The sequence below is a fragment of the Telmatherina bonti genome (genome assembly GCF_933228915.1).
Source record: "Telmatherina bonti genome assembly, chromosome: 18".
Classification (NCBI taxonomy): domain Eukaryota; kingdom Metazoa; phylum Chordata; class Actinopteri; order Atheriniformes; family Telmatherinidae; genus Telmatherina; species Telmatherina bonti.
Window position 1 is genome coordinate 27,691,664 of NC_136616.1, and position 72,089 is coordinate 27,763,752.

The 72,089-nt window shown below is 39.8% G+C and overlaps 5 protein-coding genes across 6 annotated transcripts in view; 2 read left to right on the forward strand and 3 right to left on the reverse strand.

Annotated features, from left to right (window-relative positions):
* Nucleotides 1-636: 636 nt before the first annotated feature.
* wrap53 (WD repeat containing, antisense to TP53) lies at nucleotides 637-16,199 on the reverse strand. Of its 2 annotated transcripts, none has more exons than XM_079257687.1 (11): nucleotides 16,051-16,199; nucleotides 15,194-15,640; nucleotides 14,894-15,071; nucleotides 12,851-12,946; nucleotides 12,185-12,293; nucleotides 8,926-9,014; nucleotides 6,680-6,903; nucleotides 5,362-5,573; nucleotides 3,534-3,637; nucleotides 3,232-3,375; nucleotides 637-2,417 (listed from the first exon to the last, which is right to left on the reverse strand). In XM_079257687.1, the coding sequence occupies exons 2-11, from the start codon at nucleotides 15,471-15,473 to the stop codon at nucleotides 2,192-2,194; spliced, it is 1,662 nt and encodes a 553-aa protein (XP_079113813.1). In that variant the 5' UTR covers nucleotides 15,474-15,640; nucleotides 16,051-16,199; the 3' UTR covers nucleotides 637-2,191. The 2 variants fall into 2 exon arrangements, with proteins under 2 accessions (XP_079113813.1, XP_079113814.1); XM_079257688.1 differs by lacking the exon at nucleotides 16,051-16,199 and adding an exon at nucleotides 15,891-15,925.
* Nucleotides 16,200-21,932: 5,733 nt separating this feature from the next.
* On the reverse strand, nucleotides 21,933-36,360 carry gigyf1a (GRB10 interacting GYF protein 1a; the record flags this gene model as incomplete). Its single annotated transcript, XM_079257685.1, has 24 exons — nucleotides 36,096-36,360; nucleotides 35,932-35,995; nucleotides 33,972-34,101; nucleotides 33,657-33,752; nucleotides 33,353-33,470; nucleotides 32,758-32,866; nucleotides 32,191-32,390; nucleotides 30,888-31,117; nucleotides 30,489-30,612; nucleotides 30,174-30,359; nucleotides 29,405-29,559; nucleotides 28,554-28,719; nucleotides 28,181-28,404; nucleotides 27,729-27,829; nucleotides 27,496-27,596; nucleotides 27,309-27,382; nucleotides 26,016-26,153; nucleotides 25,689-25,907; nucleotides 25,365-25,579; nucleotides 25,064-25,221; nucleotides 23,503-23,666; nucleotides 22,942-22,986; nucleotides 22,542-22,686; nucleotides 21,933-22,000 (listed from the first exon to the last, which is right to left on the reverse strand). The coding sequence occupies exons 2-24, from the start codon at nucleotides 35,964-35,966 to the stop codon at nucleotides 21,933-21,935; spliced, it is 3,201 nt and encodes a 1,066-aa protein (XP_079113811.1). The 5' UTR covers nucleotides 35,967-35,995; nucleotides 36,096-36,360.
* An 18,998-nt stretch (nucleotides 36,361-55,358) lies between these two features.
* On the reverse strand, nucleotides 55,359-56,102 carry ufsp1 (UFM1-specific peptidase 1; the record flags this gene model as incomplete). Its single annotated transcript, XM_079257690.1, has 1 exon — nucleotides 55,359-56,102. One exon carries the CDS (start codon nucleotides 56,100-56,102, stop codon nucleotides 55,359-55,361), a length of 744 nt encoding a protein of 247 aa, XP_079113816.1.
* A 638-nt stretch (nucleotides 56,103-56,740) lies between these two features.
* On the forward strand, nucleotides 56,741-59,191 carry LOC306769249 (zona pellucida sperm-binding protein 3-like; the record flags this gene model as incomplete). Its single annotated transcript, XM_079257815.1, has 8 exons — nucleotides 56,741-56,920; nucleotides 57,655-57,782; nucleotides 57,864-57,967; nucleotides 58,084-58,261; nucleotides 58,417-58,534; nucleotides 58,649-58,737; nucleotides 58,898-59,004; nucleotides 59,103-59,191. 8 exons carry the CDS (start codon nucleotides 56,741-56,743, stop codon nucleotides 59,189-59,191), a joined length of 993 nt encoding a protein of 330 aa, XP_079113941.1.
* A 12,702-nt stretch (nucleotides 59,192-71,893) lies between these two features.
* Nucleotides 71,894-72,089, forward strand: part of epoa (erythropoietin a) — a gene marked incomplete at its 3' end in the record, with an annotated part of 10,005 nt that continues 9,809 nt past the window's right edge. Inside the window, exon 1 of the mRNA XM_079257691.1 lies at nucleotides 71,894-71,990. Coding sequence (XP_079113817.1) covers nucleotides 71,969-71,990 — 22 coding nt within the window. The 5' untranslated portion in view covers nucleotides 71,894-71,968. The remainder of the gene's footprint in view (nucleotides 71,991-72,089) is intronic.

Consider the following 72,089-nt stretch of genomic DNA (forward strand, 5'->3'; position numbering starts at 1 on the left):
TTTTAGTTGCATTATTATTCACATTCCAGCCAATGTCAATGTCTTTTCACCAGTATACAAAGCTGGTAATAAAAAAAAAAGCTTACAGAGGTAACAAAAGTCAATGTGATGCCCTTTCATAGCATACAGAAAGAACTGAACTAAAGCAGCTTTGAAAACGTGACTTTGGTAAATTATCATGAACGTATTCAACCTTTTTACTCATATCTTTGATGCATCTATTTTACTTTTTATGCATGGACAGAAATGATCCAACCTCCTTGAACTTTACGTTACTGCTTTATGTTCCTGACAGACACACCTGAGGTGATAAGCATCATTACATTACACGCTGACCCACACACACCCACACACACACACACACACACACACACACACACACACACACACACACACACACACACACACACACACTTTTATTTTCTGCTAGTGTCAATCCAGAACATCAAAGAAAGCAGCAGCAATCATTACACCACTGGATTATTTATTACACTTGAGTGGCATTTTTTCCTCTCTGTGCGCCCCCAATTTTCAGTCTTGTCGTCTCTCTACCTACTTTCCTTCCCCAAGGCGAGGGTGGTTGCTAAGCAACCCGTACAACACAACAGCGCAGCTCTCCAACTTGGCTCTCCGCTCGACGTGTCCCTGTGGTGTCAGACAATCAAATACATGAGTGTGCTTTCAAACAGAGTATGTGTGGGGAAAGGTGAAACCTATGAATAGTTTCCACCTCATAAGCCAAAGTCCCTTTAGGCTTTAAGAGCTGCCTCTTGACTCAGGAGTAACATCATCTTGCATTCATCAAGAAACTCTAAAGTACCTTTAACAGAAGATACAAAAAGAAAATATCCATGCATCTGTTCAGATATGATTTTAATTCATCCCAGCTTGTGCAGAACCACCAGCAAGCGACCTGTTAGACAAGAGACATTTATCTAGAGACTTATTTGGCATCTTCAAGGCCTACATGGTTCCTAATGCTTCTCAACAGCCCAGAAATATGTGTCGTATCATGTAATAATAGCTATGAAATTATAGCTACTATTGCTTGGCAACGGATTTATGTTCCAAGAGGTGCAGCAATCTCAAAACCTGATTAATTTCTCTGTGTCTAAAGATACAAGGGCTTGCACTGGAGCGTGAAGAGCCTCGAACAAAACCTGCAAAGATGCTCTATGGCAAAGCAAACTCCCACAGTTGGGAACTAAAACATTAAGAGAATCACTGCAGTCCTAGTGCAGTTCTTTCAACATGATGTGTTTTGTTCCCCTGCATCACCACTTACACAAAAGTACAAATGTAATCTGACCACAAGTGGTAGAAAAAAAAAGAAAGAAAAACAATAAAAAGAGAAACTCGTTCACCAGGTACACCCAAAAAAATTAAAGACTTTCATAGACTGGAACGACGTTAAGCTAGCTGCTTATAGAGTACATTCAAAGAATCATCATGGCTTTACAAAAATATACATCTGTGGGCACGCACAGAGCGACACAAGTTGGTGCATCTGGTACTTTAAAAGACAAAAGGTAAAAACAGGAGATCTCTCGGTTTACAAAAGCAAAGCTCAAGAAACAAATGGCACTTACAGTTACTATAGCAGAGAGGAATCTCCAGGGCAGCATTACAGCCAAACACACACAAACAAACACTCCCACAGTTAGAACTCAGATCAGCGGATGGACACCAAGCTGCTTCACAACACAGTCGGCGGCCTTTTCTCTCAATCAATGCAATCAAGGAAGCGGATTACAGAATAAAAATAAAGGTAAACAAAATCGTACAAGGCGTTGTTAACTTTTCTTTAAATCTTGACCGGATTCTAAAAAACAAAGGTTTGCCAATTAAATAACTAAAATGATAAGTACTGGCTTCTAATCCACTCCTTACTCGCCTCTTATCACGACTTCGGTAGGAATCTGAGCCCTGAAGGTGTGAAGCACTGAGCCTACATGGAAGGCTTCTATAGTTTAATGCTGGAAGTCAGAGAATTGTGTCTGTAACAGGTGATATCAAAGTCAATCTAAAAAAAATGTAAAAAGACTGTTTACAATTGATCCAGAGATGCTTTTCCCATCATGGGCGAAGACGATAAGACAACAATCAAGTTTATGCAAACGTCCCCCCCAATAGCAGATATGACATGTCAGGTACAACTCGCTCTGTGTGAGCTGGCTGGTCTAACAGAGATTCAGGCCTCCGGCACTGCTGTTTTCTGGTCTTGGTTCTCCTCTGCAGGAGGACTGAGCGGTCCGGCCCACCACAGAGTCAAGGCGTTATCTTGCTGGATCTCCCGCTGAGACATCACAGCTCCGCCCGCCTCGGTGTCAGAGGCCGAGTCCCCCTCGCTGTCGCCGGGCCACGGGAACTGCCGCTGGCCGCTGGATGTCGCCAGCAGCGGCATGAAGGGATGGATGCTGCGGAAGCAGAGTAATAGTAACAGCAGAGGAAAAACTCGGACCATTTCTAAGATTTTACACACATTACAAACACATTACATGATAAATCTTCATTAGTTATCATCCTAAAAAATTTAACAGATAATTCGGTACTTTCCATGAATCCAGTCCGCTTATAGCAGTTATAAGCTTCACTAAATCGCATCTCCTGAAATTAGAAGCTCTTCTCTTCCTGAAAGACCTTGTTTATGACCTACATTTTTGTGCAAAATAACTGGGGGACACAATCGCTGAAAAACAGGCAGCACAACAGCGACACTGAGCAGCCGCTTTGACATGGAAGGATATGTTGGACAAACGCAGGCTAAATGAAGTGAAAGACTGAGGGTGTGCATGCTCTTTGCTTTCCTCCCAGATAAGAAGTAGCCCTAAGCACTGAGTGAGCACACTGCAGCTGGCAATGGAAGAGTTTTTAATTAACCTGTTGAGTAGATTAGACTGTAATTAAAGATGCTAATTTTGGTGTAAAAGTATTAACTGTACTATGAAGCTGCAGCTGTCTGTGAGCTGTACAAGTGTAATTATACATAACAACTGATGTCAAAACGTTGTTGTTAAACAGTTTTTTTTTTTTTTTTGCAAATGGCGTTATATTTGTAAGATCACTGACTGCTCAGCGACGTGGAGTATTAATATTTCACTAAGCAGACGTATGTTTTACAGTGGGAAGGGCTCTTATTCTTCTAGGGTCTCATTGCATCTGCTGTGTCATTAATAACAAATGAAAACCTACTTTGGAATAAAACTCAATGACGTTGTGAAGAGCTTTTACCTGATGCCATTGGTGCAGTCCCAGTGGGCCTGGAACTTGAGCTGAGGTTGTAGGAGTTCTTCGTTCTCATCAGGAGGAGCTGTTTGAGTATCCCAAACCGACACCACTCCCTCCGTGTCTCCGCTCAGCAAGTACCTGCCTGACCTGAACACACACACAATAACACAAGTGTGCAAATACAAATACAACAGAACTGCCTACAGGCCGTAATTTAATGGTCAAAGCTGAGTGTTTACAAATGAAGTGGCTAAAAAAAACTTGTGTTACAATCATCAGAGTTCAGTTCGGGAGGGTCAACTTACTGGTCCAGGTCGAAGTAGATGCGCTGGTTAGTGGCAACATTCCTCTTTAGAGAAAATACAACTTTTCCTGGGTCTCTCAGGTCCCAGCATAAGATCTCTGAGTCCTACACACACACACACATACACAAACATCTGGTTTGTATTGACTGTGGAGACTATCCACTGCCACAATGCATTCCCCATTCCCCTGGACTTAACCATAATCATCACAGCTGAATGCCGGGCCTGACCCTAAAACCAAGTTTCACCCATTAAAGAAAAGAAAAAAACCCTTTTAGCACACTCTTACAGGAGTCCGTTTAAGAAAGTGTTTAAGAAAAAAAACACACACTACAGTACATTCCTTTGTTATTAACTAATGATTTAACTCTAAATTATATTTTAGTCTAACTTGAACAAGTTAAAATAACACTGGAAATTAGAGCTCAGCTCAGGAAAGGAAACAAATATATGCAACTCCCCCCGAAAAAAAAAAAAAAAAAGTATATTTAGATTGATAATATATCTAAAGATGCCAAAGTCAGCCTCTTATTTACAAATATATATATATCTTTTTTTTCTCTGTATGTAGATATAATTTTCCTGTGTGTAAATAAAAGAGAATCCTTTCATTCATTCACTCATTTTCTATGCCACTTAATCCAATTCTGAAAAGTCCCTGTGACAGTTTGTCAGTGTATAATTTACACTGACACATATGTCAGAGCTCAGCTAATAACTTAGAAACTATATTTAGTGATTTTTTTCCGACCCCTCCCACAATTTTGAAGAAAAAAAACAACCCATCAACCAGTCCAGCGGCTTTTTCTGGTGATATTGGAGATTTTTGCTGACTGACGTAAAAGTAGCAGCAGCTGCTGTATCAACACTTTAATGTCCAAAAGAACAGACAAGTAGCTCGGTCCTCACGAAGCATCCAGCTTCAAGCTGCAGCCAGAGCAGGAGGTGATCAGCGCTGCTGCCTGACCAGACAGAAGTTACCACTGGTTGATCCCGTCCTGCCTCACTGTTACATTATGTCCATTAATGAAGCGTGTCGATGAAAACATGTTGCAAACTCTAAATCAGAGCTGTTAGTGAAAATACTTTAAAAAATGACACTTTTAACTTTCGGTCTCTTCAGTTTCAGCCAGGAATCTTTTCAATCTTCTTTTTTTTATACTACTTTGAATAGAAATGCAATAAAATAGATTTTTACAGACATTACAGGAGCTTGAGTTTGCAATATTAATGTCTATTATTGGATTTAGTCATCTACAATTTTTTTTAAAATTTTATTTATTTTTTAAATTTCTATTTAGTCATTTATGGTTTTTTTTATTTTATTTTTACTAAAACACATTTAAATGTAAAAATATTGCTTTTTGGGGCAAATATTGTTATGTGATTAACTGGGATTATTTACAAAGATTGTTATTAAATAGATTTTTCTTAAACAAGCCTCTCCCCACAATTTATTTCAAGTGTCAAGATGGTTCAACATATGTACAAGTTGTTTACTAATGAATATTTCATTGTAATTAAGGCTCAACAGGTAACTTTTATCTCATCTTAGCTAAAAAGCATGAACGCTAAATGATCCCACCTTCAAAGCTGCTGGGTATACCGATGAGAAAATATTGTGCAAAACTTCAGCCCATGACTTTTAGAGGAATGCCATAATGACTAATCAATTCATCACCTGCTGAGTCATGCCATCTCACCCAGTTGTACAAAACCTTGACAATGCAGAAATCTGTCATGAACACGACCTAGATTTTGTTTGCTGCAACATTTGAAGCAGCATTGCTCCCTCCAGCTCTACATGACGGCGCGTGTGCATGTTTACCTTGCGTCCGCCAGTGTACAGGTAGTTGCCATCAGGGGAGAAGAGCAGATGGGTGAGGCCTCCGTGGTGGCGGGTTGGCAGCAGAGCCAGCAGGGTGCCATCCTGACAGGAATAGAGGCCGGCGCAGCGGGAGTAGGAGCCGCATGCATACACAGACTGACAGGGGCTGAAGGCAAAGCAGGAGATGATGCCACTCTGGCCCTGCTTCTTCACTGCAGTCAAGACAAGAGCGGGTGACATTTCATTGAGTTTGTACATTTTATTGCTCACAATCTAAATACTTATGTCCTCAAATATGATTCTCTTTGGCAACTCCTAAATTCTCCAATAAAACTAAAGCACAAACTCAGAAATGAATTGTATAACAACGTTCTAATTTACCCTTCAGGAAAAGTTTCGCTGCTCATTTTGGCCACAAAGAAGCAGAAATCCGGGTTATATTACCTATTTTTAAAACAGACTTTTTGTCCATTCCTCTTATCATGAACAAGGCTTATGCAAATCACATTAGACAGCAATCAATGAGTGGAACTAAATGTTGTTTTATGAAGCAAAAACACTGACATAAATCCTCACTACATGCATCTGTCTGCAGCTTTGTTGCTACCTCAAAAACATCTCTTTATCTCAAATACCTTGATACTTCAAGAAATAAATGATGACAGAAAATCAGGATAGCTACATAAATATAAAACCACAACTAGAAAAATGTACATTTCTAATCATTCTGGACATCTATAAACAATCCAGCAAACTGGAGTTTCTTAAAAAACATGAGAGATAAGAAAACCATCACTATAAACATTTAGTTCTCCTTAGTTTTAATCTAAAGAGTAGAATAAAAACTCTCCTTGTCAGTTTGTTCAAGGAGACTGGAGCCTGGGAGGCTTAACAGCCAGCTGTCAAACTGCTGCAACTTAATGAAAAGAAGAAAGAGCCCACTTCAGGCAATGCTTTCCACGTTGTCTCTGTTCACTTGTTTGTTCGTCTAGGCCTTTAATTTTCACAGAATATTGATATGAAGTCTTTATTTTATTTTTATTTTTTGGTGGAAAGTGTTTTGAAACAGCCATGAATGTCCTTGAAGCGGTTAAAAAACAAGACTTGCTCTGATGATTTCCATCATAATCTGATCTTTTATAAAAAATCAATATTCATTAATTAACGCCAATGTGAGTGGAAAGGTTAAACTGTCTGTAAGGATGATTTATGCATAATGACAGCAATTCAGATGGTTCTTAGTTTTCACGCAGACAGACTGAAAAGAGCAGCTATGAGATTAACATGTGAGGCCGTGTGATGTCAGCTGATAACTGACCTACGGTGGGCCGCTCCTCGCAGTCTCTTCCGGGGCGCTCGGTGTGAAAGACCCTGACCGTTTTGTCAAAGCCGCAATAGAGCTGCGCTCCATCCGGCGAAAAGCAGAGCGAATGAGCCGCCGTAAGTTCGTCCAGGTGATTGTAGGGTCGGAAACTGGCTCGAACCTCCCCGTAAAATGCATCCCACACGTGCACCGGGTTGTCACGGCTACTGCTTGCAATACTGCGGAAGAGGGAGGGAAAAACCAGCCAAAAATAATCAGAAAAGGGAGTAAATTAGCAACATACAGGTAATAGTTTATCACACAGACTGATAAGTTCCAAGAGCTGTTAATAAAGTGAATCCCATGAGTAATTGTTTTTGGACGGCCGGCCAGACACAAACAAATCGTTTTACAGGTGCACCTTATAAAATCCATTCAGCACGCAAAGAAATAGAGATTTCTTACTGCCTTCCGTTGCTAGAGGGAGACAATAAAAAGAAAACAGAACAGATGCAAATAAAAAAAGGCTGCCAATATATTTCCGAAGTGCTTCTACGAGCAAAACGTTTCGTGTGAATTATCGTCTTGTTTCATTCGCAGACTTTCCCTCATCTTCCTGCATCAAAACAAACACGCAGCACCGTGCTCTGCTTCATTACAGAGACACGAACCTTGATTCAAATCAAGGCCAAAAAACTGAGCAATGCCTTTTTAACTCTAATTATTGGGCACTGAACAAATGCGGAAACATCACTGCGGCTCAATTAGACAAAGGAAATTAGCCCCTGCGTTGCCACGGCGTTCTGTTACGGCCCCTCTGAGCCGCGGCTTTATTCCAGAGCAGGGAAATGCCCAATTATAATGCTACACTGCTGCTAGCTTGGAGTGATGCCTAGAACTCAGTGCAACTTAACCGAACCATAACGGGGGCCCTTATTCCCTCCCTGCAGGAGGGACATCAACAACACGCAGCTTTTGGCAGATGAAGAGTTCAAGGAGCGTGAGGGGAGGACTGCGAAACAAAATGACAGTGAAGCAGTCAGGTGGGAGACCGGATTGGTTGGAGAAGTTTTTAATAAACGCAACCGCCCTCTTTTATCCGGTTACCTTAGCCCTTAACAACGCAGCATGCCTGACCACCTGGCCGTGCCCTACAGGTGGTCCGCTCTGATAGGTGGCAGCCATCTGAAGACAATCTAGAGCGCGTGCTGTCAGCTCCCACTGGCATCCTCAAGATGAGCAGGTCTTACCGCTGCGGCTCATACACTAAAGGCTCTCAAGTGGTTGACTACCCGTTTGTTGATCATTTTGACACTAATACAACTTTGATCTCTTGGTTTTCAGCTCTCGACACCCCCCGCCCTCCTTCCCTCACTCAGGGAAAGCTGCTCGGTGTTACATGGAGCGATGTCAGTGCTGGGGCTTGATCAGAGGGAACTGCCAGAGGGTGGAGGTTGTAAACGGGAGATGATGGGAGCCGGGGGAGGAGGGGAAAAACAGTGAGAACTGTTGGCAACTTGACCTCAGCTCGTTAGCGCGGTCTCAGCTCTCTTACCACAGACGATCAGCATTCTCCAGAGACGGCTGGGTGTTGCTGATGCTGGCTGCGCTTCAGAGCCCAAAACCAACACGTAGTGATGACATAATTACCCCATGCATGCTTGTGCACAGGAGGCAGAAAAAAAAAAGAAAAAAAAAAGATGCCTCTAGTTAGGGAATCATGAGGCCCTTTAGGTGTTTGTCTACAGCTGGGCAGAATCAAGGTGAAATGCACCGTGGGCCTCAAACAGTCGAGCAGATTGTGACAAGAAGAAGGCCGACCTCTCGCTCTTTGGACACACAACAAGGCTTTTACAGCTTTTTTAGCCGCAAAGCAACAAGTTCAAACAGCAAATGCAAATACCGAGGAGATCAAAGAATGACTCATGTGTTTACAACTATCTTCAAAATGTGGAAATGTCTGTGTGCTTTACAAAAGCCAAAGTCTTCTCCCCCCCCTGAGCTGAATCGTTCCTGAGCTGGGGACTCAGAAGTGCGTGTTTCTGCTGTTTTATGCAAGACAAACCCTTTGATTTTAAATCCCATGAAAACAGTACATCTAACACTGCACATCAACACGTAATAAACAGAGGATGATACACAGCTGTTCCAGGCTAATTTAAGGTTTAACAAGGGAAAATACTATGCATGATTCCTTTGAGAGGGTTGCTGGTGCAGTGTCCACCATAGTGATTGTTTAGTCAATATCAGATTGAACTCACAAGCACGTGTCTGGCTCCAACGAGTTCATCTTTGGGAACCAGCAGTAATCGTAGATGGTGTCTCCTTCTGTCATCCTCAGCACTGGATTCTAAAACAAAGAGCAGAGGAGAAAAAAACAATCTCATAAGATTTTATCGGATTTTCAGACTTGTTGCTCATATTTATTCTCATCCATTTTTATCTGATCTTAGTTTCATTTTTTTAAAAGATCGTTTATAACTCCAGTGTTTTTTTCCGATGTGTTTCCAGTGTGCTTTTTTGGCGATCCTTGATGCCTGGGAGTAATCCTGCTTGTTCTGCAGGGACGTTATTGTGGGATCTGCTCTTGTCTGGGTGGCTGGGGATGGGTAGTGGCCTCTGTGGTGATGGGTGGGCTGGGTCCCAGTGTGCATGGATCCCAGGTTGATGTTTCCTTACAGCAGCGTTAGGCCAGATGTGTATTTTTCTATGACTATTATTGGTGTGTGTGTTTTTATGTGTTAATGAGATAGAGAGGGGTCAGTGAGTGCTAACATTGATTATTTAAATTTTTAATGTGCAAATATATTTGTGTAAAGCACTTTGTAATGCTTGTCTTTATAACAACTTTATAAACAAGAAAAAAGACAAAACAAAATCAAATGATTGATGAGTTTTTAGATCTTTACTTTAATTCAGTTAAACGTTGAAAATGTTTGGTCTCTTTTCTATGTTACTGTTCATACAACCAAGGCAAAAATATTATTAAATATTTGTGAGGTTTTTTTGTAAAAAGCATTAAAATCCTACAAAACCTAGTATTAGCAACAGTTTTTTTTTTTACCTCAAGGATGAGCAATTAAGTTGACAAAGTGTGAATGGGAGTCCTTTTTTATGTAATGAACAGGGATCTGTCCGCTTCTGATCTTCACAATAGGTTTCTGGAAGTGTGTGGTGGCATTTAAAAAAAAAAAAAAAAAAAAAAAAAAAAAAAAAAAAATCAGACTTTTGACATTCTACTGGCAATGAAAAAGGTTACAAAACATCTGTTAAGAGTTTGGACCTCACTGATCTGCAGCTGGAGAGATTGAACAGAAACAAAAGGAAATTCAAGGCGACCGTTACCATCCTCGAAAGTGGTTTTCCAGCAAAGAGCCCTCCATATCGAAGCATGTGAAACAATTTTCATAGATGTATCGTGGCCCTGAATACTTCCAGACAAATTTTAAAGTGGTTGCATACGAGAAAGCAAATGTCTGCAAAATTTAGTCTCGACTTGTGACAGTTTATTTAGCCACACAGTCCTGGAGTGTGAGAACAGCAAAGCAATTCTCCACGTTTCCAGCCAATATGCATGCTGACAGCAGCTGGAGCTTCAAAATGCAGGCATGAATGCTTTTGTTCCACTCACTCACCAACACATCTACATGCTTGCTTGCTGATGAAAATAAAAGAAAACACTGTGTACCAAAGGATTCATGTCCCGACACCTGAGTGGTCTAATCCAGGTGGCACTCAGAAACAACTGCTCCGAAAGTGTGAACCAAATCTGAACCTGCTTCTCTGAGAAGTTGCAAGAGCTTAAGGGTGTGTGGTCACGAAGAAAATACTTGTAACTTCGAAGTAAATTAAAGCCTCCTGCCTATGTGTTGAGATGTTGCATGCACCAAAAGGAGAACAGTGAACGACATGGTTGCTTTTACAGACGCCACTACAGTCCAAGTGCAATTTATTTGAGATCACTGGGAGGGGGAGGGAGGAATATACAAACCAAACATTTTGATTTAAGTTAGAAGTGTTATGGATAAAGAAAAAAAAACACAAAATTCCAAGACAAAAACCTAAAACCTAAAGCCATTTGTGAAACATGGCGGTGGTAGTATTATGGTTAGTTTTGCTGAGTGTTTTTATCGGCCAGGTACATTTGGTTAAAAGCTGTGGGTAGCAACCAAAAAAAAAAAAACCAAGACCACAGATACAAGTGGCTGAAGTGTGCTTCCTCTGCAGAGCATCTGGGCTCTCCCCAAGAGGAAGGTTGAGAAGCTCGGTCAAAGCAGAGCCACAGCTCCTTCAGTTCAAGAAGAGCCAGATGAGGAGGCTTGAGTATCTGTTTAGGAAGTCTACGGGTAACTTCAGTGGAGAGTTGTTCTAGATATGCCCCACCAGTAGGAGGCCCCAGGGAAGACCCAGGACAAGCTGGACGGTCTAGACTACATCTCTCAGTTTGCCTGAGCATACCTTTGGATCTTCCCTGAACAAGCTGGAGGAAGTGGACATGAATAGAGAAGTCTGTGCTTTTCTGCTAAACCCGCTACACCCGCAGTGCATTTTACAGGAAAAATGTCAAGAAATCTGTCAATGCATCAAGTTTCCAGAGAAGGTTGGTTTTGGAGTGAGATGACCAAGTTGTTCAAGGAAAGAATGTGTCCGAGCTCTTCACTTAATGGAAATGTTGTGCAAGATCAGTTAGTGAGAAAAAACAAATCAACATCCCAGAAATTAAACAGTTAAACATGAGAACGAACGGTCCCTTCACACACAGTTATCCCACTCGGATATGAAAAACATGCAATAAATGATGACACAGTGTAACATTCTATCACATATGATGGGCAGGGATCGCTTTATCTACTTTACAGACTTATGTGAATATCATATGGCTAACATAATATTTCTACAGACATACAAAAATCTTTCATTCCACAGATTTCACAAACTTTCGCACGACTGCAGGTGGTGAAAACATCCCCAGCTTTTACTTGCAATAAATTCACCAGCAAAGGGGAGCAATGTTTGAGAAATGGAGCAATCAACACTCAATTTTCTACCCTTATCCCAAAGGCTACGAGATCTCTGTAATGGGAGAAAATGGATTTCATTCAATTATTTTTGTTCAGTGATCCCAATCTGCCAGCCCGTAATAGAATAGAGTTTTTGCTCAATGCTTGATATTTCCCCAAACCCAAAAGAATTAACGTACATTTTCTTCTTCCAGATAAAGGCTTAGTAATGCATTTTCTCCAGCTGCTACCTTAAATTATGATTTTCTTGGTTGATTCTAACGACAAATAAGAAAACGTAGCCTTTAACAACATACTGGTGTTGTGTAGAAAATGAAAGCAAACGCAGAACACACATTTGTGCTTAAAACATACTTCATAAAAGATAAAAGGCAGAAATAGATTGGATTGCAAGTGAACTGTGTGAAGAGATTTCCTGCATTTATAACTCGACTTATAACAGTAAAACATGAAAATGTTTTGTTTTACTACCAAGCAGAGTCCCGCATGGAAAACTCACCATTTCAGGAATCAAGTCCCAGTTGTTGCTATAAATCTCAGGAGGGAGATTGTACACACGCAGCACATTGTCTGCACTGTTGGTCAGGATGCAGGAACCATCGGGAGCCCTAGTTTTAACAGAAGACAAAGGATGACAGACGTGAAGGTGCGTTCTCCTTTAACCGAGAGAAATATGAACTGAAGTTTGTGTCATGTTGAATTTGCAAGTAGAAAACAGAGACAAAACAGAAATATGTTTGTTTCACTCTCATATGACATATGATTTACATCAGGGACATGTTTTAGTTTATGCTTCACTTTGTGAAAGAGGTGGACTAAAATATGAATTTATAGTATTTAACTAATATGTGACTAATTAAACAGAAAAACAGATTGAACTGAATACTTGCTTTATGTTTATAATCAAGAGATTTGACCTTATTTAGCAAGACAAACATAGAAGTTATCCTTCACCGTTGTTTGAATGGGCTGGACATTTGGACTCCAGCAAATCTAAACTTCTATAGGAATAAAAGATAAAAATTAAGCTGGCTAAAGACACAAAATGGTATCAGAAAAGAACCTCAAAATGTACATTCATAAATATATATACTGTATATATCTTTTATATAATGAACATTAAAATTTCGTTCTGGCGGGCCATTTTTATTTGTAAAGAAATTACCATTTGCAGCCTTTCAGGTAATTTTCTTGGAAGTTGGAGAACTCGGTCCACGACCCAGTCAGCATCTGGGGGTTCTGGGTAAAATCCAAGCCAAGGCTAAACGCAACAGAGACAAGAACAGGTCCACAGTGAAGGACTTAAAAAATGAATAAATTATGCAAAAACAACACTTATTCATTCCACTGCAGCACCAATTTAAGAACACAAATGTGTTTAGTTTGACAAAAAAAAAATATTTTAATTTAATAATGGATCTGATATGGTTCTGTTCGGTTCTTCCTGCCATTTAGCAGTTGTTAAAAATTAGTGAAGGAATCTGAGGCTATCCCACTTTGATGCTGGTGAAAGCATTATCTGTGCTTTTTAGCCATGCTTCTTGTTTGTTTGTTTCCTTTACTTTGTTTTCATGATGAAAATCTGTTGTAATTTTTGCATTTCAGGTTCAAAATGAAACTACAGCATCGCACAGTCTCTGAAAAGCTTTTGTGAGACTGCACAGTAGCCCTTTTTAAAAACTTTTAAATCGAGTGAATATACTTAAAAAACTTCCACACTACAAGGGGAGAAAACTGACAAAGACTGGCATGAGCATGATGGATGACGCTAGTTTAAGGGAATGAATTGAAAAAAAACACAGCCTTAAACCACAATGAGGCTGCATTGTGGTGTGGGGGTTAGGGCCTCACAGCAAAAAGATTACTGATTTAAACCTCAGCTGGGGCCTGTTTGTATGTCCTTGTATGTCCTCCCATGTATGTAGGGTGCTCTCTGGGTATGTCAGCTTCCCGTCACAGTCCAAATGAACGCATGTTAGATTAACAACTACATTACTATTAGAAATGAGTGGGAGTGGTTGTCCATGTTGTACGGGTTTCCTATCCAGAACGCATCCTGTCTCTCACATGATAGAAGCTGGGATAGACTTCGGCACATCTGTGACCCTTAACTAGATTTGGGCATCAAATATGGATGAATAATGATAAACCACAATGTGAACGAGCAAAATCTCTGAAAGAAAAGTAAATCTATACACATACAATACACATGTAGTAAACCTGTTTTGTTGATCAATTAAAGCACATAAATGAACTGGTTGTTATTTAAATTTCACAGATTCATAACTTAAAATTTTCTCTCCTCTTTTAAAAGGGCCATTTTTTCCCAGTTCTGCTTATTATACAATGCAGATGGTGTCAAATATATGATTAGTTAATGCTGTGGTGCTTTTTACTATTTAGCTTTTTCTTTTAAAAAAGAAAATGCTATTGCAAAATAAAAGAAGCAAGAAAACAACAAAAATATCACTACAAATATTAAAATAGCTTCAAATGAGAAATGTACATTACAAATAAAAAAGCTGGCCAAACTTTTCTGGACGATCAATAACTGAAAAAATGGATAATGGATATTTTTATTTACAGCCTTGTTTAAATGCAGAAAACCTGAATATCATGACATTGTTTGCTTTGCTGACTAATTGTGTAATAATCATAGAAAAACAAGCCAAGTAGAAGCATAAAGTTTAACACAAATAAGTTACTTCCCATTTCTTAAATTTCAAAGCCACACATTCAAGAGCATCACATATACATTTGAAACTTGATACTGTAAAAATTTAGGAAGCTTCTAATTTACTCAGTGAGTAAATGAACCTCAACCTTTTGGTGAAATCTTGTTTTACTTGACTAAACTTTTAGTGCAGGGCAAATGTGCTGACATATTCAGGTTTGGCCTGTAGGGGGCAGTACAACGGAGCAGTTTTTTTTTTTTTTTTAAATTGCAGACTCAAATTTGGGGCTTTTTATTCAAATTGAAACCTGTCTAAAACATCAAAAATAAAACTTTCTCACATTCAACTCAAAAATATAGTTTAAGCTTGAAGCACTGCAGTACACATACTGAAGCTTCTACCTACCTTGCAAGAACAAGTTTTGAACTCTGTTTTAAATAGTTCACTTAATGTCATGTTGTGTCACTTGATGCATCTTCACCCCTGGTTATGTGAGTATGGTAGCTAAAAATAAACCATCTGCCTCTACTTACTGTTGGCCAACACTTGGACTGTCTGCAGATCTGTCACTGTTGGGCTCATCCTCTGGTTTCAATCCTTCTTCAGGCGCATCATGCCCTCTATCTCCATTCTGATGGCATTCAGCGACACCCTTATCAGGGATGGTTACTTCCTTGCCCTTTTGATTTTCCTCCTCACACTGCAGAGGTCCTGTTTATGCAACACAAAGTAAATGCAGTGTACATAAACTGACATTTCAACCAGTGCTGAATTCCTAAAGTTTGATTATGAATGCAAAAAAATGCTGCAGCTCATCTGAATTGATACATTACTTTGGGGAGATGGGGTGGTGTTTTCCTGTAACAAGTCAGCCTGTGCTGGCATTTCATCGTGGATTTTTACAGGCTCCACAACCAGCACCTGGTCCTCCTCAATCATTCTGGACCGCTTGGCAGCCGGCGGGGCCCCTTCCTCTGTGGACTCCCCTACTTCCACACAGTCTGATTCAGGTAGTATGGGTGGGACCTGTTGAGGGGGCTCACTATCTGCTTCAGAGTCTTGCACTGCATCTGTCACACCTCCACTTTCACCGCCTCCAGCTGAATCAGACATCACTTTGCTTTATTTGATCTCCTCAGTCCAGTTCTCCACTTAAGTGACTTGTGTCCAGTGGTTGCTGTCAGACGTGGGTGAGGTAGGTGCTACTAGGATAGTGCTTCTTCCTGCGGTGCGGATGGTTGAGTCTGTTGGGGTTTGAGGACATCACAGCACCCACCCACCTGTTAACAAAACAGCGAGGCAAACAATGATGAAGGCGGGGAACAAAGCATACGAGGCGACCATGAACGCACACAATTCTCAAAACAACGCAGCAGCATTTAGAGCAATTTTACAAAAATGTGATAAAATAAAAGTCATTCCAAAGATAGAGACCAGCATGGCTAAAAAGGCTCGTGCAAGCTCTCGCAGTTAGTCGTGACGTGACACTTCAAATGAATTAACGGCACAATTTACTACGCTAAATCTTACACATTATGCTCTGTTATGCTTTTACACAGCTGAAATGGCGACTGCAAGCAAGACCAATAGCTCCAGTTTCCTTTAAAAGTCTCCTGGCAACGGAGACGAAAATCACAACACTTTAGCTTATGTTAGCATTAGCCTCAGCTAACAGGCTGGAGCTACATACCTGCGTTATGGCTTGCCTCGCCGCTTGTGTTGATTGCAGTTTGGCTTCAAGCAGTCTCTCTCGATGCTTTCAAAACTTCACGTGAGGAAGAAAAAAAACTAGGGAACCCACAAAAACTTCTCAGTGTCCTGCTGTGGAACTTTGTCTCACTAGCTCATAACGAGAAGTTGTAAACACTGAGGCAGCCATGTGTTTCCAACTATCGCGAGAGTTTGGTTCAAAGGGTTTCCGTTTTCCAATGTGCCAAATCCTCTTCAAAATGATTTTCAAGAAATATTGAGGCAGTCTCAACCCAAATGCTATTTATTTAGTATTTATTTTGTTCTTCAAACAAGAGCCAAACTATTTACACATTTTCCAATTGTTCATTTTTCATTACAGGTATGCTGTATTTAAACAACATTCAAATTAGCTGAGGAGCTGAGCTGAATGAGTACAATTGTTCAATTATAAGAATTTGGATCCACAGTTAACTGTCACAAGGTCTTTACAGAAACAGCTACCAATCATCCAGGGCTTTTTCCACAACAAAGCCCTGCAGTTTATGATCATAAAAGCCATTATATTGCAGTAAAATGACAAACTGATCACCGATATAGTCCACACGATGCCAACTCTTAAAAATGTCCCATTTTTAAGTCCTTCTCAATTATAATTTTGTAGAATCTCCACACGTTGTTCCAGGAATCACATTTTCCTTTTTTAAATATCGTCCCCATTCAGCATCTGTTTTTATAGCAAAGGCATTCAGAGCCTTCTGCTTATACAGAAGGCTATTTAGACTCATCTATGAAAACTGGCCCAAAAATCTCAGCAAATCAAAGAAGTACAAGAGTATAAGTCTGATGATAGGGAATTAGGATCAGGTGACATTTAAAATTAAAATCTGCACATTCTGAATTTGTCAAGGCCAGAAAACAAAACAAATGGTGGACTAAAAAACATGAATATTTCAAATAGATTTAAATTTAAATGCACAGCGCAAACCACTGTCCAAGATTTCTTTTCAGATTCAGACACAAAGCTGACAGATCAACAACTTATCCATCCAGTGCCATCAACAACAGTTAGCAGCTCCAACAGAGGCGCTCAAGGTCAAGGTGTAACCAACTTTAAAGGTTTAGTGTCAAAATCCGCGAACATGACAAATCACACAAGTGTGCTACTGAAGTCACTCTACAATACAAGCCTGAGTGGTCTCAAAACTGTGAATAAAAGTACCTTTAGTGTATTTTTCAAAATTTACAATTCTCCTGGAGTGTGTAAATGTGAAAGTAAAAGAAAAAAAAATATTGTCAACTTGTATCTCAAATTTGAGGATGACCAATTTCCCTAACTCAAAAGGGCCTTGCTCAGTTTCATGTGACCCGTTCAGCTCAGCTCCAGACAGTACAGACTTCAGCCGTTTGAGTCTGCACCTTCAGCAATAATCTAAACAGGAAACCTGAACAAATTCACTCTCCATTTTAATGAAGGAAAAAAAAACAAAAACAAAAAAAAAACAAAAAAAAAAAAAAACAAATGCCAACCACCAGTAAAATTAGATCAAAAAACACTTGCTGCTGTTCTGTAGTTAACTTGTAACTTTAAAGGTGATTGTTTGAGTAGCAGGTCTATACATGACAAATGAAGCGTTCTTATACTTGCGTAGTCAACAAGGTGGTTTCCAACTTAAACTTATCACTTGGAGAACATTTTCAGTTAGCCATTCAAGACTGAACTATACAATTTAAGGCATGTTGAACAGTTGTAAAGCAAAAAACCCAATATGAGACAAAAATCAAAACACAAGCTTTTACATTATTTACAAAGCTCTGCATGTATATTGATGAGCATTGACGTGTGTGTGTGTGTGTGTGTGTGTGTGTGTGTGTTTGACAATGTATCCCTGTTATTTATGCAGACGTGGTTCCAGAGGAGAGCCGATGTAACTTTTGCCGTAAGCGTGCATGTAGTGTGTCTGCCGCTCCTTTGGAAACTAGAATTTCTGCGAAATGTTTTGTGTGGTTTTTTTTTTTGTTTTTTTTTTTAAATCACGTTTAAAAGTTTTGTTTTGTTTTCTCTTTTTTAAAATTTTGTACAACTATCAGTTCATCCATCTCCACAGCTGCAGGCGATCGTGGCGGCCGAGATGGAACACAGCCACGTCGATCGTAGCTCCATCAAAAATGTGTTTGAGGTCTGAGAAGGAAAGCAACGTTTTCCGCCGGCTGGTGAGAAGACCTCTTCACAACCACCCAAGAGTTTCAGGCTGAGGTGGGTCATGACGCCTGAACAGGCACGCGCCTTTTTTCCTCTTCCTTGTTGAGAAAGGTTCTGATCAAATCCTGCGCCAACTCTTCCTGACACAGATGGAATCAATGGGTGATCATCTGTTATCTGTCCATCTGAAAAATGCCAATAGCCCTGCCCAGTTCCACGTCAAGACAAGTGTCTTCGGGTTTAAGTTCAAAAGGGCAGGTTTAGTTTCCCCGATTCATGGGCTGGCTGTAGATAAAATCCTCCTCGCAGAGGGCAGCACATAAAGCACAGCCAGACTCCTATGAGAGGACACAACAGCAGAAGACACCATCACCACATTGGTCAAAAAAATCCAAGACTTCTAAATTCAACACAGGAATGACAAACAAATACAAAATTAGAGGTAATAATATCTTACCATACACTTCTCCTCTTTGCAGCTTCTTTAGCGCTCACGGCAGTCGTCAGGCTGGGAAACGATGTGGAAGCATCCTTGCCAACAGCTCTTCAAACCAGGCTCTGCCCCTTTTCTGTACATGTTAAACACTCTTGGTGGGCTCTTTTGTGGCCACTGCAACATCCATTATGATAAGTAACCAGTCAGTCTTGGAGCCTCTGTGGCACGTCCGACACCTAAGTCCAATGTGGGGTTTCCCTTCCATCCCCAATTATTTCAAGGTTTCTGACAAACTAAGGGAAACTCACAGCGAGTCCATCTAAAACTAGATTGAAAAAAAATTGGTTTTCATGAAGAACATTCACTCCATATCAAGGTCTTATGAATTTTCCTTCATCCATTTGCAAATTTTCTTTCTATTCTGAAATACAAAAATATGGTTATTTACAGGAGGTGAGAGAAGACGGGCTTCTCGAGTCTCTTTTTTTTTTCCGTTTGGAAATTTCTTTTCAGTGACCGTCAAAGTCGTAGCGATCCTCCCGTTGTAATTGTGCTCCCATCCCCAAAATTGTACCTCACAGCTTGAATGAACAAAAGTGCATAGGTGAGTTGGTGAGGGCAAGGTGTGAGTGCTTCTGAGGGTTTGAGGTGAAGACGAGTGCACAAACCAGGTGTACTCCTATTGCCCTCTCAGTTCCCCTCTCGGGTTACGTGGCCCGGCACTCCGTTCTCTGCAAAACCAAAGCCCATCCTTGATTTTTCTGCCTCTGCTGATCATCGTGTCTAAGGACAAGATGACCCAAAAAAAAAAAAAAAAAAAAAAAAAGAGGCCAAGTTCAAAGAGCTTGTCCATGTTCTTGTGATGCCTGCCACTTGTCCTCAGAGGGGGGAAAAAAAAAAAAAAGTAAATGAAACCCTAACACCATTCAGTGTCCATATGGCAGAAGCGCACTTGCAAACCCCACCCATCTTCTGTGGGAACAAATAAAAATAAAAAAAGAAAATGAAAAAACAAAAACAAAAACTGCACCCACAAGTTATCCATGTGGCTTGTAAACAACCAAAGCTCCAGTATGGAATAGAAAGAGTCCTTTCTTTTAATTCTGAGTCACTACGACCAGGATTGTAGAGGCAGTGTGTTCAACTGTATCCATCCAGAGTATTTTTTTTCCTTCTCCACTGTAATGAAAAACCTCTTTGAAAAAAAGTTTTTTTTTGTTTGTTTTTTTTTTTTCATTTCCATTTTTGAAATCTTCTGAGGAAAAAAAAAAAATCTGGTATCAGCACGAGTTTCTTGTCATTTTTTGGAATACATTCAATATTTTCTTAAGAAAGAAATAATACACACTTCACATGGCAATAATGACAAAAATGAAAACAAATTAAGGAAAGAAAAAAAAAATTAAAAACACACAACAAAAATAGCAGCCCCAAGTGCTCATTATCTTAGTCCAAATACTTTTTAAACTTTGTATATAATGTATATATTCCATATATATTTTTCATTTAAAAAAGAAAACTCGTCATTATCAAATTGCAACAACGAATAAGTAACACAATATGCTAACATTTCATGCACCATTCTGTGCACTTGCACATTAAGATGCTGTATGTTTTGTTTTGTTTTTTTTTTTGTTTGTTTTTCTTATTTTTTTTTTCCAGCGTCAGAAACTCGACACCTTTCATTCACAAGTTCGAGAGCTGACAAAAGGCAACGTGATCACACCCCAGGAAAAGACTGGACTAACCTTCCGATGGATCACTTCTAGACTGAACTACAAATTTCTTTTTAAACAATATAAACTTACATACAATGTGCTGAGCACCGACACACATCACACTCGCTCTCAAAAAGAGTTAATGTCTCAATGGCCATGCACCCTATCAAAGTTCTTAGGCACAAATGTGCATTCATACACATACAAAAAAAAGCACATGTATTCAAAATGAGTACCTGTAGTCTGAACTCATTTCTATTAACAGTAAATGAACATGTCATGTAAAACACAAGCACACAAAATCTTAGGCGCACACACCAACGTCCCTCATGATTCATTGCGTCTGCCGGTTATTACAGGTTTACAGACACCACAGAAACTGAGGGAAATAAACTAGTGGTGGCCATCATGTGATGAGAACAAAGCTAACATTTACACATAAATGCATTTATACTGTTTTTTTTTTATCTCTAAATGGGGATGAAGAGCTGGTGAGAGAAAGGATTTTTGTGCAATTGCCCTCTCTCTCTCATTCAGTCACACTCAAAACAGATCAGATCCCTGTTTGGAAAGGGACACAGACAAACACTGAAACCATGAATACGAAACCACCATCTGAAACAAAAAGGAGAAAAAAAAAAAGAAAAAAAAATACAAATGGCCTCTTATGTTTATATTTTAAGCGAAACAATGAAGAAAAACAAAAAATAAACATTGTGCAGACTGTATATTACTGACACAACCCAACACACATCCTCAGACACACACACTCTTACACATTCACAAAAATATTCACTTCTATCACTAACCCCATTTGTTTGATTTTTTTTTGTCATTTTTTGTCATTTCTTTTTTTAGGCAAGTGCAAATCTTCAAGTTTTTTTTTTATAATCCATTTTTTCAATAGCTTTACTTTTTATATAAATGTAAAAAAAATGCTCAACAAGAGAAATATCAACAGTGTTTGTCTTTTGAGAAAGGATTTGCTCTCTGATAAGGTTTCAACTAAACGGTCCCCCTGACTTTGAAAACCTAAACAGCCTGACTATTAAACCCCCCCCCCCCCCCCCCCCCCCCCCCCCTTTTCCAGTTCTGAGGCACACAGATAATGTGTTATGACACACACCATATGCCCACTGATTCCAAAACCACACCAAGAAAAGAAAAAAAAACAAGAAAAAAAAATCCACATCTATTCAAATCCCATCTCAATAAAGTGCATTAGTTCAGTATAAGGTGCTTAATCTTTTGAGTGCCAGAGGATACCCATCTCAACCTCGCCCCAGCTCACCCCCCTCTCCCCTGCTCTAGTGATCAACTGGTGCAAAAGGGAGCCCTTTTTTGCCCTCTATCTGGAGCTTATCAGGGAAAGAGACGCACATCTAAACGCCTCCACCTTGCATCTCCCCTTACGCTCGCTCCCTTTCCGACCCGCCCCCGGTTCCCCCAGCAGTGCACATTCGTCATCAGGTTTGTCTGATTAAAAGAAAGGCCTCAGGTAGCTATTGCTGCTGCGCTGCGTCACATCAGTAATCCTCCACCATCTCCATCTCATTCAGGCTCAGACACTCGCCCGTGTTGTGGAATGAGTACCCTGCAGGGAGGAGGAGGAGGAGGAGGAGGAAGAGGAGGGAGTGGGCAGAAAGGAGAGAAACGATGGAAAGTAATGTGAGAGCAGAAGGGGATAGGATGAGAGAGAGTTGGGAAAACTGGCTCTTGAGTCTTGAGAGTTTATAAGTTCTTTATAAATTCCTTTATAAACTCAAAACCAAGCAAATGCTTCCAACATAATACTTCAGTCCATACAAACCTTCACACGCCAAATGTTCACCGGTTAAAGCTTGACTGAAAAGTTACCAATCAGAACAAGCTACACTATGTGGGTAACATAAGTAGATCAAAATGAGATAACAAGAGGCATGCATAGATAAATGTAAAGCATAAACACTTCCTCTCCAACAGCCCACTTGCAGAGGCTGCAGACACTTAAAAACTATGTTTATGTGACAGGTTGTGTTTTGTATAATCCAATGTAATCACGCTGATTCAAATTGACTCAAAACTAGTAATGCATAGATGGACCATTTGCAGATAAATTAGACTGAAAGAAAAGACAAATAAGACAAGTCACTTACCTAAGATGCTGGGGTCAGAGTGCAGCATCATGGGCTGTTTCTTCTTCATTTTCCCCCCCTGGTTGTCATAGAGACCAGCTTTCCCCATGTGGTTGGCCTGGAACATGGACTGCAGGGTGCTTGGATTCATACCTCGCATTGAGTCCTTAGAAGAAGAAAAAAAATAAACACGTTAAATGGAGATAACAGAAAAATTAATCGTCATGTGGAAGTGGCTCCAGTGACTTCATTTTAATTTTATCATGAAGTATAATCCAGGAGAAGCCACAGTTTAACAAAGTCTGTCCTTATTTTTTAGCTTTTATCTCTGAATACAACTCTTGTTACAAAAGGTCTCCAAATAAATGAGGTAAATTCTGTGAGGTGATGTCTGAAATGTTTTTGCATGAGTGGGATTTACCTGCAGAGGGAAGTTCATGTTCAATCCACCCACTTCCTTTGATAACTGGGGAACAAGTAAATAAGGGAGAAAAACAGATTTTCTTTGTGTTTAAACAGCATTTCTTCACAGATTATGGTCTATTGTAAGACATTACAATAAAAAAGACATTACAATAAAATCCAGTCATTTGGGTTAGTATATTGGACATTACTTTTCCAATAACACAGACAATCATAACTAACCCAAATGACTATTAGAGCAGAGCCAGGTTTCATGATCTGGATTTATCTCTCAAGTCTACTAAATAGTCATTATTTTATAAGTTACTTAAATGCATCACATCAAGTACCAGTCAAGTTGCAAAGTGAACATTATATTTGTGTCCTGTAGAGAATAAGTGTAAAGTCAAGACATTTTTAGTGTAATTTGGTTAAAAGTTTACCAATCTCAGTTCTACAAACACAAAGTAAAGTCTGTATCAGAATGTCAATCAGAACGAAGTCGTTTGCCTTTTCTTAAATAACAAGCTGTACCGAGCTATGTTACAGAAATAAAAGCATCCTATGAGCTCAGGCCTACCTGTTGCTGCTGCCTCTGTTGGTTGGCTTTCTGTTTGGCACGTCGCTCCAGAAACTGTTTGGCGAACTCTTTGGCTTCCACTGTGTCTCCAAGGTAGGACCGGATGAAATCCAGCACTGCATAGGGAGACTCCACCTCCTTTAGGTATGCCACGATAGTTGCAACTATGGAAGACAGAGTAAGCAGTTGTTCGCGCATCATGTCCATGTTGCACATAAGTCTGACAATGACATGTTTAATGTGGACTCGGTGTGATCATTTCTACTCATTGAACTCTTCATGCTGGGGTTCAATTAACTCTGCAATAATAATAATAACTCAAAACTAGTTTGTTTCAGATCAAGAGAAGGCGGCTTTGAGAAAAACAGAATTTGGGAGGAAATGTCTGCTTGAGCAAATTTGCAGTCAGGAAGACACAAAGTTTCTGCTAAAAGGAAATGAATCTGTAAAAAAAATCCTATGTTTGGGTTTAACACCTCAAAATCCAGTCAGAGATATTAGAGCCAGACAGAGAAGCAGAACATGAAACTGAAACGGGGCAACAAAGATCACAGCAGGGCATCTCTGTTAGTTAAATATGCTCATTACCTGCAATTGTGCAAAATTACAGATGATCCCATCTTTCGCCTCCTCCAGGTATATTTATTTTTCTATATGCTCTTGTGTTAATAGGTGCAGATGTGGAAAGCGTGATAAAATGTCAACTGAGGAAGAGAACATCTGCTTTCAAGATCTAGAAAGGTAATGATGCTTACACACTCTCCGCTTACCCAAGGCCAAGCTATTAATGACTTTTCAATATGTGAAGTGCAAATTACGGCTGCTTGTGTGACTAACTGTTTCTGAGAGGTTGGAAAAATAAATGGATTGCCACATGAGCAAATGCATTAAAACCAAGCCACTTTAGCTTCCTTTTCACTTGGTGTTTGTGGTAAAATCTTTTCATATACCTAAAAGAAACAACACAGACTTTTGCAACAGCTTCGTCTCCTACCCCAACTCTTAGACCCAGCCTCTCAACATAGTTGTTCTGGGCAATACTCATAAAAGATGTTTGAAGTGTGCCGAACAAATCCAAACAATTTCTCAACTGAGTTACAAAACTACACACACTGATTCAAAATAACTCTGACTTCAGAGAAGCTTAAAAAGGTCAACTTGTCCTCACAACCAAACATACTATTTTTTGGTGACCTCTCAGAAACAAAGGGTAATATGCTGTCCTTAAAGAGACAGTGGTCCATCAGTTGTTTTTTTTACTTAGCAAAGAAAAGACTTTTACTTTTAAAATGGTTGTGGTGAACATCATATGAGGAATTCCAGTATTCATGATAGTTGCTGGGAAAAAAAAGGTCTTGTGAGATGTAAAGGCGTTGTACAAGAAACATTCTCGAGCATCCACTGTATTATTGATGCTGCAACATCTTGTTAAGTCGAATTAATGGTCAAACATGTGAATGGGGAATCCATCAGTTCATAATCCTCAGGGCAATCAGCTCAGTTTGAGGGGAAACTCAACACACTCACGACATGGCTAAATACGTGCAAAGTGAACGCTTACCATCCAGAGAGGAGGAGGAGTTATTGGCAGAGGTGTTGAGAGCGTGCAGCATCTGTTCACACCAGGTGGTGAAGCCATCTTGAGGCTTCATGCCCTGTAGCAGCTTCAGCAGCTTCTCCTCCTCATCTGTCCTCTTACGACGCATCATGTACTGATCACTGAAGGAGACAGAAAACATATTCAGCTATTAATGATCGAAAGACAGTTAAATATGTCTTATATGCCAAAAACAATCATAAGAGTTTTCTTTTTAAGTCAAATCCATGACTTTATATCAGTGATATAAGCTGATGTTACGTACGTGAGGGAGGGGCTGCTGCGGCTGTTCTTTAAGCTCATGTTGTTGTTGCTGTTCCCACGCAGGCTGCTCTGGTTCTTCACAGCCTCATCCCACATGCCCATGCTGCCTGAAGAGCCTCCACTGCCCCCCTTACCCTCCATACCACTACCCCACATGCCAACACCCTCCACCCACTGCCCTCCCATGGAGGAGCTCCCCATGGACATACCAGGGTGCTGGAGGGGGCGATACGAAGCACGTTTAACATATCATTGACAACCTTTATACATTATTTATATATGCATTTTCCAAAAACATAAAAAGGACAATCCCAGTACGACTCACTCGGTCTCTCTGCTGCTGGGCTCTCTGCTGCTGCTGCTGCTGCTTCAGGAGCCTCTCTGCCTCCTGCTGCATTTCAAGCAAAGCCAGAGCCGGGGGCTTTCCTGCCTTTGTAAGCCCAGAGGAGGAGGCGCTGCTCCAACTTGAGCCGCCTGCCCCAGGCCCCTGCTGCTGGGGGGTCTGCTGCAGCAACTTCATGATGAGTTCCTGCTGCTGACGACACTGTGGGAAAAGCCGCATTTTGTAAAATACGTAGCTCCATATGGCCATGACATATTTTTATTAACTGTAACCAACATTCCTTATTTTGTTGACTTCTACTGTAAGTACCTGCTTGCGTCTGAAGAGTTCCTCCTCTTCCCTTCTTTTCTGCTCCTCTTGTTGCCTCCTCTTCTCCTCCCTTCGCTTACGTTGCTCCTCCTCCTCACGTTTCGCCCTGAGTTCAGCGTCTCGCCTCTCCTGCTGAAGCTAAGAGAAGACATCGAGTTAACTGGGTGAGAGGACAGGTTTTACCCATAGACTGTATATAAAGATGGACGTAGCCTCCGCGACGTCACCCATAGGTTTCTGAAGAGCTGAATTGAAGCTCGGTGGGGGGTTCCTACCGTCGCCATCTTGGCAGGGGCATGCGTATCGTCTCGTCCGGAAAATACAAATATGGGCAAAGAGGTGGAGCTGAGAGGGGAGCTGTGAGCGTCATGGTGGATGATTGACATCAAGAGAACTCCGAGCTTTCTGTCGCTAAAAGCTAACCCGGATATAACAGGAGCTAACCAGCTAATGGAGGTAAGCGGGCTAAAGCTAATTCATGTTGTTAACCGGCTAAAAACCGCAGTTCTACGTTCTTCTTACTTGAAAGGGAGATCGGTACCTGTCAATCAAAAGGACACGCCCCTAAATATGCAGAATTTCAAGATTAAATTACTTTTAAACGGGCGAGTTAGAAAAAAAAATTCACTCCCCTCACAGTTGTCATGAAGGTAAACCTGACCTATTAACTGAAAATGGATTTTTGAACCAGGCTGTAAATATGTTTATTTCTCCTGTGAAGTTGGTCTTTTTAACATGGGAGTCTATGGTGATTCACTCCTTTTTTCAGCCAGCCCCTAGTGGATGAAGGGGGGAACTGCAGTTTTATGGTAAATGGACTTGTACTTACATAGCGCTTTTCTAGTCATGCAGACCACTCAAAGTACTTTACAACACTTGTCACATTCACCCATTCACATGCACACTCATACTCCGATAGGCACATCGGAGGGCAGCTTGGGGTTCAGTGTCTTACCCCAGGACACTTCGGCATTTTAGTCAGGGGAAGCCTGGAATTGACCTCCCAACTTTCCAGTTGAAGGACGACTGCTCTTCCTCCTGAGCTACAGCCGCCAGAGGCTCCGTCCATCTTTCATATACCGTCTATGGTTTTACCTGTTCCTATCTTATGCATTGATTAGTCTGAGGGTTTAGTCTAATCTAGTCAGAGCAGGGTTAGTGCAGTGCAACTAATCTCCAGATTTGTGAAGTAAGTGACAGGAAACTATGTGGACTCATTACAAATGAAAAAATGTCAGCAATTAAACAGGTATTTAATAAAAGATAAACCTTATGACTAACAAGTGAACTCACCTTCTGAAGCTGTTCGAGAGTTGGACCCTGAGTTGAAGGATTCATTGTTATGTCCCAAAGACTGGCTTCACCGCCTAAATGGAAATGATTGAGGGTCATTTTACCAGCAGCCGCTACAATCCATGTTCATTTGTTTTAACTGGATGTCTTGTAAACAGGAAAAAAAACAGCAGCAATCTGACTGCACCTGACGACTGTGAAGCTGAGGTATGCATGTCCCACATGGACCCTGTATCTGGCACTGACATCGACCTGTTCATCGAAGGCATCACACCCTGCTCACTGCACCTACACAGCAAAATGCAACGAGTTATGTCAAGATAACAATGTCCATTCCTCTAAAGTGGTGATACCATGAATAATTTATATTTGAATGTGTGATTGTGAGGACAAACTTATATCTTCTTCCATTCGGCCCACCTGTTAATGAGCTGGAATAGCTGCTGCTGTTGGAGCTGTTGATAAAGAGCTGCGGCTGCAAGCTCCTGTTGCTTTTTCAGGCGTTCCTGGTCCAGGTTTCCCTAAGTTAATAAGAGATCAGCAGTTAATACAAAGCAGTTTCAAATTCATAACAGCCTACTCTACTATAGTTTTGCTTGTAATTAGTTTTCTTTTGCATTTATTGACATGACTGTCCAACAGGGGACCCTTTACTGATCAACTATGGTACATTAATTAGCAATCACATGACCCTGACCTGAATGTTCTGTAAGGTGCAGCATATGTTTAGTTCTACTTAATAACACAAAAAGCCCCTGGTGTCGTTCACAGACTCAAATTTAAATCTTCTATTTCCATAGCTTGTTATTAGTGTTCCCTCTAATCTGCATCTTCCCCTCCCCATCTTCTAGATTGGCTGAACTCTGACTCACAGTCCCGGCGGGCCCCCGGTTGGGCTGCGGGCGCTGCGTTGGTGGGAGCTGTCTCACCAGGAGGGGCGGAGGAGAGGGCCCCGGGGCAAAGGGCACGCGGCCCCACATCTTGATGACGTCACCCAGGGGCTGAAAACCCTCGTCACAGCCCCGCTTTACCAGCAAGCTCATGGTGAAGTATCCAGCCTGGAACCACTCGCACATCTCAACGGTGGTGAACGGACCTGGTTGTGGACCGGGACAGGGACAGGTTTACAACTGAGCCTTCTATTTTTCTTCTGCGCCTAACTTTTTTGCAATCACATATTCATGAAATCTTTCTAAATGCTATGACATATAATGTCTATATGACTAAGTAACTCCTATATTTTACCCTGGATTTCTCCCTGGGGGTCTTTGTAGAACCACTTCATGGCAGCCTCATGACTTAACGGCAGAGCAGCTGCCGTGTTCCTGCTCTCCTGCTGCTGCAGAGCTTGGGTGAAACATTCCTCCTCCAAAGAGGTGTCCTGAAGGGATGCCACCATCTTCTCTGCCTCCTTCATAAATACACGCAAACATAGATTCATTACTTATTTAACACCATCAATCTAGCAGACATACATACTCAGAGCTCTTGTTGCTATGCACCACTTTCATTGAGTCGATACTGCAACTGAGCTAAAGATCATGGGATGAAGCTTGGCTCAAGTAGAAAGTCGTACAGTTTCTATTTTAGCTGTGCAAAAACACCCAACACATATGGAAAATAATAGTCTATGATCAGTGTTTTTCAACCTTTTTTGAGCCAAATCACACTTTTTTCACAGAAAAATCACAAGGCACACCGCAAACCCATTTTTCTTTCTTTTTTTTTTTTTTAAAGTCCATATTATTCATATAAAGTCCATCTCATCAAAGCCTCTTGAATAGAAATCAGATTAACACAAGAAGAAGGAACTTTATTATCTTTCACTGGGACCTGTTTGGATAAACACAGAGCTGCTTTTTAGACCAATTAGGTGAAAAGTGGGTAATTCCTCAGGGCACACCTGATAATCTCTCACGGCACAGTGGTTGAAAAACACTGGTCTATATAATTATTAATAAAAGAGTCTGATCTCCCTCAGCTGCGCTTCTGAATTATCATCTGAATCTGTAGATTTAATCTGTAACTCAGTTAGCAGTTACAGCCTTCATCTGACCTTTAGAAACACACTCCTTGACCATTACTGCTGTTCATACCTGTTGCAGATGTTTCATGCCTTCATCATCCTCTGCATCACCTCCAGAAGGAGGCAGTAGAGGAGCAGCAGAGGAAGGGGGTGGGGGAGGTAAGCCGGAGGAGGTGGCGGCATTAGGGCTCAGCTGGGTCTTGGAGCCCCCGATGGGAGCCAAGTCTGACACAGAAACAACAAAAACAAGAAGCATGAGTAAAACAATGGCTTCTATATTTAGTGTTTCTGTTTTTATGTGCTGGCCATGGACGTGAACGGCAGAGCCACCTACTGGCTCTGTCTCCATCTGTAGCCATACAACAAGTACAGCAGCTTCAGTAAACAACATATTAAATGACTGGGGGATAAACAGATAATATATCAACCCAAAATATTATCCTTGCCAAATTTTCCTTCCTCTCTCGCTTTGACACACACACATGCACACCTTCACACAGCCGTATGACTACAAGAGCCAATCACAGGTCAAAGACCTGGGACAAGAAATCTGAAGCGTTGGCTCGATTAGCTGCATTTCATAAATATAAACTCAGGCTTGGACAGTAGAAGACCAACTTTTTGTGACGAGTAGCTAAACTCAAAACGTAATAGTAGCACTTTACAGGTATCATGTAAGAAGGTTCTGCATAAATACAAGAATTATGAAATTATGAGACAAAAACAGCTCAGTGAAAGCAAACAACACAGCTGCAGACTAGATCTCTGTTTGCATTGAGGCATTTTTCCTAGTTTACAGTCAACAATGTACAAAGCAGAATATTTGGTGGACAACATACCATCGACAGGGATGCTGTTGACCTTGACCGAGTGGCTGTTACTCAGCTGAGTGTTTTCCACCACTTGGCCAACATTCGCAGGTTGGGACTCTAGAGATGGAGGGGAACAGTGAGCTGGAGGGGAGGCTGAGGGTGATGCTGGCTTTATCTTGACATCTCCGATACAGGACATGGCATCTTTACCCTCTATAAGAACAGAAACAACATGGAATAATTGTTGGTTATTCCTTTTTCTTTGTACTGTCTTGGTTAAGGACAGCCTTTCTACACATTTCTAAACAATAAAGAAAAAAGAATGAAGATTTTTCCTCTCACCCTTGTCTTTATCTCCTTCAGCGCTGTTCCTTTCTGTGTCAGGGTGGCTTTCCTCCTCATCTTCCTCCTCCTCAACGCCCTTAAACTCCAACTCCTCTTCTAGGATTGTCTCCTTGCCACCCTTCTAGTAGATAAAAACCAGGAAAAAACATTTCTTCAGATATTGATTAAGACACAAATTTGTCTGTAAAATAATCATGAGGAGGGAAAATAACTAGTCGCAAACAGAATGCACTGAGTTCAATAGGAAATGTCTCCCGCAGCTTTTTCACTTCCATTCTACAAATGCACCACATGTGGGTTGGATAAAAAGCACTGAAAAAGCATTAAGATTTCACAGAGCAGGCACACGTTTGTAAGAAAAAGAAAAGGAAAAAAAAAAAAGGTGATTTCAAATACCTTCAGGGGCATGAAAGCTCCAGAAGAATCAAACGTGCCCATCTCTCCGTCCTCTTCATCTGTACACCACTCAGGCAGGCCGTCCCTGTCGTCCTCTAGTCCCTCACTCCCTGCACGACGGCGGCCAGCACCGTGACCGTCAGAGTCCCGAAAGTCAAAATCAAACTTCCGACGACGACCTTCACCTGGACCACTGTGGTCTCGCCAGCCAGCTGAGCGAGGACCACCATCTAACAAGCATACAGACAAACGTCAGACCCCTAAGCAAGGTTTTAAATCAGAAAGATGGCATTTCAATGAAGTAGTTTGGTCCTCTGAGCTCCAGAAGTTGCGGTTCTGTTACGAACCAGCTTCTGTGTCATGCATGAGGGAAATGTGAGTACAAAGCTCATGGTGTCAGCTAAACCTCCATCTTGCCTCTAGAGGTCACTAGAACTATCTTTATAGGAAGAACGCTGCACAACATTGATATTATAACCATTCAACTGGGAACTACTCGCTTCATGTAAATATTTCCTGACTGCTGCAAAGTCTTACAGAATACATGAATTACTCATTCAACAGTAAGGTTTTAATCATTGTGTACAAAAGAAAAAAAAAAAAACAAGTAAACATGATTTGTTCATTTTGAGTATTAAACAGTAACTATTGACCACATTTCTTCATCCTCACTCAACTGAATTCAGCCATTTTCACATAATTACATCAACTATGTTGCAAAGTTAACATTAAAACGTAGTTATTGTTGGTTACACAAACTCTTCTAATCTCCAGCTAAAATCGACTAGTTACCACTAGTAACTGTGGGTAAACAAAATCCTGGATAAAATGTGCTTTAAAGGTGGAGTATGTAAGATTTTCAATATTTTCAAAATAAATTAACTAATAAAATAACTACAATCATAATTAGAAAGTTTTTTGAACATGTAGGTTCCAGTCTGTCCATATTTGATGCGTTATTAAATTACAAGTTTAATTAATGACAAATGACAAAAAGCACATTTTTTTTACTGGTAGGCAAACATTTAAGAAGGGTCTTTGTCATTAATTAAACTTGTAATTTAATGACGCATCAAATATGGACAGACTGGAACCTACATGTTTTTAAAAAAAACTATCTAATTATGACTGTAGTTATTCTTTTAGTTAATTTATTTTTTTAAATATTGAAAATCTTACATGCTTCACCTTTAACTGCATGCAAAGAATATTAAAATCAACTCATAAAGCATTATTTGTCTAAAATTCCTGTTACCAAAATAGTTTGAGGCATTACTAATATAAATGTTTATATTTCTCGTACCATCCCTGCGGGATCCAGCAAGTCTCCAATTGCTGCCTGGCTCGCCCTCATCCTCCTCCTGCTCCTCTCGGAGGGTGCGCCAGTTATCGCTGTCAGCCCTTGTGTACTCTTTCCTCCCAGGACCCCCGGGACCTCCAGTTTCTTCAAAGCCAGGACGCCCCACCTCCCGCCGCAGCGGCTTCTCAAATCGGCGCTCACCCCTGAGGAAAGGCGGGAAATAGTTAGAAAATTACACCATTTAACAGAAAGAAAAAAAAAAAAAAAAGTTCAGTTTTACCCTTGAGGAACATGTCTTACTAACACTTTGACTGCAGGAATACATACACATAAAATTAATAAAAATTAATAAATAAGATATTCACACTCCACTGTTGCCAAATTACATCATAAAAGATGTCCTTAAATATTAAATAAACCATCTTCTAAGAGCAGAAATAACTGAGCAGGTTTTGGAGGATATTCCACAGGATGACGGCTACTGTCCGCAGTGTTAAGTGCCAACTGAACAAAAGAGTCATTAGAGTTGCAATCACTTGTTAGTTTATACAGGTTGAGATTTTCCCTTACCGGTCATCCCAACTCTGGCTGCGGTGTATCTCTCGCACGCTGCGACCGAAACCCACCTCTGCATCTTCAATACTTCTTTGGTAGAATCCACCTTCACCACGACCACGACCTGTTCATCAGCACAAAGAGGTGGCCATTCTTATTCGATGTAAATATACAAAAGCAGTAAGAAACTTTGACATGATGTGGAAACCAAGCAGGATTTTTCATTGTAGTTGTTCCCTTTGCCCTCCTCAAGGAGAAGCCATGTGTTTACAATGGCATTTGCTGTGTGTGTGTGTGATGTGTGTGTAGACAAGGTGAATTCATAAGCGCAGTGGTTTTTATTCAGGTGGACAAAAGGACGACCACTTAAACAGGCCAAAAGGAAGTGTGTTGCATCAAGATGGTGGAAGAAAGAGGGGAAATAAACACTCGAGTAGCTGCCTTGAATAGTTCTATACTTTGCTTGAATAATGGCCCTTGAAGTTCCCACCAAGAGCCAGAATGTTTGTCGCTCTTGGATGCTTCAACAGATTCATTATAAGCATGTCCAGGTTAAATCAATGCTTTATCGCTGTTAGTCTCTCCTACTTGTTTGTTTTTTAGTCCTTACCTCGACCGCCTCGCGTGGCCCCTCGTCCACGAACTACTCCAGCTGGGGCAGCCCCACCCACCCCTTTTCCCATGAGCCTCAGCACTGCCACACTGTTCACAGACATGGAGAAGTTTCTCTGCAGAGTAAGTGAATAAAGCAAAAGAAAAGAATGTGAGGAATTTCAGCTCATAGGCACATTTGTCTACCAACATAAAAGTCTGTCTTTTAGCTGAGGCTGCGTTATGTGACATGCCACTTAATAACTCTGAAACCTCATCCTTTACAGGTATCAGAGCACTTGTAAATGTGTGTTGTGGCAGACCTGCTCCTCCTCAGTGAGAGGCACCAGTGCCAGTGGCTGCATGGGCTCATCTTGCAGAATAGCAGCAAACTCCTTATCCTGCATGTCCTCTGGGACCTACAAATAACAACAGTAAGTGTTTAAGAGGGCAAACCCATCTTATAATTGCAACCTGGAAAACACTAACTAATGGGAGACAAGCGTTTGAAACCACATAAGTGTTTAGAGGGAACATCATAATTTTTTTTTTTTAGCCATTTAAACACTGCAGATTAAGAAAGACATTAGAAAAAAAAACCCTAAACATTCATATTAAGTTGGAAGATATTCACTAACCTTGTTGTCTTTGATATAAAGTGCTAACATCTCCTCTCGGCCGTAGCGATACTCGGCCAGCTTGTACTTTGGCATGGCGGGGGAAGGAGGGGGAGACGTCACACTCCCCCCACTGGACAGTGCACGAAGCCTGTGTGAGGAAGAGCACACCGACCATTAAAAATATAAAAGATCTCAGCACATCTCTCTGATAAAAATGCAGAAACTGCTCTTTAATCTAGTTTTGATAGCAAGTACTAAAAAGTCTATTGTCGATCCTCAGGAGAATTCCAGTTCAACTTCATTGGATTAAAATAAAATGAAGTCTTATCACATCTTGCAGCAGAGAAGGAAGAATTTAGTATACGTTCACTGCCAAATAAACCATCCTCTTACACACCCCCACCACAATCTACTTGGTCCAACACAGATGATACAGAAACTTTCCAATCTCAAGATTTCATTTTACAAAGCTTTTACTAGAAAACTGGCTCCCAAGGCCTGCTGTGAAACAATGGCTCCATTCAGAAGGCTTTACAAAGTGTGTCATTGATTCACAGCCCCACATCAAAACCATATGCAGCTCTGAGATGTAGTGGTGGGTGTGGGGTATAACAAGGTAAAGGAAAGCATAATCAAAGGCAAGTTAGTGGAGTTAAACATATTAAAGAGGATAAAATAAGTAGAAGAGAGCCAAAGAGACATACCAGCGGATGGTGATACTAAAAAATATGACTATCCAATTCATTTATATTTGCTTTTGTAAAACTAAGCTTTTATAATGTGAGAAGCTGGACTTGACATTTTTAACACAACTGAATCTATGCATTTATTATCCTTTCTTAAAGAAGCTGGAGTTATAAATCGAACACAGATTTAAACTCATGAGTGCTTTCAACACAACAGCTAACATGCTTGCTTACTACTGCCAACAAAACCTCAAATGCTCGAAATAAATGAACAGATTTATGATGCCAGCATGCTTAAAAAGGCTTGCAAACGTGCTGGGCAGACGGCTGTATGTGGTGAGCACATGAGCTTGCTCTGCAGCCGTATTAAAAAGGGTAAAAGGAGAGGAAAGCAGCTGCAGATGTGTAAAGAGGGAAATATTCTGTGAGGCTGGCAGAGCATCAAGAATGCACACAGCAGTCACAGGCCCAGAGATGGAGTGCTACCAAACAGACTACTCCCACACCCCACACCCCCCTCCACACTTAATCGCTATACAAACATCCACTGAGGAAGAAACAGCAGAGAGACAGAGGGATGGACAGCGCACTGCCAGACAATGGCTATGCCTACATTTTGATAACATATGAAGCACAGACACAATAAACTCTTAACATTCTTTCAAAAATATAGTTATGATGATTTACAAACAGTGATGACTGGATGGTGTTTCACTAAAGACCAAATCAGCTTGGACATTTTCACTATAAACAAACTTAAATATATATTTTTAAACAAAGCATTTTTTCAGGATGCTCGAAGTACTGAGCCTAATGTGATGCATTCGAAGGCCCTCAATAAGAGGTAAAGTCAATATAGTCATCACAAGGAGTAGTGAGATTACATGCAGTCATTAAAGTATTTGTTTACTATACTGCTTAAAATCCCCTTCACACACCAACTGCAGCCATTTGATTAAACGTTCTAACACAAAAATAAAAAATTTAGTCACCTGTGAAATAGACAGGATTGGGAAAAAAAAGAAAAATCCAATGATTTTAACCAACTTGGACATAATCGACCCTGACATATGACCAATTATCTGATAGATTTAATGGTGATATAATAATCAAAACTCAATTATTTGCACCTCCCAGTTCCAGGATCTCCTACCCAACCTTTAAAGCACCATGTAATTAAAAAGAGAAAATTAAACATTCTTATCATGTTGCAAAAGATCATCATTTACATTTAACTTCCAGGTGTTAAACAGCACAAATAAACCATACTGTAGAGAAATCAGATCAATTACCATTCTGGGCCGAAGTTAAGAGTCTCAGCAGTCATATTCCTCACGTCCACACAGAACTGAGTATCTGTACGAAGAAAAACAAATACATAACACACAGCATTATTGCAGACCCATATGAAAGAAGGAATGAGAAATGGTGATAATTACATTAGAAACCTCCTTACCCTGTCCTGATAATCGGAGCAGGCTGGACTGGGCTGGACCAGGCTAGAGTTGGCTGGCTTTAGTTAGGCTTAGGTGACTAGAAGGCTGAGTGGTGCTTAAGCTGTGGTCACAGAGCTCCCCAAACACACAGACACAAAGAGAATAGCTGCCAGTTTCAGGTGCTTGAGGAATACCAGGTTATCAGGTCCTAACTAGTTAAGGAAGGGGTTTCGATGAAAGTTTGGAGAATGGAAGCTCCTGCTACTCACAGCACAAAAAGGTAGATGAACTTAAAAAAAAAAAAAAAAAAGAAAAAGAAAAAAAAAAAAACAGAGCAAAAAACAAAAAAAGGAACCTTGGAAATCACCAGTGGAACAAAATAAAACTCTTGAAGCAATAATGTTTTCGTTCTTGTGTTTTACAGCAGTTATATCTCACATTAAAGTTAAAAATATGAACTGATTCATCAAAAAATGAAAACGCTGGAACAAAATAACAGCCGCAACAATGCAACCGGCTGCTGGAACAGCTGCCAAATGCAGACGCAAGTCGCACTCCTCTTCTCCTGCCTGACTCCCCCTCTGTGCCTTTTTCCTCTCACTCCAGCTGAAATGTGGATAGATGGAGACCCTCCAGGTAACTCCTTTATATCTCGTCCTCCTCCCTTTGCACCACTGGGAAAAAGAAAAAAGTAAATGTAAATTTAAAGATGAATCAGAGAAAGTTAAACAAAAAAAAATATTAGGTTAAAATATATATAATTAAAAGAAAAACACTTTATAATTTGCTTACTTCTCCACTACAAAGCCTTGGCATACACACCTCAGATGCTCTGAAAGCTACCTGCTGAGTTTGATAAATCTACAACAGCACACTGAATGGGAAGGAAAATACTGTGATTTTTCTTTAATGAAAAAATAAAAATTTTTCAAGGTTGGTTCTCAGTCACTGTCCAGCATTTCTGCTGCTCACAGGAGATTCTCCATGCAGAAATGTAGAGTTTACTGCAGTAATGCTGCTTATTAAACCAAGCTGCTGGCTGGGGAGAGTTCCTGAAAATGTCATAGAAACAAGAAAATCCATGTTCTGTCCATGTAGTGCTATTTAATACTAACGCTGCATCCTCATGTTGATGCACTTTCAATCATGTTTAATCTTCTTCCTAATCATAAATGCATAGTCAAAATAAAGGGGTAGACAAAGCATTCCTTCACATGTTTTTATTTTATGGGATCAACTGAAGGTTTTCATGTATGTGGAGCAGATCAGAGTTTCAATGTTAAAGGAAATGATAGAAATTTGATCATTTGCAATCAGCTGCAAAGAGCCTTGAGCTCCTTATCATGACAACATGCATGTCAGATTAACCTTTCTAGACTCTCCCAGATAAACACAGACAATGCTTTAGTTTCAATACTACAGGACATAGGGAAGAGTATTTAGGATTCTATGGATATTTTCACTTTTTATAATTTGGTGCAACATGTAAAAGACATATTGTGATGAGAAAAATCTACTGTTGTGAAACGTTGTTTTGGGTCCAGATCAAAGTCTCTAAACACTTTAAATCATACATTTAAATGGATTTGTGTATAATTAGGTGTTTTCAAACTAAATGACAGATTTTTATTTAATATGTTCTACCATTTACTACCATGGGCACAAAGTATCTTTTTAATAGCTTGTTAAGTTGCTACGCTGGAATTAAAGTACAAAAAAACAAAAAAAAACAACAATGTCTAAATTAAGACGTTTGATTAAGCTACATCTAAGCAGGGATTGTTTCCATCAGAAAACAGAGCGACTGAACAAAAAGACACTTTAAGCTCTGAATAAAAAACCTGACTGCAACTGACCTATAAAACTAGAGAAGACTGGTATCGTACGTATAGCTCTGCTTAGATCAGTAGTGTACATGACATTAATTCCCATGACTTAGTATAGCTACATATTTCAATAACTGTATGCATTTATAATAATACCCTGTGCAAATAAAAGACGAGTGAAAGTAAGGTTGTTTGAAGAATTTAGAAATATAAATAGTCATCATAGAACATGCAAGTTTTTTATACATATATTTGTACAGATGTGATTCCACAATGACAGAGAAAATGTGATGTATCAAAAGGCATTTTAAAGGTGTTTATTGGATAGAAATTTTATAAAAAAAATGTTTTTGACACATCCTGATGCTGAAGGCTTTCAACAGTTTTAAATCCAAAGGAAAACGTCACATTTTAAATTTCAGCAGCGCTAATGGGGACTGATACACAGTGCTTGCTAAGGGTAGCATACCTGGCCAATAAGAGCAGACAGATTATTAGGAAAGATTGGCTTCTTTAGCCTGTTTTCAGAGAAAACGTGGTATATTCTGGACCTTTGCACAGAATCTGCAAAAGGTCAGTAACAACATGACTGCCATAGGCGGTGTGTAGGTGTGCTCAAGCATAAATCCAGCATAAGCTAACCTTTTCACATAAAATTGTGAATGATATATTGAAACTCTATCCTCATGAGATTGTTTCCACTAGGCTTTTTTATGCCGTTAAATAAAATGAACTTGACCGTCTTAGTAAGATGGGCCCCTCAATGTGATATGTGGGGAAACATTTTGGTTAGACAACTGACAAATGAGTTTAACACCACAGACAATGTGATTTTATACATCGCAAATTAAGTCATCAATACAATGTGCACTGGGGAAACAGCTTAAGGTATTTCACAGACATGCAGCCCTAACTGCAAAGGAGCAAGACAACCTACGTCTTCATGGGACGTTCTGCACGTATGGAAAATGAGACTAAATAGCATCATTATTTCTTGCTGAAATGTATTTATGTCAATAATCAACACTACTGTATTAGCGATGATTGTGCAGATATAATCTCTGAGAAGTGATTGTTTATGAAAAGCTATCAATATAATTTTTGTGCCGTTCCTCATCCAACAATGCAAAAGACTCTCTTTAAATCAGATTTTCACAGTGTTTTTTGTAAGAAACTGTAAGGTCCTTCAGGATGACAGGGGTGATTAGGTAATCCCTTAGAGGTACATTGTAATTTATTTCAGCACAATAAAAATGATGCAACTCAATGAATATTATTATCTTTAACTATTTCATTAATCCAGATGTTCATATTTTTATATATTAAAAAAAAAAAAAAAAAAAAAAAAACTCAGGACAGCATTTCCACATCGAATGAATCTAATGGCTGAAACTGCTGTGATGCAATGCCTCCTCTTCTAAGGCAACAACCCTGAAAGTGTCTTTTTAGTGCCATTTGTTTGGCAGCAAAATGAACCACAAACTACGAGGCTGAATTTTATAAAACATTATAAAAAGTGATGAAATCACTTAATTTAGGTGAATCAGGACCTGGATCACTGCATGTGTTGGCCTCTATGACGGGCCGATCGTGCTTATAGTTAAAATGATCCAAAACCAAGTAAGATGCTTTTTGGTCTTTGTAAAAACGGCTTTGAATGACTTGTTGTAGTGTTTGGTGCAATGTCAAGTTTTGTTTTTTTTTTTTCTTTTTTAACACGTTACTGTGCCTCACTACTGCAGCTGAGCACCACCAAGCAATTCAAGATCATGTCCAGCAAAATAAGATTCCAGTAATGTGTTCATTTTAATGTATGAGCAACAGGAAACAAATGCAAAAACATGACTAATAATACTGCAATAAAGATGTTTAGATCTACAAATGCTGACTGATCCAGCTTGCATTCCAAGGTATTGTGGGTATTAATTATTAACTTTTTCAAGGGTTAATCTGCTGGAGATGACGCTGGCCACTTTGTTTGCAGTTTGGATTATGTTAAACTACAGTGACTTCACCACCAAGTGGTGGTAAACTGTGAAAAAGAGCGCCCTTCAAAAAGTGCCATTTTGTAAATGTGCACAAAATAAATGTAAACAAACGCAATTCACTGGTATTTATTTTAAACGGAAACAATGTGAGGAGAATATCAACAGCCATTCATAAAACACAACTTCAAGTTAGACTGATTCTTCGCAAGCAGAAGTGATCCAGGGAGAACCCTTTCACAGAATATCGCTACAAATAAAAACACACAGCTATGTGTATTTAGTTAGCTCACTTTGGATGGATTTTAAATTTCTAGTCCCAAATATTTCCTGGTAAAACAAAAGCAAGGTCACAATCACAGCTATTGATTACAGAGCATTAAACATCTTGGTTTAAATAACGAACATGCTGGGCAGATCGCAACGTGGCGGGACGCTGATGTTAGATTACTGCAAAGTATACTGTAAATCTTACCAATAACTAACATTAATGGGATATCGACTCATTGTTTTGACTAATAGTCAATTTCTAAACTCCTTTAGGCGGCTAACATTAAAATAGCTGGTGTTGACATTAGCTAATGTTAGTCGTTGCGAGCTAGGTTAGCTCCTACATTGTTCGTCTTTTAAGCTAATTACAACATATTCATTTGCGTGGCGAGGACAATTATCTTTTTAGGTCATAAATGCTTCAATATATCACATTTCAGTAGCAGAATATACACGGCCTTCTACCTAAACTAGCACAAGGTATGCGCTGGTCGTTAAGGCCTTAGCTTGGAGGTTCAAATGACACCAGATATGATGGCGGAGAGGGGGTGGAGTGTCAGGATCGGACTTCCCGGCCCACTCCGCCAATGTGCGGACCACTACCGCCACTCCGTTGTCGTTAGCAATCTTAAGTAAATACGATGTAAACAAAACTGTGCAATCAAAAAGTTAGATTAACATGAATTAGTAAAAAACAGTTATACAGCAATAAAGAAAGAAAAAAACATAGTATTCTTGCTGCAGGAGCCGAGGTTAGCTTGTTAGCTCCCGCTAGCCTGCTAGCTGCAAAGAGGAACCATGGCTTACCTTCTCTGTTTATAGCTACCAGACTGCTCTGTCTGCACGGTGTGTCTACAGCCAATATACTGTATGCATTGGTCTCTCTAAGCTCTGTAAACGTATTCATTCGATATAATAGTACTTTCAGAAAGTCGTGCTCTGTGTTTTATTTATTAATGTTGTCCCCTCTCCTCCTGCTGCGTATCACTATATATGTCTGCTGGCTCCTCAGTCGCTGCTCCTCTTGTTGTTTGTGTTTCGGAAACATGGCCGTCCGTGTGACACCACGTGACTGGACATTGACAAGCGGCTAACCAATGTTGTAGCAGGACAAACACACCCCTATTTACCAGCTTGGACATTGTGATGCGTACGGCACGTATTTGCGCTTTTTAAAACTGTGAGTTTAATTAGCCGATAAGCTGCAAAGTGAGGCCAATTCATGCGTATTAATAAATGGTAAGGACTTGCTACCAAAACGGCCAATAAGTAACGTGTTCCAGGATCATGATGTTAAACAGTTTTAATAAACCTGCATGTCACAAACGTCGTGCTTAAAATGGATTATTAAAAGAAAAGAAAAGGAAAAAAACAGTTGGGTAATTAGCAGTGTTCTCAGTTTATGACTAAAATTGAGCATGTGCAATGGTCAGACCGGTAGTAGAAGTTTTTAGTCTTTAGAGAGCGCTGTTGGACAGCTATTTGAACATTTTAATATATTGTGAATTTATTAGGAACCGATTAATTAACAGAGTACTAAATAGCAAGATTCCAATGCAGCTTATAATAGTATTTATGTGTGGTGCTAATTTTCACTGCCTATTCCCAGAAGGCTTTCTGAATGAATATGATGCAGGGTAGCTGTACCCTTGACTGGGTGTCAGAGCGTGCTGCATTGTAGCTGTATGACAGCAGTGTGGACCCTTGCCTGCCCTGATCTTGGGGTTTTCAGTGGTGGTGACCTCTGTGGTCAAGAGCATCAGAGGGCTGGCTTCTGGTGTGTATGGATCCCAAGATATCATTTCTGCACAGCAGTGTCAAGCCAGATGTTTATTTCCATATTAATACTCCAACAGAAGCTGAAGGTTAGAGTGCAAAATAGGGTGGTAGGTGTGTGTGGTTGTTGACGGTTCATGGGCAAGATGCATGTTTGTGTGTGTGCACAAGTTCATACGTGTGAGAGGTTGTAGTCAGGTTCGATCAGTTACTTGGGTGGATGTGAAGATATTTTTTTTAATGTTAAGCACTTTATGAACAGTACAATTTCAAGCCTTTTTGCCACTTTTTTGTATGGACAGTGTTTTATGAATAAAGTTTGATTTGATTATACAAGGATCAGGTTGCTGGGTTTTTAAACCTTTCTTCCAGTTTCTCTTCCAGTTCCTCAATAAACTGCCTGAACTTTATGACCGCATTGTTAACACTTGCTCTGCAGCCTCTTCAGTACTGAACAAGTTTCTTACTCATTTAAAAAAATCCAATCAAATAAAAAAAGAAACATGTAATGTTGCTTTAAATATTTGCACTAGAGTGAAAATCTTTATACTGCCACCAGAGTAACTTTTTACAACTGTGCCAAAAGTGCCCCTCTTACATCTGCATTTGGCTTTATCATAAAGCTGCACTGGAGAGGCTCATAATAGACTGAACAAACTTGGGGTTGAGAGGAGGGATTTTGCTCTCACTGTAGCTGGAGTGGAAAGAAAACAGTCTTTTAGATAAAGGCATAACAGGCATTATGCTATCGAAAGAATTTCTGCATAATTTCATACCAGGCAGTCTTTTAACCGAGTTAAACCAGCTGTTACTCCTGAAAATTGAGCTTTTACATCAAATATTGTTAACAAGTTTAATAATTTCAAAACTCTTTTTTGAAATGAACAAAACTCTTCATTTCAAAAACTCTATCTCCAATTCATAATTCCCTTCAGTAAATGCTTTATATTTACACTTGAGAAGGTTTAATTGAGAGAGTGTCTGGATTCTGACTTAAAACAATTTTTGATCAGTGAACCTATACTGACTGAAAGATTAGGTGCAGAGGTGGAATTACAATGCATTGTGAGTTAGTTTGTGATGAACAGCTAAAGGTTATGTTGTGCGTGTGTAATTTTGTGATATATCAAAAAGCAGCTAGGTTTGTTGTCTAAGATTAGGATATGCCTTGCATGTGAGTTCATTTTGCTCAAAACATAACTGATCTGTTTGGAAAAAATATTTGTCAGTGCTCATAACGTCCCATGGTGTTCTGAGGAAATAGCCTGAATACAACACCATAGATCAGGGGTGGGTAACTTGTCTGGTTAGGAGTTTCTCTGCTGCAACACGCCTGTCTTTTTTCAGACTTAATTTGCAGACTGGTGCAAAGCTTGACATCATACTCTGCACCAGTCTGCATATTACCCTTTGATTTGAGTCAGGTATGTTGCAGCAGGGAAACATCTAGCAGTCTTAACATCTGCAGGACTGCGGCCCTCGAGGATTAGAGTTGCCCACCCCTGTCATAGATGTTGGAGCAGGTAACTTTCATTAAGCCACTCTCTGCAAGACTTTTATTACAACTTCTTTGAGGTTTTCAACAGTGTTGCAACTTTATACTTTAAAATCTTTTCAGCTTTTGTTGAGGAGTCATAAGTGAAACGCCAAATAAGGCTGCAAGACTTTCCTGATGATTCCAGAGAACAGTCAGAGAGCTGCTGGAAGAACCAGATGTTGAAATCAAATCAAATCAAATCAAATCAAATCAAATCAAATCAAATATACTTTATTTATCCCCAAGGGGAAATTCAAGGTTCAAGCCAGCTCATCCAAGGTTAGACATACAGACATTTACATTTGACAAGTTTACAGAATGAAACTGATATTTAGACCCTGTTTCTTTTTTTGTTTTTTACCGGCGCTGCCTTAAAATGCAGAAAAGATAACATGAGGAAGGATGGGTGGGTGTTGAAAATAAGTATTTCTACACTTCACGTAAAGGGGGAAGGTTAAAGATGCAACAAAAAAACACACCCCATCCTCACCTAAGCTCTGTTGATGATAGATCTTCTAAATGAGGAGGTTTGAGGTTGCAGTTACCATTACCACATTTTGGTAATGGTTCTTTTGTCGCCATTCTCAGGTTCATTAACACCATCTTCCTTATTTAGACTAGTGCATATGTATTCATGTCTAAAGTGATCAGTTAAATTAAAGAATGAACATAGATGCTTGCACAGCCATGCCTGCACAGATCTAGCTGGACTAGAAAAGTAAGTGGCCAATAGATCCACTCTGAAACGCGCCTGCTTTGCATACTTCATCTCTATCCAACTGTCATTGCACTTCACTGGATTGGTAAGAGCACACAAAATACAAGGCAAAAGATTCCCCCCAGATTATGGAATTTTTTTGTTCTTATTACTTTGTACCAGATTCCCCGTGGTGGGGAAATAGCCTTGCTAGATCTAAAGCTACATAAGCTGTGTGAGGATGCATCTGTTTGGCACCTGCATCCTGTCCTTCTCCCTGCTGATGGCGTCCTGCCTGGTGAGTGCAACTGTGTCAAACAGCTTCAGAGACTGCAGCCATTTTTTCTACATGCAAACACCGCCTGCAGGGATCAGAGGGGCAAACCTGAAGAGGATCTGCCAGAAGTATGCTGACAAACTGCGCTATGCCACGTTGTATGACAGCGATCGCCATCTCCCGCTCTACTCAGCCTACATTTTTCAGAAGTCTGATGGCAAGAGGAGGGTGGACACACCCTGGATGTATGAGCCTCAGGTAGAAAGACCAGAATAACGTTAGGTTTGATTGTTATTAACCCAAAACCCTGATAAAAGCTGAATGTTTTTAGGGCATGATGACATTCTGTTTAACAATAACAGAGCAAAAAATGTTTATGTGTCTATGTAGGTTCTCTTATTATTAAGATTTTATTGGCTTAAATATTATTTAAGAGTCAACATATTGCAAATAAAACAGGACGTGTGTTGTGTTGATGAGAGCAGGTATGTCTTCAAAGAGGAGCTGGCAAGCAGTTTCTCTGGTTACCAAAACACTTTGGAAATGTAAGGTCCAAACATAATTTGGCCCAAGAAGGATATACCTGATGCCTTAAATACAACTCAAGTACTCTGGCTCATTTGCTGATGATAAAGCTAAATTAGGTGTGTATCTTGTCTAAATTTTCGTCCAAACATAGGACATATAGAAATTCAGCTGATGTTCAGCCCAAACTGTCCCTCCATAAAAAATCTAGCAAAATGTGACAAACAACTGGACCAAACATTGGGCTCTTTTTTGGCAAGATATTGCTGACTGTGCTCAATAAGCCTCAAACGTTTACATAGGCTAATACTAAACAGATGTATGCATTGTTAACAAGACATATTGATCAGCACTACCTAGCTATTTGCAGACTTCAGTTAAATGATGACTTTAAACATTCATTTAACTTTCAGTCAGACAGCACATGTATATTTCTCACAATTGAAATTTTTACTGCAAAGTTTTACTGCATCGTACAAACTTTGTAATACAAAAAAATTTGCAAAATATATAGAAAAATAAAATTAAAATCCAGAATATCAAGGGGAGCATTATATCTATGATGCTTCCCTTGGCAAAGTAAATTTGCCCAGTAGAATACAGCATCCAGAAAATCCATTTTGCCTGCTTAAATGCTGGACAAGACAAAAAATAATAATTATACTGCATTGCCACACCACATTAGACAAGGGGAGCCAAATCAGTGTGTATTTAAGCTAAACTCAGTATGTTAACTCCAAGCAGGAGATGATTTAAAAGTTTGTGAGCCTTGTTTTACAAGCTCCCAGCCTCAACAAGCTAAGTTCTCAGTCAAGGAAACATCTGATTTCAAGGGCATCTTGCCAAAACATGGTACCTGTGAGACTCACCGCGTATATAGCAATATGAGATGATAGATAAACTGGTTAACTGCGTTAAAATTATTTAGTTAAATTAGTAGTTGCATTCTCATTTCCAACAACCAAATGCTCAGTTACAATTACCAGCCTATCATATAGATGAAAACTACAGAAATGACCAGTATAGCATTAAATTCATGAAGTCTGAAGTGTCTAATTTTTTTCCTATCAGCTGATTTCCAGTGATGAGGGTGGTAACATGAAGGGGCTTCCCCTGAGTGAACACACTCCCCCTCTGATTGAGAACAGCCAGGCTGTGCTGGAGGACTACGTAGATGCTATAGAATACAGACGTGGCCCTCTGAATCCAGACCAGCATCAAGCGGAGCCAGACGACAAATCCTCCACTTACACCTTGACCAACGTCGTCCCACTAATCCTAGACTTACTGGACACTTCTTGGAACCCATACTTGGATGTCATCCGTCGACGCCTGAACAACTTCTGCCATGGCAAATCTTTCATTGTGACAGGCGTCACTGTTTCAGGGGCCACAATACAGCGAAATAACAGGGACCGCCTGGGAATCCCAAAACACTTATGGTTGGCATACTGCTGCCCAAGGTTTGACCGTAACTCACCATATGAGGTGAGGTTTATGTTCCCTACCTATGGGGGCTACGCACTGAATGAACAGACTGGCTACAGCGTGGTGGAAGTACCACTCAAAACTCTGGAGAGCTTCCTGAGGAGTCAGACAAACATAGACAGTGATATGATCATTTTCTACAAGGGTTGTGTGTCAGAAAGCACTTTAAAAAAGAAGAGAAGTGATCTGACTAAAACTGGAGCCAAGATAATATAGGGACCCAATATTGAAATGTGTAATAAAACTTACCCAAATAAACATTAACTGAAACAATGTTAAGTATTCTTGCTGCATATGCTTGGAATAAAACTGTGTCACTTTCAAAGCTAAAATATTAGGACAGGAATAGTTCTTAATGCAGCTGGATGATGCATTCGTTATTCATGTCCAGTATATGTCCAGTACTGGCTAGTTGGCTAACTGCAGCAGATTTGTACATTAATTAATTTTAGTTAGTTTGTTAGTTTATTCATTTCGAACAAATAAAAGAAAATAAGAAAAGAAAAATATACATACATACCTGTACATACAGATACGTATATACATTCATTTACATACTAATTAAGAAAATAATAATCACAAATATTAATATTAATAATGATAATAATTCCTCATCAATTTGATAATTAAATAAATTTGTGTGATAAAAGGAGTTCAAAAAAGGAGTGGGAAGAAGTGTACACTTATTTGGTACTGTCAGACTGATAGGAAATGTGAAGCATCCTGCTGCAAACATTGAATAACCTGAGTCTCCTGAGGAAGTGGAGCCTACTCATGATCTTCCTATCTCTTGACTTCAGACAATGAAAATTATATACAAATTCATATTAACTGATTTTGCGGTTACAATCAATATAGATGCTGCAAAATATTCTTTTAGTCAAACTAGTGTTCATCATCTCATCCAAACACAATGATTCTGTCGGTAATGTTGCAAATCTTTCTGCTGTTAACTGGAATATTGACTGAATTGGATCAGCAGGTTTACTGTTGCATCATTAAATATTCTTGAAAACATGTTTGTTTTGGTGATAGGCTTTATTGTCCTTGTTAATTCTATTCATTTTTGCATTATAATGTGAGTTAAAGCAATAAAGCAGGTAAGCTGGGGAGGACTTGAGTAAGGCAAAACCTTACCTACACCTCTTTGCCCGTGACTGGCTTTCCTTTTGACTATAGTTTGGCTTTACTCCATTTATCCGCACATATACCAAATGCCAGTTCACCTCTGACTGTTGTAAATATCATTAAGTCAATTTATTATATGTTGTTAATTGCATGAATGGGTTTGAGGAGGAGAAAAGGAAACTTCCATCTTATTTCCCCACAAGTGAGAGACAAGTTGATGTATTTGCAGGAACTGTTTTCTGTTCTTGTTCCACTCAGTGTGGGTGGATCTGCCGAGGTGCAAGATGTGCACTGCTTTGCATATTAAGCCCTGATTACAGAGGACAGTGTGTAAGTGTTTCACTGAGCTCCACTTGCAGATATAGAGACACGTTTGATCATTTGCAGCAGATCTCAGAGCTATATTTGGTATATAGACATTGAAAAGGTATACCATGGGCTCTCGCCCGAGGATGGCATGGTGGATCCAAATTGTTTTTCTGCTTCTCAACTTTGGGGCAGCAGTGAGAGGGAGAGTGGAAAAAGAGCTTTCTCCAGAGTGCAGAGAATTCCTCTACATGGGAATACCACCATCAGGATTGGAACATCACTCCGTCCAGTACATCTGTCAATTTTACAACAAGAAGCCACGCTACGTGACTCTGTACAGCACTGTGGATCATATTCCTATCTACTCTGCCTACACCTTCAAGCGCTCCGATGGAGAGAAATGTGTGGACATTCCCTGGATGTACGAGCCTCAGGTAAGGGAAACTAGAAAACTAACTTGTAGCAGAGGCTCCACATAGTAGCATCCAGGAGCTTCCTCAGTTTGAAATGCCTGGGTTTTCTTTCATTTTCTGCGGATATATAGTTATATCTAGTCATGCTCATTCTCTTCTTTGCCTCTGCTTCATCTGTTTGCACAGCTCTCCACCTCTTTCGACACAGATGAGATGCAGCCCTTTCCGCAAGGTTACATGCACAAGAATTTCGAAGACTCCCAAGCAATTCTTGACGACTATACAAATGCCGTTCACTATGAGCGCGGCACTCTCAACCCAGACGAACATCAGGACGAACCGGACGACAAGGCATCCACTTACACCCTCACTAATGTGGTGCCCATGGTGCCCAACTTCAGCAACAAAGTCTGGAGCAAACAGGAGCACATCATCCGCAAACGACTAAACAACTACTGCCGAGGAACAGCTTACATTGTGACCGGCGTCACCACCTCGGGGAAGATGATCCACAGGGAAAACATGAAACGAGTTGCAGTTCCCGCCTATGTATGGTCAGCTTACTGCTGTGTTTATTATGACCACAACACCCCTTATAATGAACGGTATAAGTTCCCATCATTTGCGCACTATGGTCTCAATGGGGAGCAGAACAACAACATAGTGGAAATCTCTGTCCAGAAGCTGAATGAGTTTCTTAAGAGGACGCCCTCTGTAAACCGGAATTTTCAGATCTTTGTGGGGGACTGTGTCCCACCAGCATCCAATAAAATTGACTGAGAAAATATTCCTTGAAGGTATCAATATCCTATTGCTCTCTTTTGTAAGAAAGAAACCACCTTTTATGATATAATTAACAAGTACTAAACTATTTAAACTTACAAGTAAACCATTATAGAAATTAAAGCATAATTCAAACAATGTTTATCATTTGATTCACACCTGCACTTTTTCTGTTGTGGTTCATTCATCTCACTGGTGTGAAAATGTTCAAAAGCCTTTTTTACAAGACACATTTGGACATGTTGCAACATGAAACACTGGTAAGACCTACAACGCATCAACTAGCTGGTAAGAAGGGCTTGTGTCTTAACCATTTATGGTCCTGGTTTGCCATTTGGTAGAGGTATGTGCAGTGACTATCATGAATTTCTTAAAGAAGTTGTGGAAATAAACTGGCCTGAGTTATCTTAACAGATTGGTTATGGTGTGTAAAACCCAAACTAGGTGTTTGCTGTAACGCTACTGTTTCAAATTTGGACCATTTCACTGTTGTAATAGATTTATTGAATTAAATCTCAACCATTAGCTAAAAGACATTCATTCTGTTTTGGTTTTTTTTATCTTTTTTTTTTTCCCAAAACAAATGGAAAAATGCCAAAAAAAAAAAAAGTGCCCTGCCTTGTTCTCAGTTTATTAAAGGATTAATTCTGGTGTGGTTATTTTCTATTAGTATTTTTCATCTTAAACTGCCACAAATGCAAAATAACCAGGTCATTATTGTGATGTTTTACTTCACTTTAAATGTGCAATAAATTATTTAACTATATAGAAACTGAAAATAGAAAATGAATTACAGACTTTGAATCCTAATTTCTGCACACCACACTGATTGGTTGGACATGCACCCCACTTGTCTGACAAATTGTTGTGAAGGAGCCTAAAAGCTATGCCATCATGCCCATAAGCATTCATGCAAAATATAAAGACTACAGTGGTGTAACTACTATTAGTTAGTTAGTTAGTTAGTTAGTTAGTTTTGTTTTGTATCAGTCACAATCAGATTGTCCATTTCCACAAAAAGAAAAACAATCAAGCAACAAAAACAAAACAGGCAGAAGCAAAGCTTGTGCGCCTAATAATGTACACTTATAAATAGAGTTACCTTAAAATGTACAAATACCAACAAAACAAATGTACTACATACACACTACTTTGAATGGCATGCAGTTTTATTTTTTATTGATCATCGTCATCCAAAGAAGAATGCTGCACAAGCTGATGAAGATGATGGAGGATTCTTCACACCCTCTCCACAACACAGTGAAGAAACAACAAAGTGAGACTGAAAGATACAGAAGATCATTCCTGCCAGCAGCCATCAGCCTCTGGAACAAGACCTCCTCAAATTAATTATCATCTACTACAATATTGAATTTCCCTTTGGGGGTTAATAAAGTATTTTTCATTCATTTCATTTCACGTATCAGTGGTGCCCTTTCTGTCCTCACTATCATAATAAAGTATAAGAGGGCATATTTGTCCAATTCGTCTTGTACTTTTGCACATTTAAAACAAACATGTATAACTAAAAAAGTATTTGAATCACATTTTATTGCAGGTTAAACAAAAGAAAACTGTTACAGCCTCTTTGCACTGCTTCTGTTCAGTTTGTTCATGTAAATGACAAGTCCTCCTCCCAAACTACAGTAAGTCATGGAGTTCCTCAAGGTTCTGTACTTGGACCAATACTCTTCACACTATATATGCTCCCTTTAGGCAAAATTATTAGACAGCATGGAATAAACTTTCATTGTTATGCAGATGATACTCAACTATACTTATCCTTTAAACCAGATGAAACAAATCAGCCCAATAGGCTACAAAATTGTCTCATAGACATAAAGACTTGGATGTCTAGAAATTTTCTCCTCTTAAACTCAGATAAGACTGAAGTAATTCTCGTTGGATCTGAAAAACTCAGAGCTAAATTTTCCGGTTTTGTAATGAACCTGGATGGCATTACTTTAGCTTCCAGTGCTACAGTGAGAAACCTTGGAGTAATATTTGACCCTGACCTGTCCTTTGGCCCACATATTAAGCAGGTTACTAAAACAGCCTTCTTTCATTTACGTAATATAGCCAAAATTAGGGACATTCTGTCTCGGAGTGATGCAGAAAAACTGGTTCACGCTTTTGTTACTTCGAGACTAGATTACTGTAACTCTCTATTACTGGGCTGTCCTAAATATGCCCTGAAAAGCCTTCAGCTGATCCAGAATTCTGCAGCCAGAGTCCTGACCAGAACCAGCATGAGAGATCATATTTCTCCAGTTTTAGCCTCTCTTCATTGGCTGCCTGTTGAATCTAGAATAGAATTTAAAATCCTTCTCCTTACATATAAAGCCCTCCACAACCAGGCACCACTATATATCAAAGACCTCATTGTTCCTTATATACCAAGTAGAGTACTTCGTTCGCAGACTGCAGGCTTACTTGTGGTTCCTAGAGTCTCAAAGAGCCGAGCAGGAGGCAGAGCCTTTGGTTATCAGGCCCCTCTCTTATGGAATAAGCTCCCAGTTAGTGTTAGGGAAGCAGACACCCTCCCCACCTTTAAGACTAGGCTGAAGACTTATCTTTTTGATAAGTCCTATAGCTAGGGATGGTTAGCATCCCTTAGTTATGCTGCTATAGGTTTAGACTGCTGAGGGACATTTCCTGATACACTGAGCTTCTTTCTTTTTCTCTTTATCTCTTTCTTTTACCACCCCCCCCCCCATAACAGTGTTGCATCATTAACATGTATGTCTCCTGTCTCAGCAGGTCTCCCTGGCCGGGAGTAGCAGTTCCTGTTGTCTGTTGTCTTTCTGTCCTCTTCCCCCCACACAGCAGAGGCAGATGGCTGCCTGTCCTGAGCCGGGTTCTGCCGGAGGTTTCCTTCCTGTTAAAAGGGAGTTTTTTCCTTCCCACTGTTGCCAGTGTGCTTGCTCAGGATGGGAGATTGAGTTGGACTCAACTCAATCTGTTGGTTTCCTTATATAGGCTGTTATGAATTGGCCTTCATTATGTTTTCCCCTCTGTCTGTAAAGCGTCTTGAGATGGCATTGCCGTGATTTGACGCTATATAAATAAAGTTGAATTGAATTGAATTGAATTCTGTCTGCCTACAGGATCTGAAACTCCAAGCTTTAATGGTCTCTGTACTGCAGGTTTTAGATGTTTCCCTGCTTCGACACACTAGACTCAATTGAATGGGTCATTGTGCAGAACTTGACAAGTTGTTGAATCTGTATCATTTGTATCAGGTGCGTTGTAGCAGGTAACATCTAAAATCTATGGGAGTTTGAGAGTTTCTATTTATAAATAAAGTCGGTATTATAATTGCACCATTATTTTACACATTTTCTGTAGATTAAACATTGCTTGCTTTAATAGTCTATTAATGGTTATAGTGCTACAGTACAAAGACCTTAAAGATGATCTTTTTTTCTAAAGTGACAGTTGATGGTGTTTAATGTCTAAATAAATGGAGGCTGATCATCAGAAGTAGCTTTGCTTCTTACTCATGACTCACTGACTGGCTTAGCAATGCAATTAATTTCTTTGAATACCAACATTTTTCATTCTGTCTGTTATGCCTCATTATTAGTATTTTCATGAGTAAAAACCAAACTAAATATTATCATTACTAGTGCATTTTAAAGCTCTTTGTTTTATTAGGTTAGCATTGTACTTTGCTTTGCAGTCCAACACAGCAGACATAGGACTATTGATACTTATGACACTGAACCCAAATGCTTATTGGAAGGAACTCCCCATATTGTGTTAAACATGCATCATTAATAAACCTGTACTTTTTCATGAATGTTAAGAAAAGGCCCATAGTCTAATGCTCTCCCTGACTGATAACATTTACTGTTTCTGAACTGCTCCTACAACACTTGCAGCTATTTGAATATATGTAAAGAACGTTACAATGGGAGACCAGTTTGCTGGAAGCACAGATGAAGCAAGAAGGGAAATGCTGAGTGTGATAGAGCTGAGACAGAGGCTGTTCCTGTTAGATGTAGTGGATGTGCAGTGAGTGCAAGCAGAAGCAGCGAGGTCTAAAAAAAAAAGGCACAAAAGTTAAAGAACGAAGGAAAAGTGAGCTGGCGTGATGGCGACAACATTTGCAAATCGTGCTGCATCCCTGGCAGCTGTCACAGCTGTGCTGACCTGTGTGTTGCTGCAGGGGGTCCAGGCAGGAGTAGTGGGGGATTTTAACCATGAGGAGCGCTGTAAGGACTTTTTGTACCTGGGAACTCCACCAAGAGGCTACCTCAGCAACTCCTTTAAGAAGATCTGCCAGAGGTATGCGGATAAACCCCGCTATATCACACTGTATGACCCCCACAAACACATTCCCATCTACTCTGCCTACACATTCAAGAAGTCAGATGGTGAGAAGAAAGTAGATTTCCCTTGGATGTTTGAGCCTCAGGTAAGTTGAAGCTTGTACAGAAACAAAATACAAATTGCGTTATTGCCAATTACTGCGTAATTGGCAGTATTTTCAGTCTCTGTTATGATGCATTGTACTACTTATATAACTTATATTATACTTACAAAGTATATTTGTAGGATGACATGAAACAAACATCTGCAGCTTTTGTTTGAATTCACACCTGAAACAACTTTAAAGCAGACAAACAAGTCCTGTTGCTAAGAGCAACCAAGTAGCTTGAGATAAGCTTTTTTTTTATTAGCTATAGACTGTATTTTAACAAGATAGTGTTGCCATTACTACACATGCAAAAGCGTGACTTGTATGATGACAGTATGTGATAAAGTGTTTTGAATAGCTGTGCACTGGTGATATCTTGGAAAACAATATATTTGTCAGAGTTGAACTTACATTATTGTATAAAAAGTCAATAGACACGATTTTCTTCATGGCGCTTTTCAGAATGGTTGGTCCTTCGTTCTTTAGATGGCTCTCTGCAGATGGATTGACCTCCTTGCCAGGAATAAAACCTAACAAAAGAAAATTGGATCTTTCAGATCTTTGTATGTTGCAGAATGTTTCCAAAACTTCTCAATATGTTCAATAAGTTTCTATCATTTTTTTTACAGTTGGCTTCAGAAAAAAGCAGCAGCAATATGGAGTCCTTTCCCCAATCTTCAAACATGCACATGAACTTTGAGGACTCCCAGGCAGTCCTGGAGGACTACGCCGATGTTGTTCAGTATGAACGAGGCCAACTCAATCCAGACGAACACCAAGCCGATCCTCTAGACAAAGCGTCCACCTACAGTTTGACAAATGTGGTTCCTCAGATCAGAGAGTTCAACATGGGCCCCTGGGCTGAACACCAGGACCTCATCCGCAAACGCCTCAACAACTACTGCCGTGGAAAAGCCTTTGTGGTGACCGGAGTGACCACTTCTGGACATACGATCCGTCGGAACAACCTGGACCGTGTGGCAGTTCCAGAGTACATGTGGTCGGCCTACTGCTGCACCGACTTTGACCAAAATGCTCCGTACTTTGTGCGCTACAAGTTCCCTGTGTTCGGAGCTTATGGGCTGAATGATCGTGTCAACAATCACATGGTGGAAGTTCCTCTCAAGAACCTGGAGAAATTCCTGAAAGGGAGGATGGAAGTAGACAAGAACTTTCAGATTTTCTATAATGACTGTGTGCCAGATAGCTAAGATGAAGTAGAAGTTCTGTTATTGTTTAGGTTTTAGGTGTGTTAGAAATTTAGGATTTGATTGCAAAAAAATCTGGTTTTCAAAGCTAAAGACAGCTGGAATTCAAACATTTGTCAAATCATAAATAAAATGAATGAATACATTGGTCTGAGCCTGTATAGAATTTTTCTGGACTTACTTGCTGACTAATTATATAGTATTTAAAAAACTTAATAACACGTATGTTGATCACAATATCAATAATAAAGTAAGAAATCCTAAAATAGTTTTCCCACTTGACAACATAAAGTCCAAGAATGACTTTTCCTTTCAAAAATTAAAAAATTAAGCAGCGATGTACTAATTTAAGAAAGTTTTGGATTAATATATTGGAATTAAATCCAGTTTTACATTTGTGATACTTGTTGTCAGCCAATTCACATCATTTTCTCAACATTTAGTACATAAAATGCTATAACTTATAATAAACTGTCTAATAAAGAAGTAGTAATAATTCACATTAAAGCAACAGCTCTGATATAATTGAAAAAAATAATAACATGCAGGTTTGTGATTCAGCAAGATTTTAATAGAGAATACAATTGATCCACAACATGTCCCATCAGGCATTTGAAACATATATTGTACTGTAATGTTCACTTTCCGGCAGTCTGAGGCATGCAAAGATTATAAAACGAGGACTGATCCAGAGACGACACCCGTTTCCATGCCACCCATCCTTGTCTTTGCAGCTCTGTCTTCTCCAGCTGACCTCCGTAGTAGTGAGGGTCCACAACTAACATGTAGCTCCCCTCCTTCCCAGTGCACACCCCAAATATCCCCTTTGAGGAATTGTCCCTGTCCCCTCCCATCATGACAGGAGATCCGTGCTTCTCGAAGTGCTGGTGGAGCTCTTCCACCGCAACATTTTCCAACTCAACCCCTCCACCTCTCACATGCACCAATTTACAGGGAACATCGTAGAAACAGTCCAGCACCAGGGATGCTTCAAATGTTCCTATCCACTCCCTGGAGCCAAAGAAGGTACCTGACTTGTCCCCCACTGCAACCAAGGCTTGCTGAATTTCTGGAAGACTTGGTGCAGGTTTGTTATGGTTCTTATGCTGAGGCATGTTATGGCAAAGCCACGAAGCCATGGTCTGAATGGTCCTGTAGCCACACCCCCAGCCTCTGTCATCCTGTCCATCACAACCATAATGGAAGTAGACATAATCTCCTCTCATCATAGTGCATTTCACATAATCTCTAATTGGAATAGAAAGACCCGCGTGCACATTTTTAGGTAATGTCTTCACGTGTTTAATCCTTCTTTTCTCTAGTTCTTTTCCACCCCAATCAATTTTCTCTTCAGATGCCGCTGCTTCCTCCTTTTTGTCCATTTTAAATATGTTTCTACCAATTACACACGTCGCTTATCATCTAATGTTACTTTATATACTTGTCAGCCGTCCTAAACAGACAGCTCACTATACTGTCATCTTGTGTAACTGCAATAAAAGCCCTGACTGTGAACAAACAGCAGCACAAAAGTTCCGATATAGCGGCGGTTCCACAGCGCTGATGCATTCAGGAGCCGTCGTGTTTGCTGTAAAATTACAAACAATACGTACAATCGGTTCCTGCCATTTGAAAGTTTAGTTACTACTGTTACTGTTAATGTTAAATAAAATAAATAACACGGAAATTGAGCGTAAATTGATTTCAGGAATACATCTAATATTTCGTGAAAATAATGAAAATGCCTACCTGTTTTTTTTTTTTTTTTGTTTGTTTTTTTTTTTTACAACATTTTCGGGCGTCTTTGAAGGTAGCATCCTGCATTGTCAATTTAGCACACCTGGTTGAAAAAATTTTAACTTTACATGTTAGTTCCACCTAAACAATGACCATTGTTGTAAAATATATCGATTTAATCAAAATTTCAGCTGTTTTGCTGTGTTTTTGTGGCGTGTTTTTTGTAGAAAAAATCACGAAAGTAAGCCGAGAGAGCGACGGAGTTGAAATCGAGTGTGGAGAAATGAAAGTCAGAATAAAGGTGAAACGCCAGTTTTTTCTAGAAAGACGGGCTCCGTTCAAACCTGAGTTTCTACGACTTGGAGTGAACTCGTGGCCGACCAGCTCCTGCGGTCCACGGAGGACATCAGAAACTGAGATGGTCATTACTGCCGGACTCCAAGACTGTGGGACTAAGTCCATCGTAAGACAAGAGTAAAGTGTTGACACGATCCAAACAGGAAAGCTAAGTAGAATGGGAACTGACATCTAATTGCGACTGTTTCCAGTATTTACAATGGATGTGATATAACTAAGCTACTGGTTTCCCATAATGACAAATGTTACACATAAAATATTTGTTGAATTAGGAATACATTTTATTGGGTCATTGCTTAACTTTCTTATTTATGAATGTCGTCTTGGGTTTCTTGTATATCTTACTAAATAGTTTTATTTTGACATTTGCCACGGTTCCCATCAATTTTAAATCAGTTTAAATATTTTAGCACTTTGTTTAAGCCACTTAATGCTGATATACGAATATTTAAAGCATAATAAAACATCATGCTTACTTACTTCACTCATATTAAAAAATGAAAAATACTTTATTAATCCCCAAGGGGAAGTTCAATATATTTAAATATATATTATTTAATATATTTAAATTTTTATATATATATATATATATATATATATATATATATATATATATATATATATATATATATATATATATATTATACATAAATTCAATATATCCCTCTGGGAATGAGCCAGTGTTGTTTACACATAAGAGAAAAATTCAAGAATAAAAGTGAAGATGCATTAGTAGTTACTCTTTCTTGTCACAACAAACTAATGAAACAATTCAACAAATCTAATTATATAAATGTTTAATTCTATAAAAACAGAATGTGTTCACAATTTCTTCCCCAGATTCATGGTGATTGGCTTGTGTACTCCAACCAGTTGTTACTGTTTCCTGCTGTGGTTCCTACATCTACAGGCAGTGTGATCGTCAGAGGAGTGACGACTGTCATACCCGTCGAGTGCCATTATGAGAGGTAAGACTGTATATGGCTGCTTCCAGTTTTGTCCAAGCTTTTTATCACTAAGACATCAACATTTTTCTTTTCTGTGAACAGAAAGCAGAAAGTTACAGGAGAACCAATAAAACCAACCTGGGTACCGATGACATCCACTATTGCTGCCTTTGGTCTGCTTCATTTCTCCCTCCGTATCATGGCAGGTGAAATTATTGTCTTTTTGTAATCTAGACTGTACCAGAGGGGTATTCTTCTCACAACAGTAGCTGTAAACTCTCAAGCTTGGACTACAAATAAAGATATCTTTGTTCTTACACAGATCATTGTACTTCTTCACCCAGTTCCTTGATGTATCAGCAGAGGGAAGCAGTGTTCTTGGAGGCCAGTGTGAAGGCGCCGCAGCACCCTTCCCTTACTCTATATGTTGATTACTGTGTTGCTACGCTGAATTCTGACCCTCTATCGCGGCCGAGCTACAAGTTTATTGACAAGCACGGGTCAGTTTCCTTCAGTCAATTACACACACAAAAAAGTTAACAATAATCATGACTGCTTGCTTTATCCATGAATAAAATGAGACATCAAATCTGTCTGGATGTTTAAAGCTTACTTGTCTCACAGCAGTTTATCAATGTTAACGCCTCCATTTTAGATGTCATATGGACAGTGTGCTGCCAGGCTCTTCCTCTAGATTTCTACCTCGAGAGCAAAGCAACAAGCTGTGCTTCAGCGTCCAAGCTTTCCACTTCAACCAGACACGCAGAGAGCAGGTAACTGAGCAGCTGCTTTACTATTTGAGCTGCATTTCAGGAATGTGTGTTAGGATTGTGATTTTGCTGATTCCAATCCTAACTTAGTTTGATGAATTTTTATTCTTCTTGTAGATGTTCATCAGTTGCCATCTCAGAGCTACTCTGAAACAGAAAAACAATTACCATGATAAAGCCTGCTTCTTCCACAAACCCACCTTCAGGTTAGGCTGCTAAACTGCAAGAAAAAAGTTATGAACCATTATAATTCTTGAACTTTTGTTTCTCAAGCTTAATGCTCTTAATGCCCAGTGGATCTTTAATTTCTTGTAAAGATAGTGCTTCATATCGGATTTGTTTTGAGGCTATTTCCCTGTGATTCAGCTGGCGTGCCACAGAGGGAGACAGTGCTCTGTGTGAATGTTGTGACTCAGACTGCTTGATGGAAACCAAAGGGAAGAACTATGGAGACACAATTCAACCAGTCACAGGTTTTTCAGTCCTTTACAAACATTTGCAACAACATTCACTAAATCAAGAGTATTTCCATAGCAAGAGGGTCAATATTTCTTTTTGTTTGTTTTAGCAGGAGAGAAGCATGAGGCTGACAGGACTGTTGGCCCAATTCACACCGTGCATCACTCCTACTGGACGGGTCGACTGTCCGTCAGTCACTGAGGAGCCTTCACACCAACCTGAAATTTAGATGGCTACAGGGACTGTGTAATGTGCTGAACAAATGGGAAATGATTTTTTTCTTCTACATCTGTTTAAATCTAAAACATTGAGTTTTCGTTTGCCCTGACTGCAATGTTTGGAAAGGATTCTGAATGAATATATACATAATTTCATGACGTTTTGCTTGACCAGGAGACAGACAAAATGGTTTTACAAAAATCATTACTCGAGTCAGCGCTTTAACATCAGAATAAGTTACTGTTGTTTGTGTTCATACGTTTGGATTTATCTTTAATTTGAGCAACTTTCGATCATGTATGCCTATAATAAAAACCCTGATTGTGACTAATCTGAAGTGGAGTACATAATTATACTATTTACAGAAGAAAAAGAACATAAAATGGTGTAAGCATACCTTTTCCAGAACCAGGGAGAAGAACTACAATGGAATCTAAAATTTCCTGTGAGCAACTAGCTTACTTAGAGTAAACAGACACTTGGGTAAGAATGCAACAGCTATGTGGTAATGTATGCACTGTGGGTCCACCGTCTGTAGAAGAAACCCTTGTGTGGTCCTGGAGAGGAAATATGACTGACCAGATAGGAAACCTGATAGATTTCATGTTGCAGTGACTTTTCATCCATGACATCAGGGCTTCAGGTTTCATTACAAGCATGAAATAAGCAGTAACATTAATGAAACCATTAATTCAACTTTAAGACATAATTAAAATATTTTTTGTGACTAATTTGAATAAATGTTTTAACAAATGGTTGGGATAAGTTAACTGTAACAAACTGGAAACAGTAATGGGATACTGCTGTGTGTGATTAGTGTTTGTGGTTTAAAAACCTGCAGTATTAAACTCATTTTCTTTGCCTGATGAGAAACCATATTTGTTCCACCACTTGATCTGGGATTGAGTCAATGTGGCGGCAGCCTAAGCAGAGAAGGCCAGACTTCCCTTTCCCCAGCCACTTCTTCCAGCTTCTTCTGGAGGATCCTAAGCATTCCCAGGCTGTTTGAGAGACGTAAAGATGTAGTTCCTGTAGCGCAGGGATCCCCAACGTCGCTCCTCAATGCCCACTATCTTCCTGAGTTCCTGTGTTTCCCTGCTGCAAAACATCTGATGCAAATTAATGGCTTCAACAGCAAACATGTGCAGAGCTTGTCAGAAATCCTTGTTATTTGAATCAGGTGTTTCAGCAGGTAGATGTCTAATACTTTCAGTTCAGACGGCCTTGGGTACCAGGATTAGGGATCACTGCTCTAGTGTGTCCCCTCCTAATAGGACCTGCCCACAACACCAGGAACGGGAAAGCCCAGAAAACTCCCTTTGGCTGTTTCTTACAATTATGTTAAATCAGTAAATCACAGGCTCCACCTTTTGTTGGACGCAGAGTCCAACTCACCAATCCATCTTTCAGTCTTGTGTTCTATCCTTCCCTCACTTGTGAACAAGATGAGATGCTTCAACTTTTTTACAGCATTGCATCATCCATCCTGAACATCTGTCCGCTGTCAGTTTCTATGTGGAGATAGGTGATCCGGGGTGTGCCACAAAGGGTAAGAAGTGCAACGGTTCACTGAATTTAAATCCTAAACAAATGGTCTGCAGTGTGATTGTACATTTATAGATTAAATATGTTGAAAACTTAACACATAAAGCAAAACAAAAAAAAGTCACAGACAAGACTGTTTATTGTCCATGTGGCTTATGTTACGGTTGATTCATCAAGCTCTTGCAAGCATGTATGAAACAGATTTACAATATGCTGTTTAAACCATAAGGGGCTTGTAGTTATAGCCAGCTAATCGGAGAAATAGCTGAAAGGACATCCAAAAGTGGGGAAAGGTTATGAAGTGGAATTTACAAGCGACGACAGGTCCATTCGATAACAGAAGGTGTGAGGCTAGGGCCTGTGTGGCCAGAGATAATACCACAGAAGGCTTCCTGGCCACATGGAGAATGCCAGATATTATTGGTGCAAGTTGATGATTCCCTGAAGAATTACTAAAAGGCTGCAGGCAGCTTGGCTGTTACCCAAAGTGCTGACAGCCAAAGGCTGAGATGAGATCAAGCAGGAGATTTAAAACTTAGTTACAATTAGCCGAGTCTAAGAATAAAAGTATTTCAGCTAATCTATTCACATCTCACTTTTAGAGTCCCAAACAATCTTATTTAAAAGTAACATTAGAAAAAGTTTTTTTTAAAGGAAAGGTTTTGCACTTCAAAATTTCTTTCATTTCTGTACATACACTGGTCAAACAAATAAAACATTTAAATATATCTTCGGATCTTCGGATGGTCAGCGGAAATCACTATGGAAACGCCTGCGTCCACCTGGACTTGCAGCAGTCTGACTAGCACCTATCTATGTGTTCTGTTGTGTCATTTCTTGCTTGTGTTGTTCTCACTCTCAGATGTAAGTCGCTTTGGATAAAAGCATCTGCTAATTGTATAGAATAGAATAGAATAGAATAGAATAGAATAGAATAGAATAGAATAGAATAGAATAGAATAGAATAGAATATTTGACAACATTTGACCAAATGGGGTCTGAAATCAAAACCATCCATCCATTCATTTTCTTAACCACTTCCAATTCAGGGAAGCTGGAGTCTATCCCAGCAATCATTGGCCGAGAAGCAGAATACACCCTGCATAGGTTGCCAGTCCATCCCAGTGCCAACACAGAGAGACAAGCAACCATTCACACTCATACTCACTCTTAGGGACAATTTGGAGAAATCAATTAACTTAGCATACATGTAAGTGGGAGCAGCTGTGGGAGGAAGCTGGAGTACCCAGACAGAACCCACACATACATGGGAAGAACATGCAAACTCCACACAGAAGGGCCACTACTTAAACCTTCCCCCAAAGCTGAGGCTTGATCCAGAAACCTTGCAAGGAGGCCACAGGGCTAACCACCACACCACCACGCAGCACTAATTCAGGACCACTTTGACTAAAAAGGAAAAAATCAGATCACAAGCTGATCTAGCTTCTATGGCAATTCCTCAAGGTGATTCAAAATGAGGTTCAGTAGTGTGTGTGTGTGGGTTCTTCCCATGCCTGTATACACTCTCTACATCTGGGGTTGCACCTGATGAGACGATGGATCTCCTTCGAGGCCTGGATCAGGGCATCAGTCAACCCCTTGGACAGTGTGGTGTGGCGTGGCGTTGGTGCAGGGGATAAGACGTAATGTCCCAGAGTTGCTCTGTTGGATTCAGGTCTGGTGAAACACCAGGCCAATTCATTACTGCCTTCATCATGCAGGGACTTTTGACACAATGAAGCCACACGAGACTGAGCATGGTCATGGATCAGGTGGAGCCCTAGTCCCACTGCAGCAGCATATGGTCCGACAATGGCTCTGAGGATCTCATCATGGTACCTAATGTCAGCACAGGCCCCACTTGTGGACATCGGGCCCTCATGTCCCTCTCTTGGAGTCTTTTAGTCTGAGTAGAAACATGCACATTAGTGGTCTGCTGGAGGTCATGTCGTAGGTCTCTGGCAGTGCTTCTCCTATTTTCTCCCTGCAGAAAAGAGCAAATAACAGTCATGCTGTTGGGTCCTTGTCTCTGGCCTGTCTCCTGGTATTTCATCCATGCTCTCCACACTATGCTGAGGGACAGCAAACCTTCTTGCCACAGCGCATACTGATGTGCCATCCCGGATGAGCTGCACTACCTGAGCCATGTCTATGTGTTGTGGATACAGCTCCATGTTCCCCCTGGTGGTGAGGATGTAGGCAAAATGCAAACATGACCAAAAATCCGCTAAAATAGGATAAAAATAGGAAAATGGTCATGGCCACCATCTGTGGGACAAGTCTCCAATAAGGATTGTCTTGTTAATGACTCTCATTTCAACCAGCTGTCTTTTTCATTTATAGAACAGCAGGTAAAAAGATTTTCAATCAGTTGTTAACTAACCTGTGTGATGAACTTTAAGTTACATGGTAATCATGTGTTCCCTTTTTTATTTATTTATTTATTTTTTTTAAACAAAGTACTATGTATACTCCATCCTATATCTGTATATTAAGTCATATGTGTGTGGTTCTTTGCCATGTTTATGGAGGGGGAAAATGGTTTTGAAACAACACTCAGAATATTTTAAACAGTTTCCTAATAAATTATCATGATGCTTTATGGAGATACTTGTAGTCTGTAGAAGATTAAATCTACAGGTTTCTGTGATTCAATGACTTTTGCCTTATTGTAGTGAGTTTTATAATCGCCTTACTCTTCTATTAAACTAGTGCTGTCATCAGATCAAAATTTAATTTTGTCTCAACATTTTGTTTAATATATTTAGATTTTAATGACTAAACTGACTGCGATGAACTGGCGAGCTGTCCAGGGTCTACCCTGCCTTTCTCCCAAAGACTGCTGGGATAGGCTCCAGCTTCCCCACGACCCTTCATTGGACTAAAAGGTTGGGATAATTAATGAATGAATGAATGACTAAACTACTATTATTTGCAGTTTCATGAATCCTAACACCATTATTAAGATATATGAGAATTGTAAATGTGCTGATAAAGGCAAACCTTTTCATTTTATAGAATTTTATTTTCAAACAATAGAAAATCACCTCTCTGTGAAGATGGAATAAAAACTGCTTCTCATTCACAACACGGTCCGGATGCAACAGTAGGGTGATCATACCTTTGCTATTGCAGAGCCAAAAGTCTGGAACTTTGTGCTCTTGGAGTCGCTCTCCATCATGCTGCTGCAGTGAGATCTGGGCTCCTTCTGATCCATGACAATGCTCAGTCTCATGTGGCTTACATGAGACTGAGCATGGACCTGCTGCTGTTTAGAGCAATGACACTTATGAAATGAACTAATGTGTATAATTTGTAGGTTTATGATGTTTTTATTTTTATCTTTGTGGACTTTGAATGTTGTGAAGCAGTTCATAAATAAACATTGACTGGTTGATATCACGCTATCACTGTCTCACTAAAACTTAGCCAAAAATTCAGAAGTAGTGTGAAAATAACTTTTTGCATTCAAACAAATTAGGAAGAACAGCCAGGTGATAAACTGACTTGACGGACAGATAGATAGATAGATAGATAGATAGATAGATAGATAGATAGATAGATAGATAGATAGATAGATAGATAGATAGATAGATAGATAGATAGATAGATAGAAAGATAGAGAGATAGAGAGATAGAAAGAGAGAAGATAGTGAGATTAGAAATGGACTGAATAAATGTGGCCTGTTTTGGAAGGGTTGTGGGTGAAAGCTACTATATCAAAAGATCATGACGGCACAACTTAGGTTTGCAAACCTGCATCTGAACAAACCACCAGATTTCTGGAACTGTGTCCTCATGCAGCAGCAGGAGAATAATCACATGCAAACAAGAAAATCTTAAACAGAATGACTGAAAAAGGAAATCAAGGTATTGTAGTGACCCAGTCAAACTCCAGCTCTCAACCTGACTGAGAGGATTATAAACTGATTGAAATACTAGTTGGACCTTCAGAGGCTGATAAGATAAACTTAATTGTCCCAAAGGAAATTTGTGTTGGGCTGAAGGAGGCTGGTGCAACTGCATTACAACATTCATGATGACAGAGATTCAAACATGCATGATAATAACACAAGTGATGTAACAAAAGTGCAAAATGTACATATTACACAACGCTGTTGGGCAAATAAAATTGTCATGAGTGAGTCATTTGGATAAATAAAAACAGAAAGAAGTAGACCTGAAGACGAGCAAATCCAATTAAAAAACAATAGTAAAAGTACAAATAATGTAATCAGTGGGAAACATAAAGTATATACAGAGGATGAAGGTAAACTCCTAAACTGAGGGTTGTGACCGTGGCTGTTGTGTAGTTATATGGATGAAGAAACAAAATAGTGCTTCAAATGATTGCAAAAGATTGGTAAAAGTTAAAATTCTAGATGGTGATACGTGTTTGGATTGAGTGGATTGTAGGTACAGATGATCTTTGTGTCCTTTTTACCACACAATGACAGCATAACACAACTCTAAGCAACTTCAAAGTCATGAGGAAGTGAAATGAGCCAAAAGGTTGAATTTACCTTTTGTAACTACAGAAAACTCCGGCAAACTGCAAGCCTATGGAATCCTGAGGCAAATGGACCATTATCCACACCAGCTGAACCACCTTGCATTAACTCATAACCTTTCAAATTGACATGCGCTGGTTAAAGCAGCAGATGTGGAAGAACTGCAAGGTAATGAACTAAACAAACTGCAGTCTTGTTGCACTTAGGGCACCTCTTTTCCATGAAACTTTTCTGATGTGATTGACTAGAATTTTTTTTCTTCTTGTTACCCTGCAGAAATTAAAAGTCAACAACATTTGCTTTCTCTACCATTTCTGCCTGTTCTTCAGCTCATAAGCTCTGATTCATTTCATATCCTCCTGACTTTTCTGACCTCAGCTGTCCTGCACGCTGTTGCTATTTGGGTGAATGTGAGGATGTCACCAGTGAAGTGCATCCCAGTCAGTTCTGATAAAAGTCCATATGCTTGCACTTGTGATGGGCTTGCCTGCCATCACAAGTGCATCACACTGCAAGCCACTTGAATACGCAAATAAATCTTCAATTCAATTCAACTTTATTTATATTGCATCAAATCACGGCAATGTCATCTCAAGATGCGTTACAGACAGAAAAAAAACCATAATGAAAGCCAGTTCATAATAGCCTATATAAGGAAACCAACAGATTGATCTGGAGGATCCAACAGAAAGACAACAGACAACAGGAACTGCTAATCCCGGCCAGGGAGACCTGCTGAGACAGGAGACATGTTAATGATGCAACACTGTTATTGGGGGTAAAAGAGAGAGATAAAGTGAAAGAACCTCAGTGTATCAGGAAATGTCCCTCAGCAGTCTAAACCTATAGCAGCATAACTAAGGGATGCTAACCATCCCTAGCTATAGGACTTATCAAAAAGATAAGTCTCTGGATTCTGGATCAGCTGAAGGCTTTTCAGGGCATATTTAGGACAGCCTGGTAATAGAGAGTTACAGTAATCTAGTCTTGAAGTAACAAAAGAATGAACTAGTTTTTGCATCACTCTGAGACAGAATGACCCTAATTTTGGCTATATTACGTAAATGAAAGAAGGCTGTTTTAGTAACCTGCTTAATATGTGGGCCAAAGGACAGGTCAGAGTCAAATATTACTCCAAGGTTTCTCACTGTAGCACTGGAAGCTAAAGTAATTCCATCCAGGTTCATTAGAAAACTGGAAAATTTAGCTCTGAGTTTTTCAGATCCAAAGAGAATTACTTCAGTCTTATCTGAGTTTAAGAGGACAAAATTTCTAGACATCCAAGTCTTTATGTCTATGAGACAATTTTGTAGCCTATCGGGCTGATTTGTTTAATCTGGTTTAAAGGATAAGTATATCTGAGTATCATCTGCATAACAATGAAAGCTTATTCCACGTTGTCTAATAATTTTGCCTAAAGGGAGCATATATAGCGTGAAGAGTATTGGTCCAAGTACAGAACCTTGAGGAACTCCATGACTTACTGTAGTATGTGAGGAGGACTTGTCATTTACATGAACAAACTGAAGTCTATCAGATAAATATGATCTTGATAAGCCAATTTTGTTTTCTAGTCGAATCAACTCTTTCCAGGCTCTTTGCATTTGCACACCTGTTTACAACCACATTGTTGCGCTGTTTACAGTAGAGGAGTTTCAGGAGCTTTTGGGGGGGGGGGGGGGGGGGGGGGGGCTTACCTTCTGTGGTCTGAGATCAAAATATGTTCAATAGAATTATAGGATTCTTGTCAAAGCAGACGCCTGCAATCTGAAACAATAACTTCCGACCCCATTAGTGGCTACTGTCTCGACCTCTGCCTTGGCTCCTGTGTCGCTTGCATTCGGTCCCCCTATTCTTTTATGTCAGCTTCCTGTCTGGTGTCGCGCCAGAGGAGGAGACTTATCTGGCTGCGAGCCCAAAACTTGGATGAGAAAGTGAAACACATAGACACACACACACACACACACACACACACACACACACACACACACACACACACACACACAAAGATAAGCATGCGCTTTCACTGCATGTTCCAGTCTCACCACTGACACGTTGTTTACATCACCTTTGGATGTCTTTCATAAACCAGATGCATGTAACTTTATCCTGAGTGTAACATCTTCTCTGTGCCATTTAGATGGTTCTAAATTCAATAACTGTGTCCCAATCCAGACCAGGAGTCACTGTGACTGGACACCCCTGCCCCCGCACTCACCACACATCCCTCACCGCCCACCCCAGTCCCCTGCTCTGGTCATGAAGCATGGCTCTCAGCACGTACCTTGTCTCCCTCTACTCTCTCTCATGTTGGCTCAGACATAAGCAAACAGTCCTCTGAGCAAACAGTGCAACTAAGCTGTCAACACTGTCTTCAGCTTAGCACTGAGGTGATAAAGTAGCATCAAAGCTGACTCAGACTAAGCTGCTGGGTAGGGAAATTTACACACTTAAGTCTGCATACTTTGAAGATATTGGTTTATTTTCATTTAGTATATTTCTTAGGCATAGCACCTATTTTTTTGCAGCTTTTTACACAGGAAACAAAATTCTAATGAACTTTAATTATGCTGCCATAGCTTATTTACTATTGAATTATTGACAGTAGCTTAATATAAAAAAAACCACAGTTTTTATTTGCAGCTTAAATATTAGATGTGATTTGTGTGTTTTGTACAACGCGCACAACTTTCATGCGCTTACGAAACTTCCCCGTGCAGACTTGTTGGCTTTGTGAGTTTTGTTTCCAGGTATTTATGTGAGCAAAGCCATGTGTGCTACTTGACGTTGCATGTGGACTTCTGATAATGCATATGCAAACATACCTTTACTTCCTGTCTGATGGAAGAGCTTTGGAAGACACCCCCGCCCCCTGTCCTGTGTGACACACAGAGGGAACGTCCAGGAAATTTCATTATATTTCCTTTACTCTGGCTCCACAGGGGCTGTCACAGGTCATGGTGAGGATATGGGATATAAACATTCCCACTTGATGTGCAGAGAATAATTTGTGTTTAATTTTTTGTAACTTATCTGAACCACACCGAATGCTGTTCATTTTGGTGAAGCTGAATATTGTCATCACAGTGTTAATGTATCTGTTTGTTTCAGGTCTATTGTTTTTAAAAGGCAAATTAAAGTGAAAATATATTTTTTTAAAAACTGCCACTTTTAAGTACCTGCATCAGTCGAACTATTGCCTTTGCAGTCCAGTGATCAGAGAAAGTATTGTTTCAGGCTGATTATTCAAGAAGAAAATGCAGTGTTGAAAGGCTCCAAATGGTTTCAGAAATTGTACAGTGACTCTAAAATATTCATGACAAGTACACATGTACAAAAGCTACTGTCTTGAGAACTGCCAAGGTATCTTTCTTAAAAAAAATTTGAAACTATACACAGGCATTTTACATGGGAGCTCAGGTAGTCAGATTCACTGTAAATGTGGTTGTATTAACAGCCAAATGTTTAGTTCAATGCTCCACACCCCCACACTGAATGTCATATGATCCTTTGGCAAAAACTACAGAAACCCCACATTGCCTTTGAATGTGTTCCTCACTTATAGGTCTGTTAGAATAAAAAAATTTCAAGTTTAAGTGGTCTTTTGTTTTAGACAACAGTTCCTCGATTTAGTTTTAATATCACAGTCGTTTTCAGTATTTGAATAAAAGGCGACTGAACTTCTTTCTGATTAAAAATGTTTCACTTCTCATACAGGTTTTTGACGTTTTCCAAGAAAAAGTGAAACAACTTCAAATTTCCCTCTTAGGATTCTTCACGAAACATTAAAGTTTAATGGAAAAGAGACCCACATTGACAAGTCTCACCTTTTCATAGACAGATTTTTATCAGTCAGGTTAATAGAGTTTAGAGTATCTCACCATCATCATCAGTTTCCATAGTCTCTGTTTTCTGTTCTTTATATTTATCACTTAGCAACTGATGATCAGCACAAAGTAGACGCTGTAACTGGAGAACTGGTTGCCTCCCTGCTGGATTTCAGTACAGATGTGGTACAGAGGTACAGATGTGAAGAGACTTCTTCACTGCTGCCACTTTTCTGTCTCTTTGGGCTTTCTATGTCTCCTTATTAAAGTCTATCAAATGATTAGGCCCTTATATATAAAAATAAGTTCTTGTAAATCTGACAGCAAGCTGTTAAGAGGAGGCTCCGACTTTGGAGGCTGTACTTCAGCAAGTGTGTATCATGGCTTTATTGGTGCTTCTTAGACAGTCCGAACTTCCAAGAATTAACATACAGCCAACATAATTTTGTGAACTTTTTGTTCAGAATTCCTCTGTAATTTGTGGATTTACTGCATGATTACACAAACTGTATATTAAAATAACTACAAAACAGGAAAAAAAATAGCATCTATTCATAATATATGTAAATAATTCAGGTATATAAGGCAAGATTTTAGTAGAGGTCATGTTTTTGCTGGAGTTTCTCAGCCTGTCTATGTTAACAGCTTTACAGATAAACTACTGGGTGGATTTATGTGATTTTTCTTTTCTTCTGAGAATCAGTCTTGGTCTAACGTACATTTTATTAAATTTTGGCTTTGATTCGGATCACCATCTGAATCCAGAGATTTCTTTTGACAGTTCTTTATCATTTCAAGCTACAACTGTTTTCCCAACAGGTTATTAATCAAAGATAGATCTCGATCCAAGCAACATTTTGGGTACTATGATCCAGAACAGGAAAACATAGGGAATCTTTGGAATTTTCTTTACTGCAAGAGAACACATTAAGATATAAACATGCAACACACATCAAGACTCTAGGAATCAAAATTACAATGTGAGTAGAAATGAGTTGCTTGGAGGAGGTTTGTGCTCTCCAATGCTTTTCTAGTTCTGTAAGTGAAATCATGTTTTAACAGCTGATGGTTCCGTCCCCTTCACAATCACAAAAGACATAGGAGGACTAGCTGAACACAATAGTAGAGTTCCAGGCTATAAGACCCCAGTGAAAGGTACATATCCCCGCTTTATAGATTGTTTGCGCCGTGGCAAATTGTTTCATAAGGCAATGACATAAATCAGAGGCAAGAAGGACAAAACTTGGTTTACACGAAGATCACCATCCTCACAGTCTTGTGAGCATTTTGTCTAGAGGAGCTGATGAACTTGACCATGTGACTGGCATCTTGGGTTCTTGGAATCTCCAGGCAATTCAAAGGACCAATGTAATGACTTAAGTTGCTTAACTCCAAGCTTTATAATCACTTGACTTTTCAGGAGATGACAATCCCATGTCAATGTCCAGAGTTTGGGAGTTCGTGGCTCCTTTAATTCTTCTGGGAATCTTACCTTTAGTGACCATCTTCATCTGAATTTCAATCTGGAAAAGCAAAGGAAAAGAATGAGATGGAAGGGTTTGATCACAAAGAATGAAAAATGAACAACTACACTTAAACTGGATGCCGTGAAGGTAAGCATAGCTATATATGTTTACACACACACACACACACACACACACACACATATATATATATATATATATATATATATATATATATATACACATTTAATTTTAGTGACTTCTTTAAAAGTCCCATCAGGGAGTTAAAATGATTTAAATAGGAATGAAATAGGAAGACACATCATGTGGAAGTTTTAGGCTTTCACACAGGATGTGTGTCACTGTCAGGGTGGAGGAGGGTGTTATAAGTATGCCTACTTCACTGTCTTGAAGGTGCCGTCAGTTGCTGTGTAAATCCTGGCAAAGGTGGCAGACTGAGAGGGTGTGTGGCTCTTTTAAATCCTCTAAATAATCTTTCAGCCACTGCAACCACTGACTGCTCACCATTCATTCTATTGTGGCAAATATTTGTGACATCCTCATTTCATTTTTTTTTTTTTTTATTAATAACTCATCTTTTTGAAAACTACTGTGAAAACCACCTCCGAAAAGCCCCCTAACAATGAATGGGAAGTCTAAGCGCGTCTTTTTTTTTTTTTTTTGTTGGAGACATTATTTAGTTTTGGCCACATGTTTAATAAACAGGGATAGCCCATTATTTGCACAACAATGAAAGAAAACATTTAGCCTTAAGGGAGGAGTAGTTTGTATTGTCATCACAGGAACAATGCAACTTTATTCTCAAAGTCATCAATAAAAAATCAAACGGGGATCAGTTTTTAGAAACACCTACCGGATAAGTGCACAAGAGATCCACAAAAGAGCTTCGTTTCCAATTAATGGGCAATAGACGGACCTATTGGCCAAACCGCGAGGACCCTGTGAGGGGCTATGCGGACACCGCTATGGAATTTCCCAGTGAGTTAAGGGCATGCCTTCATGATTTTTTCCTCTCTACGCCGGCTTTAGTTGTTGCTCTATTTTCAAGCTTTACGCAGTGGGGGACCGCGCGATGGGGTTGATGTTTAATCGCTCACAGTGCGGGGCGTAAAAAAGGCGCGTGCTCGCTCTTGCAGGCTATCACGTTATCACATATCTCCCCCAGGGGAGGTAAATAAAAGGTTATCCCAAAGCACAGCAGTGATGCAAAGTGGTGTAGGTGAGCGCTCTGTCCAGCAGCACGGGGCTGTTTTTTTCTCCACGGACCTCCGCGGACAGCAGCGCACTTGGCTGCGTTTTGGACCTGTTGGATATCTGGCGTGACGCGTGCGCATATAGGCTGTTTAATGATCTCACGATGTTTTTAAAAGATGCGGCACCATTTCGCGAATGTTGCGGAAAACGGGTAGAGGTAAGAGCGAATTTCCTCAGTATGATGTTTTCACTGTTTTTGCGCATTTACCTGACAGATCCAGCCGAGTTCTGCTGGTAGACTGTGCTCATCACGCTG

Bases quoted from the DNA above. Each gene is read 5' to 3' on its own strand.
- wrap53 (XM_079257687.1), bottom strand. From the start codon at position 15,473: ATGTCTGATTCAGCTGGAGGCGGTGAAAGTGGAGGTGTGACAGATGCA. The intron at 5,574-6,679 runs GTCAGTTATCAG...TCTTGACTGCAG, and splicing joins CGAGGAGCGGCCCACCGTAG to TGAAGAAGCAGGGCCAGAGT. The intron at 2,418-3,231 runs GTAAAAGCTCTT...CTGCTTCCGCAG, and splicing joins GACTGCACCAATGGCATCAG to CATCCATCCCTTCATGCCGC.